A 72089-nucleotide genomic window follows, 5' to 3' on the forward strand; every position below is an offset into this window, starting at 1 on the left:
TCATTTTTGCCATTTAATATATAAAAAGAAAAACCTATTTCCACTGATTGATTACTTTAATGAATAAATGTACTCAATGATTTGGTGGGTTGAGTGGATTAAATTTCCCTTGCTGGCAGGAAATGGCCCTGAATGAAAGTGTTTTGAGGGTTTATTCATTTTTCCCGCACCAAAAAAAAAAAAAAAAAAAAAGGTAGAAAATCAGTCTGAATTTCAAACCACATTGATCTCTGTGTAAATTTTATAAACCATTATCTGAACCTCTGTGAGCTCCTGTGGGCTCAAATAATTCTAAACCAGATTTTTCACATTGTCGCCAACGTGTTGAACAACACCCAGCAGCTTATAATCATAACCTTCTTCCTTTTCATTATACTTCCTTGCTGTAACAATTTCAAATTCTTATCATCACATAAGCCTTGCTCCTCACCTCCACAAAATGCTCTCCAAAACAGCAGCAAATAAAGAGTCAATTAAAAAGAAAAGTCTGTCTTGCCATGTATGGTTTTGACAAGTTTTGGATGGAGAGAGGAAGCAAGACTGAAGATCACTGCAGGGATCAATGGGGAAAAGAAGGAGAGTTCATTACAAAAATCTAAAGTAAAAAGAAAAAAACACCCTAACACCTAGGAAAAGGAGGAAATGTGTCATTTTGCAGAGATGCTGGATGACAGGACAATCTTCTATTTGCAACCCTGTTTTCTTCTGTTAGATCCATTATCAAATGCATGGGTTATGGTGCAACATAACCTGAAGTGCTTAAATTCATAAGCTTTGTGTGTAATTTCTTGCTGCAGTCCTGGGTCAAGCATCATGTGCCTTAGTAGCAAAGTATCACCTGACATCTCCATGCTAATACAGATTTTCCTTTGGGTGATGTATGTGCTAATGTCAAACAAACACACTTGCCAAAAGCTAAATTTCTTCTCACAAAGGAAGCCTCTCACAGAGTTTGTGTTGGCCTGTAACATATATCCCAAACACATTTTACCTTTAAGAGTTGCTTTAATGGAAAACAATGCATTAAAAGTTATAAAACCTACTGCTTTAATTCCAATTTTATATTTTGAATATGTTTGTTTACTTTGTAGGTGTAGGTCTCCAGCAACTAAACGTTGAAAGAGACTGGATAAAGAAAAGCAAAGAACAAATGAAGGAGTGTAACATTTACTTTCACTAGCAATACGAGTTTTAAGGGGCTTTGCTGCAGATAAACCTTGTGACTGCACATATATGAAGAAGAACTACAAGTATGGTGAGTCATTAGCTCCATATTTTCATTTGTCTGGTTGTGACCTGATGCTTTCTGCTGTTATCTTCATGCAACTTGTTTCAAACCACATTTGCAGGAGGAAGGGTTTCTAAGCTTGCCTTTGAGGTTGGCTGCTGCTCAGTGAAGGGACTCTTTCGTCGTTCATGTCTGTATAAATACACCTGCCTATTCATGCTGTCAAGTCTCTGTGGCTTTTTTTCTCATTTTCCTGTTCTGCAACACTTCATAGTGAGTGGTCCCTTTTAGTGAGCAGTTCCTCAATGACTCAAAAAAAAATAAAAAGAAAAATGTGCTTGTGTGTAATATTTGACCATCCCTGTTCTATTAGAGAAAACGTACAAATACTCTAGCAAGTGTCAAATGGTTAGATTAGAAATGATTGAAGCCTGATTCCTCTTTTTTTTACTCCTAATTTACTACTGTATTCTCTGAACACTGAAAGATACAACACTGCAGGTTTATTCAAACTGAGATTTTCCCATTGCTCTTCTCAAGAGTCCAAACTATTCCACTAAGTGATTCAGTAAGGCAATTGAAACTAAAGCATTTGCTTCCCCATAACTCTCAGCTTATACAGAGACACAAGCAGCAGTAGGTTAGAGAAAAGTCTAGAAAAAAACATGTTTTCCACCATTTGTTGCCTAGAGATATGCTGATGGGTTTAGATTAACTGGCAACAAAAACCATCTTGCTTCTATGGAAGTGCTCTAGCCCTGCAACAGATATAATAAACTCTCTAAGATCCTTAGTATAGACTTGTTTTATTTGTGCTAATAAGTCCATTAGAATGATTCCGACTGTAGAGTAGCTGTGTCCTTAAAATCTGAAGAATACTTGATAATAAAATAAGAAGAGGTGCACCAGTTCAGAAATTCCCATACCACAGCAGGAATCCTAAATGCATCTGAATCCAACTCAACACTGAAGAAACTTTTTGTTTGAAAAAGAAAAAGCAATCAATGACCACTCATGGCTTTCTTACAACTATCACTAATGGAAAAAAAACAACAAAAAAACCTATAGGAAGGACTATTTTTAAAATGTGGTTTATTCTTAGAGCCCTGTGAGACTCACCTATGACATTAGCATAATCTGATAGTGAAGTGACATCTCCTTTCGAATCCATCCTTTCCTCAAGGACATCAGGAGAGGTGAAAGCTGACAGCATTTCTGTTACACTGACAGAGCTGTGGGTCAAGCGAGCACCACACCAGTTTACATGAGGGCTGAATTTGACCTTGTGTCACGACAGCTCCCAAAGGATCCTGCAGTAAGCACTGATGTATTCAAGGCTGTACATACTGGCATTGCAATGAGATCTTTAAGGGCAACGTTGAGGACATCTTTCATCCTGGGGCATCACAGAGCATTGGAAAGATGTTCTGCTACAAAAAATTTGTGACAAGCTGCCATCATCTCCTGCGGGGCAAATACAGGAGTCTACAGTTGAAGACAAGCCATCAGAGCCTGCCTCAGGTGCTGACAGCGCTTCCTTAACACATCCACTTCTCTAACACAAGCCTTATTCTCAACAACAGCTGCTACTGATCGAGCTGTTACTGATCGGGCATCTTCTTGTCTGCTAAAAGGCAAAAGCAAATCTGTCAGAAACAACATGGCCAAACATCTTGTGGGCAGAGGGCTAGATCAGCTTCTAGTCTGCTGACTGAATACTCGTTTTGAGTACAGCGAGCCAAACGTGCTTTTGTATAGGCCTGAGGAAGACCAATTGATCTTTTGGAGGCAGGAGAGAGGGCTGCGTGATGAATGGGCAAGGCTTGCTTCCAGCCACCTGACCCGCCTGCCATCTAGTGTATGTTCAGGACACACTTCCAGCTCAGAACAGCGTAGCTGGAGAACAAAGAACAGAATTAGTCTGTTCTAACATGGCATGTTACTGATAGCATATGCTGAAATAGCTTAGCCTTTTCATCCCAGGACTCTGTATTTGTAAATAGGGTAAACCCCCTAAAACCAGCTTCTCGCCAGCAGCGATTCACTTACAACAATCGTGTTCTCAGAAGCACAGCAGACTAAACCCAGCACTTACTTAGCAGTAAAAGAAGCAGCGGATTATATTTTCAATAACCAAATGTACCACATTTACACATGATAAACTAGGTATAGTGTTCTAGGTACACTACTTTTAAAATCAGTTATCTACTTCATCTATTTAGCTGTCAGGAGGAGAACTGCTTGTGCTGCATATGCACAACTGCTGAACAAACCAGTGGTCTTCTGTCACACCAAACCCTAGCATCCAGGTTGCTATGTCAGACACCAGTTTGTTCCCTTTTGTGCCAATCAGCCATTTTTTGTAAGTTTTAATTTCCACATACCCATCAATGCTGGTTGTTTTTCTTCAATGACATCTTCTAATATGGAAGGCGAATGAATAACAAATGACAGCAAATTTGACTTAAGAAATGAGGATGGAATTGAGAGTAGAATATGTCTGTATAGATCTCTCAGTAAATTTTCTATGCAGGTCCATATTTTCTTGTCTCAGGAAATCAAATTTGTGGCGATCAGTGCCTAAGAGTTGACTCTTTCCTTATAGAACAATAAAGTTACCTGGGCTTTCTATCAAAAAAACACATGCAAAGGAGTATTAGTGATGCATTCTTTTTAGATGTGTAAGAATACATACACACTCGGTTGATTGGTCTCCAAATCCATAGAAAATAGTCAAAGTTATTCTGGAATTATCAAGCCCAGACAGTCATCCATGTTCAACAGTTGTTTAATTCCAAAACTGAGTTACGATGTTTTTCAGATCCAAATGCAGACCTCCCTATGAGAGACAAAGTTCAGGGAACTCCAGGCTATGAACAAGTGAGTCAGGTCTGGGAATGCTCTAAAAACAGCCACGGCAGTGCAGAGCTAATTGCCTCCTACGTGGGCTAATTAGCTTTGATGCAGCAGTGCAGTAAAGCAGCTATCCTGCCTGTGGATCTGGCCCTTAAATCACTGTAGTGCCCAGACAGCATCGTGACTTGCAGTCATATTCCAGGGAACAGAAGTGAAAAAGAGCCAAGTCAATTTTATGATGGTCAGCGATGAATCCTGTTGTCACTCCACCTGCAGTGAATATACTCATATGCATTCTATCACTAAATTAAGACATACATGTGCATGAGATCAGTCTTCTCAGAAGTACGAAAAGTCTCCCTTGCCCTACTTTTGCTGGTGCACTATCACAGCATTATTATCACGGCAACTTTCCCTTCCGTGTTTCCTCCAATATGCACTTCAGCTGAAATCAGCTGCTGGGACAGTAACCTCTCCGAGTCACTGCCTGCAGAAAGGCTTCTAACGAGAAGCCCTTTTGTTAGTGTAACCTAGTGGAAATGAGACAAAAAGAAAAACTTGTCATGCCTCTTAATTTTAAAATATTGCTTTGGAGTTGTTTGCTGCCTGACACATACAAGAATGGCTAAATTTTAACATGGGCCTGGGGCTTGTGTTTCTGTTATAGAGCATGAGGCTGAGCAGAAGAAAAGGGAAGCTGAAGCAGAGGAGAGATGGCTGTTACAAGAATCATTCTTTTCATGTGTTTGATTTTCCAAGAGCACTTGGGAAAAAAAAATTCAATTTCATCTTTACTTCATTCAGCCACCCCAGGAACCAGGAAGAAATCTGGATCTCTTAGTTTGGCCACACACATTCCCCTCATTTCAGTGAGAGGAATAACAGCAGCAAGGTCTCAGCCTCTTTTTTGGATTTTTTTTCTTTTGCTCTTAAGCTAAACGATGAATAGCCTGATCACGCAGGCTGCAGATCAGGCAGTATTAATGGTATCACCCACAAACATTTAGCCAGTTTGTTATACACATTTAAAAACTAGTCATGAAACCTTGCTGCAGCACCCCGCTATTAAACCTTTGCTTGGGGAATTTTTATGAAGTTTGGATTAGGAAGGTCCTACTGGCCTTTTTAGTGGGAAATAATGTGGTATACTTACATTTTTATTTCAACAACTGTGTAAAAGTGTCCATTGGGCAAACCTGCCTCCTCCACTTCCCCAGGGGTACCTGTGAATAAATAAGTGTTAAGGCCACTGTAGTTCATTTTGCAAAGCAAGGACACAAAATGCAGAAAGAGAAGAAAGATCTCTTTGCTTCTGGTCTGGGGTAAGGGGATGAAGGTGTGAAAAAGGGGGTCTCCATGTGCTGGGGCATTGGGCTGAGGCAAGAGTGGTACATGCAATTATAACCTGGGCCTCCCTGAGGAAGGGTACTGCAGGAATACAGCTGCTGTTGCTGAAGTTAAGAAGAGGGAAGGAAAACTGGATTAAAATTGTAACTGCAGTGGGTTCAAGGCACAGGGCAGAAAACGTTTTCCATTTGTATAAAATATAGATTTGTATGTAAATATTCAGCAATAACTTCTGTAGTAATGAATAAGAAATAAATTGCTTATTTGATGTATGATAAAACCATTATTCTGCACAGATGAGGCAGATGACAATTGATTTATATTGTCTTGCAAAAGCTTCAGACAATTAAGGAGAAAACGGTTCTGAGACTTATTCCATCGACAAAATTCTGGTACAGCTAACAGCAATATGATTCACACAAGGATCATCTGGCATGTAAAGCTCGTTTTAACAGATACCAACATGACATACATAAAGCTGTCAGACTTTCTCTAAAGGACAGTCATCCACTTCATGTTTCAAGTGCCAAATTAATTATATTTGACATTTAATTTATAACCTAAGGTATTTTAGATTTGGAACTTGACTATGATAACAGCAGATTAGAGCAGGCCTCCATTTGACAGAATCGATTTTTCAATTTATTTTCCTTGTATGTGAGAGCCATGATTCGGATTTTTGTGCATCGAGCTTGCATACAGGACAGTGATACCTCTAAGCAAAGAGGGCTTCATTCACCTCCTCCCCCAGCCATTCCTTGGTGAATTATTTTGCACTTGGAAGCAAGTTTCTTTTACAACCTTAATCACAAAGCTCCACCTAATGGAACGAGGAGAGAACTGTGCACAGAAAAAGAAAGGGAGAGAGACGCTGCTAAACTCTGCTATCAGGGGAAAACATAACAGTTAATCTCCTCCACCTAAGTTATAAAGTCTCCCTTTCCAAGGTCTTTCAAACATCGAGGTGGGATGAAAGTCATAAGGGGAAAAAAAAAAACCCAAAGCAAAAAACCTCACAAGCAACCTCATCCTCTACCTTTTCATCTGACTGAAATTGTAACCTTTTTATTTTAACTGATAGAATTTTCACTCCATTAATACTAGTCTTTCACACTGGTAAGTTGCACCTTATAGATCCCAAAGCATTTAAAAATTATAAATATATAAAATAAGCTGTAAATGTTGGTATCTATTTACTGCTAGATGGTTTATAATCAAAAGTAAAATCACTCATTAATGGAACAATCAACGAGCTTTTTAAAAAATTGGCAAAATATTTCTTTTAATTTCCCCACTGAAAATGAAGGCTTTCTGTACAATTTTAGATCACTCATTGATATCACACAGCTGGAACACTACTGGAACACTAGGATTTCAAAATATGAGGGAAAGGAGCTGAAGAATTTAAAAAAATTTGCAAAGATCAATGCCATTTTCAACGTGGAGCAATTTTTTTTAAGTGCTTTGCAGATGTTAATATAAAAGATTATACAAAGTCCTCCAGAAGCTTAAAAATTCACTCACAATCTCAGATTTGCTCTGCAGCCAGAGGAAGGCTCAGTGACCACTTTCAGACTTTTTCTGCAACAGAAGGTACAAATCTAAATGTCACCTTGTATCAAGATAAAGTGTTTCACTGGAGAAACAGGACATTTGTCAGGATCATCTTATTTGAGATGACTAACACAGTGACAGCCCTGAGTCTGTATTGTAAAATTGTCAGTAGTAGGACAAGACTAGCTCATACTTTCTAGTAAAAAATGTTAGTTTGGTATTCAATAGTCTTCTGTCAAGAATTGCACTTCGATATTCTGCAGAAATAGACCTGCCAATCTAAAATTGTTTTAATTCCTAATATTTATGATCAGATGTAGAAGTATGACACCTGCAGCAGAATAACTTCCATTGGAAAGGTGATTAAATCATGTCTTCATCAACCTTCAAATACAACAATGTGCAGTTAAATCAGGCTATTTCATGGCCAGCTGAGATTTTGTGGGGTTTATCTCTTAACTTCATTGCTACCATTAACAATGGTGATTAGCATGATTTTCTTAACCCTACTTCTATCCCTCCTCTTCCTTTGGTGCCTTTGGGTAGAGGCTTGGTTCTGTCTGTTCTTCCTTGAATTCACAAGATCCCCAGTGACAGAGCTCCCCCCAAAACTTTAGCTTCTCTGCTAAATTTAGCTACACTTGGACAATGAGCTCACGATTTACCAGGTGGAGGAAGGCAGGACTGGTGTAGAGATAGATAAAAGCAGTGCTATCTCATTAGCCCTGATTCCTGAAAACCCCGGGAGAAGGGTCTGTGTGGGTAACCTGAGGGCATCGCCCAGGGGCACATCAGGGCAGCTCATTGCAGGACATCGAGCCAAAGGATCTGGAAAGCCAGGACACCGAGAGCGGGGGCTCCCGGGAGCAAAGCTGGTTTCCAACGAAGGGCAACGAAGCCGGTGAAGGGTCTGGAGTGCATGTTCTGAGAGGAGCAGCTGAGGGAGCTGGAGGTGTTTAGTATGCAGAAAAGGAGACTCAGGGGAGACCTTATTGCTCTCTACAGTCACCTGAAAGGAGGATGTAGCCAGGTGGAGGTCGGCCCCTTCTCCCAGGTCACAAATGAAAAGACAAGAGGATATAGTCTTCGGCTGAGGCAGGGGAGGTCCATGTTAGACATTAGGAGGAATTTCTTCATACGAAAGGTGAATAGACAGTGGGATGAACTGATCAGGGAAGTGGTGGATTCGCTCTCCCTAGAGGTGTTTAAGGAAAGACTGGACGTGGCACTTTGTGCCACGGTCTAGTTGACAAGGTGGTGTTCGGTTGTAGGTTGGACTCCATGATCTCAGAGGTCTTTTCCAGCCTAGCTGATTCTGTGATTCTCTGAAACCGCAAAGTCAGACAATCACCCCGCGCACCCCCGTCCCAGCCACCACCCACGGGCCGTCACGGGGTGGAGGTACAGCTGGCTCCGCCCCCTCGCTGAAGCCCCGCCCTGGGGGCGTGGCTTGGCGAGCGCGGGCTTTGCCCGACAAGTGGGGCGCGTGAATGTGCCGGCTGCGCATGCGCTACCCGTGACCCCACCGCTCTTCTTCCGCCCCCGAGGTGCTGCAAGGCGCAGCCTCCTTCGGTGCCTGATTGGCTGGCTTGGCCTTTCTAGCCAATGGCAGTGGCGCTTCTTGCGGCAGCGCGGCGGCTCCGCCCGCCAATGGTGCGGGCGGTTGTTGCCTCCTTCCTGCCCTCTCCCGCGTGTACCGCGCTTCAAGATGGCAGCGGCGGCGCCGGGTGCGGTGGAGCTGGAGCTGCTGGAGCGGCTACTGGGGCTGCCGGCCGGGAACAAGTACGGCGTCCAGGGGGAGCGGAAGGTGAAGGGAGCGAGGAGGGGCCGGGAGCGGGCGGCGGCGACGCGCGCGGGATGGCGTCCCTGGCCTTCCTTCCCCGACGGCTGCTTCCCCCTGCGCTTCCCCTCTCCCTCCCTTGCGATTCCCGCCCAGCACCCGTGCGACGGTGACTGCGGCCCCCCAGTTACCAGCCTGCGTGTTCTCTTTGAGCGGGATCTCGCCTATGCTTCCTCCAGACTTCCTTCATCGTCCCCCATATGTTATGGATGTTGTAGGCCCACGCTGTCTGCGAGTCTGTGGGTTCTGGAAACCTCATCCCTCTGCCCGTGGAAAGGGCATCGTGTATCGTGGAAGGGATGTCTGTTTGAAATACATCTGTTCTTGCACCGTTCTCCTTTTCTCTGCCTTTCCCTGATGCCTGTGCGAGTTACGTCTGTGCAGGCGTGGTTAAATTAGGAGGGAGGGGAAAGATGCTACTTTAGTGTTGGGATCGTGTCTGTGGTGAGGAGCTGTTGCTCTTAAATATTTTGTTCTTTTAAAGTACTTCTGCCTGAAAGGAGGTTGTAGTGAGATGGGGGGTCGGTCTCTTCTGCCGTGCCTGCGGTGAGAGGACCAGAGAAAATGGCCTTAAACTTAGACATGACAGATTCAGATTAGATATTAGAATAAAAATTTAACTGTTAGGGTGGTCAGGCATTGGAATAGGATGCCCAGGGAGGTGGTGGAGTCACCACCCTTAGAGGTGTTTAAGAGGCATCTGGGTCTAGTGCCAGGTGATGTGGTTTAGAGGTTACAGTGGCAGTGCTGGACTTGATGATCTTGAAGGTCTCTTCCAACCCTGATGATTCTTTGATTCTAGATGTCTTGATGTTTTTGAGTTTTCTATGGAAACATAAAGTTCCATGGTTTGAGAGGCACCTGAGGCATGAAAAATGTAATAATGAGGCTGAATGTCACAAATTTTGTGACACCTTTTATCTGATCCTCCCTCCCAGAGAAGGTGGATGGAGAAAAAAGCTGTGCAGTTGCCTTATAGTTTGGGTTTTTTTAATTGATTATTTATAATTAAGAGTCCTGAATATATATATCCTTAAGTTGCAAAAGCTGTCTTAATTATTTAGCAACCTCATGAGTATTTTAGTGCTATTTACTGTAAAGCATAAGGCTGAAAAAATTGAGTAACTAAATCTGTCCGTAGTTTTTCTGACTGCATGTTCAGTGGAAGAAAAAACCTTAGTAGTAGTCAAAGACATTAAATTATTTTTGTAGTTTTATCAACTTGCACCTTAGTTTAAATAAATCTGAACATAGACTCCTCTGTGTGGTCAGATACTTTAAATGAAAAGAAATGTTGCATTTTAATCAGTTTCTGTTGTTCCATGTCATAAATAACTGAATGGACTTCAGTCTGTTGCAGTGAGTTTCAATTCATTCTTTTATTTATTGACTTAGTGGTTTGGTTTCCTTTCCCACAGTTTGACATGTGCTGCTGTCACTAACAAAGACATGGTTAAATCTAGAGGTGTGTTGTGTTGTCCCCTCACAGTACTAGGGAGCTCCTGGCTTCTGTCAGGACATTTGGGATGAATAAGCATTTCAGGAGGTGTGGTCACTGCAGTTTGCTTGCTCAGAGAGAAGTTGGATGCTGCTGACTTTACAGTCTTGAGGAAGAGTCCTGAATTTGAGAATGAGTTAAAAGTCAGTTAATAAGATTTCTGCCAGTTTTGGAACAAACAATACTATTTCTGGCTAATATTGGCAGAATTTGATTAATTGGAGCTAAAGATGTCTTGCTTTGTTCGCGTTCTTCTGTAAGAACTGAAAATAAACCCCAGAGAGTGAAAAGCAAACATACACTTAGTTTTGATGGTACTACCTTTACTATGAATGCTTCTAAATTCTGACTTATTGCCTTAAATATCCTTTTGAGGGGCTGTAAAAAACCACTAACTATCCATATAGAGATGGGTTTTTTTAATGAGTTGTTAAGTCTTACGCTCTTGTTTCCGCTTCCAGGTTCCTGTTCTCCAAACCAACAATGGCCCCGGGCTGACAGGGTTGATGACCATTGCTGCCCACCTTGTCAGGCAGGCTAAGAAAGAGCAACTGCTCGGGAACACTGCAGAAGAGAAAGCTGTTGTTCAGCAGTGGTTGGAATACAGAGTGACTCGAGTAAATGGAGGCTCAAGTAAGGAAGATACTAGGATAATTCTGAAGGTAAGGAATACTTAATTACCTTGCCACTGAGTTTTGGAGTGACTAGACCTAGAAGAAGGTTACAGTGCTAATGTGTGTGTGAACGTGCAGTTAATAAAACTAAGCAAATGCTAAAAGCTTGACAGTATTGTTAAGTACTGGCTTTTATTCTGCTTGCTGCTTTTCACTTTTAGTAAGCTGAAACAGAAGGGAAAACAGTTAAAACTGTAAAACATATGAAGCAGAGCAGGCTGTTCAGTGTAGTTTAGAGATTGTTCAGCTGCCTGTGTAAGACACCAGTTTCTTATTATCTTCATAAACCCTTGGTTATAAACAAGTTGGCCTTGTATTTCAAGGTAACACTTCTCTGATTGTTTTAAGAGCTGTTCTTATTGACTTGGCAGTTATGGAATACGGGCGATACTTGATGCTGTGGTAATTGGCATTGATGCCAAAAGGAGTTATTGGACAGAATTGTGTGTGAAAAGTGAAATCGTAAAGGAGCCTCTACAACAAAACTGCCCTTTACATCAAGGTACTTTGAATGGAGACCTTGGTCTGCTGTTATTAAACTTTTCCTGCGGTCTGACACTTACTTCCTGTTAAACAGGTGGAAGCAGAAAAGAAAATCTCAAGGGTCACCCTGTTATTTGAGCAGCTAGATGGCAAGGAGTAGATAGTAAAACTTACTCTATATATCTTCTTGCTCCTTGTGACTGGTAATTAGTGTTTTTGCAGTGTTGTGGGAACAACTTGAAGAGAAAACTTGTTTTACACTGTTAAATTCTAAGGGCACTGTTTACTAGGCATATATAAAACAGCAGTGAAATTCAATCAGTTTTTAAAGTGGTTATTTTTTCTAACTTTGGAAGTATGTTTTAGATGGAAAGTTAGTCCTACTAGTCAGTATGGGTTTAGAAATAGCTTTGGTTGACTTTACTTTGACTCTGGTTGGCATCTTAGAATGATGCAAAGCAAAACTTTGTTGCCCTCTTCAAACTGACAGCCCTCTTGATCTCGAGGACTTGGAATATCACGTCTGCTTTACCAATTTGGTGAAAGTCCTCAAGAACCATTTCTCTCACTTGCACCCCAAATAATCTGAGTTATCTTGATTTCATAGCATCTGGGAAATATCTTCCATTAGTTAATTATAAGTTTGTTTACATTGCTTCTCTTTTTGTAATAGCTCTGCTCTTACTTTCTATGTGTAAACGTTATCAAAACCATCACAGTCATGGTTACTCTACAGATATCACGTGAAAACTGTCTACCCTTTGGGATTTTCTGAACTTGATTGAAGGAGACTGACTAATCTGGGTTTTAACTTTAGCTTTATGACAAGTGTCATATAGTTTCAGTCATTTTTTTTAAACGAATTTGTGATGCTTTTTCTTCTTCTGAACTGTGAGAAGACCATATGAGAATAGATAACTTTTATTCACCTTTCTTGCCCTTCTATCATATAAAAACCGTAAGCAAGTTTTCTGTCTTCTTATAAAAAAGTACATCTGCTCTGATGGCTTCAGTGATGATATCTGCATTGTCAGCACATACATGTGAGTATTTGCAGAACTGCATTAGAGTATGAAAACCAGATGCAGAGATATGGCAGTTTTATGCTGAAGCTGGTATCACTCTTCAGTTTTAGGCTTAGGAACACTGGCCATGTAGAAAAGACAATATACTGAAATACAAATATGTGGATAAATCAAGTGTTTCCAAGCAAAGCAAAATTTTCTTACTGAGAAACAATCAGTGTCACTTGAAGGAGAATCTCTGCCTTTAAATAGTTTAATAGATATTACCATTTTAAGGTTTTCCTGTGTTTTTTTTTTTTTCTTAGCAAGTCTTGAATAACCAGAATTTATTTTAACACAGGGCTGCTGTGGAATTGTTCCAGCACTAATAATTTCATAGTATAGCAATTAAGGATTTTTTTAATTTGTTCTCTTGCCACTATGATTAATCAGAAGAAGAGGCAGCCTACCATTAAAGTATACTGTGCCAAAAGGGAGTATGATTTTAAAAAAAAGAAAAACTAAAATAGGGAGGGAAGTCTGAGGCTGTAGTTTTACAACGTGTCTGGAATACACAATGGCAGTCTTGGGACAGTTGCAGCCTAGAGCCACAATTTATAATAAGCTGCACCAAAAACAGTTCAGTCACTTCTGCTATAAACTTTAGGCTGCCTCCATTTAACCCTTAACTGAGGTGATGTGATTCTACAAAGTGTCGGTAAATAACTGGTTTAATGTCTGTTAATTTGAACAGGAAGGATCTGTTTGCCCTAGGAAAATAGGTTCTTAAATTGTTCTTGCTGATGTGTTGCCTAAAGCTATTACTTGGCATGAAACAATGGTGAAACAGACCATCTCGGCTAGGTTTTTTATATTTATTCAGAGCAAATGCCATACTGTTCACAACAGGCCAATAAATGGGCTTGTGAAGTTTTGTCTAATTTTGATCTGTGCTTCTGTACTGGACAGAATAAATGGGAGCAATACTTCTGGACTGTTCTATAGCAGATATGTAGGAATGATGAATGTCAATAGCAGTGATAGCACAATATCCAATGCATTACATTAACTTCTTTACACAGGATAAGAGAGTATTTTCCTTGTTTCTTTGATGTTTGGTTAGTGGCAAATTAAGCTGCATGGGGGGAAAAAAGCTGAAAATTACTGAGCCATCATGCTTGATAACTAGTAGTTTTTCTACTCCTCAGGGAAGGAATTGAGAACCTTTGTGAAACACTTGTGCTATCAAATGACTACTTAGACGTTAGTGAATTCTGTTCAGGAGGTTTTAATGTCTCTGCTTTGTCAATTTTAGGTATGTAAAACTTGAGCATATTCCTCCCACCCCCCCTCCGTCTTCAGGCATATTCAGCATCTGCCAAATAACTGGGAGCTTGTACTTGAATTCACAAGAATGTAGATACCTCTGGTCCCTGAATGATAATTATAACCCAGAATTTTTGTGTACTACTTTGTGTCTTATGCAAAACAGTGTTCCATGACTTCAACTAGCTTTGTCCCAATCTCCTGTGCTCTCTGGCTGTAAGCCTGAAGTTCAGTTAGAAATCTGAATAAGAAAGCTTCAGTTCCTATCTAATGTGCTTGCTTGAAAAAATTACTCTTTCCACAGATAAAAAAGCAGGTTAATCCATGCTCTGCCCATGCCATTAATCCACAGTTCTTGTACACTCTTTTTTGGTAGAGTTCTAAATGGGATGCCTACCTGCTTTAGCAAGCTTATCCAGCAAGTATCTTTTAAACTTCAACTTTCTGTATTCACTTCTCTCCCTCTTCTTTTAGCACCAGGATATGTTTTTGTGCTTACAGGTTAAAGGATTGAATTTCGATTATTGGAGGAATATTTCTCGATTATTTTTCTTCTCTTTTTTACAAGAAACTTGGTATGTTGAATATAATAGTCTTCCAGACCAAGTGTAACTCATAGTTTGCCAGTTCAGCAGAAGATTCTTCCATGAGAGTTAAAAATACAGCTATGCACCAACGGTGCAGTTCTGTTTTTCTTGGATGTGGCTGCAGAAACCCTTTCTTGGGTTCTGCATTGTCAGGGGCTTTCCTGGGGCATTTGAGAGTGCTCAGTTTTTTGTCTTTGCATGGTGTGATATAAAGGCACTTAGGGCATAAATGACCTTGACAATCTTGCTGACTGAAAGGATGTGCTTCTGTGTGTAAGGGAAATACATACACCAGCAGGATGTTGTGGACAAAATATCCAAAATAAAATCTGAGCATAAGTAGGTCCATTGTAAGCTACTGAGTCGTCACAAGAAGCACCTGTTGCTTATCCGGATTGCTGTTCCAGCTTGCAGTGACTGGAAGCGATTCAGTTGCCTTAGTGGATTAAATGGATTACAGGCAATTATATTGCATACTTAAAAGATAGTGAGGAATAATGTGGGGTCGTCAGAAGTGTGCCGTGGATGGGATGTGTTGAGCTGTTGCTAGATATGGACTGTAAATCGGATTTTTTTTTTTCCATAGAACAAGCAAATGAAAATCCATCAGTTAGTCCGTAAATAATGCAGCGTCTGTTCTTACGTCGCTTTTTCGCCCTCATACCTAAAAATGGAATTTGAATTGCTGCAGTTGTTTGATGTATATTAGTGCATCATGCTGCAGCTATGCCATACATACCTGTTTGAAATCTGAGAAAGAATTTTCTGAGGGATTGCAACAGTAAGTTTATACAGTTACAAGCAACTTCCATCTTTCATGTGTTCAGTACATGAAAGACAGTGATACAGAAGACAGCTAACAGACCTGAATTTCCTGCATGTAATAGAAATTCAATACAGTTTCGTATTCGTGTTTTCATTAATGTCTCCAGGACAGGAACGCTGTTTCACTTTAATACCATGGTCACTTCAGAAAACTTGACTTTCAGGAGTTTTAGCACAGTTGGCTATTAGCCAGTAATGTAATCATCCATGGGAAGGATAACCCATGAGGCAAGATTAACTAAGTCTGCCTAATGCACATGGAAGAAAACTTACTGTGGTGCTTCTGCATTATCTTGACTTGCAGAATGAAATAGGAATATCTGTCTGTATTTTATGGGAGGAAGGTACATGTTCTAAACCAGAATTGTAAACTGATGCTAATTTATACAAGATTAAACCATTTTTTTCAAATTTAATTTACTCAGTTAACTGACTTCATAAAATTTGATGAACCAGAATAAATAATTGTTCACGCTGTAATGACTTACTTTGCCTTTAAAATTTTAGGATTTTTTTTTTTACTGATGACTGTTTTGAGTGTACACATACAGTATAAAACTCAGAATTAACATGCTGTAATTTTTTTGATGCAGAAATCCAAAATTTTGAGCACGAAAATAACTGTGGTAATTGTGTCTTTGGGGATAATGAGCTTTTTACTTTACAAAATCCCAATTCCATAGCCTAGGCTAAGAAGAACAGAAATGGGAGGTTGGCATATAGTTCTAGTGGTGTTACTTTTCATTATAATGCATGTGGAATTTCTGGTTAGTTGAAATGAAAAATGCTGGTCAAAGATCTCTGTCAGAACAGACAAGTTTATGGGGTTTTTTTCTAGTAAACAGATCTCTAGGTTGTTGGACTTTTTTCTTCCTACAAGTTTTTTCTTCTTAACGTTGCATTTACCTTTGCGTTGTGTGTAGGAAATTCCACAGAATTGTAGTTACATGTTTAAAGTAATTTGAGTGCTAACTAACATGAACAAAGGAGTAAACCAGTCTAAAGAAAAGAAGCTATGTAGCCAGGGGCAATTGACCTTACAGAATTTTAACTATGCAGGGGTTAATATTTTTCCCTGATTTGCTCTAATAAAAGAAACCAAAGCAGACAGGAGGATGTTTAAATATTACAGAAGTACAGGAGTCCTGTCATGAAGAGGCTATCAAAGAAACAGTAAGATGGCATAATGTAGTCAAACTTGTCAAATGCAAATGCAAGCTCAGATGTCTTAAAAGTCTCATTATTTCAGTTTTGTGTTTCAGTCTTATTTTTTTTTCAGTATGTGTCCTGTAGGTTATCTCTGTATTGGTAAAATTATGTAACCACAAAAAGTGCGACATGCTTAAGGCTAAATATAATTTTTTTAATTGTTCACTAATTATTAACCCCCTTCTCCTTGCCCTAGACGTTTTTTATTTCTTTTAATAAAAGGTTGTCTTAAAATGGAGCGTGCTGTAATTGAGACTGAAAAATTTAAATTTTTTAAAATGTTAGTTACATTTAAGCATAACTAACTGTTTCGGGGGGGGGTTGGCTTAAGGAGATGTCTGAGGGGAAAAAGAGGAGTGCACAACTAACAAGGAGAGTTTCCAAATCTAAGGAAAAACTGGGAAACTTGGTTTTGTACACTTCTGAAAAGAATACTTTAAAACTAAAGCTTGCTTAAGCTGGCATCAGTGTCAAGTAGGTAATTTTCTTTGTGGTTATGTTTCTTTCTTTAGAGGGAAGTAGAGGGCAGAAAGATGCATAAGTTGGATGAGAAGTAGGTAAGACGTAGAGAAAAGAAAGGAAATATTTCTTTGGAGTCAGATTAAAATAAATTACACCTGTATTTACAAAAATTTGACTAGATGTAAAGCACTTCTTTTAGACACCAGCATTTAAATTTTACCTAATTGCACTGTCAAAGAACGGTGATATTTTAGTTTCTTGTCTTGTCACTCACTTCTTAGAATTTTTTTTCTTCTTTTATTGTTTTTCTCATTTGCTGAGTTGGGATAATTTAAAGCTGGTGTTTATTTTATATGCATGGTCTCCAAAGGAAGTTTCTATTATTTTTAACAATTGCCTTGATGTATTGTTTCGCAAAGTCAATACTACAGCAGTATAATGACTTTTTCTTTTGTAGGATCTTAACATTCACCTTGAAGATAAAGTCTACCTTGCAGGAAACATTTTTACCTTAGCAGACGTTTTGATGTACTATGGATTGCATCATATCATGGTAAGCATTACTTGCCTTATTTTTATATGTACAACTGCCATAATCGTTATTTATCTAAAGGGCATTTTATTGTTGTAGAAGTTGACCTACTGAATTGATCAATGACAGTTATGGAACAGAACAGAGAAAAATAAAACTCATTTTTAAGTTGTTTGTTTTATACTTTAATATTTAGCTATGGGTCTGTCAGAAGAAGTGTATTACCTGTAATGTCCAGAATGCTTTAGTTTTCTCTGTATAATGTAGCAAGGATGATACCTGTCCCTGTGTTTCAAGGATTGATTGTTTGATGCTTACCTTTTCTAGTCTGAAATATGACTGCTTACAGAATTACATGAGGAAATAGATAAATGAAACTGAAAGGATATGTCAGAACTGAAAGCACTAACCTTTTAGTATTAGAGGAGTACAGATGCATGTAAATTAAGCTCCTGAAGGATGAATGCATATAAAAAAGTTTGAGCCATAACAAATTGTCATTTGTGTTTCAAGACTTGAATGATAATACTTGATGAAAGATACATAATATGAAATAGCATGGGGGGCTAGTGCTTAGGAGCAGAAAAAAAACCACACAACACACCCACGCCTCCCCGCAAAAATAAGTTTGTCCTGAGTGGGGAAGATGTTGAGATCCTTGTAGTCAGCTCAGGTTACCATGAAGTGCTCGAAAGTCATTGCACCTTCAGTTCTGAACTCCAAGTGTTAAATTAAAGATAGAGCAGCAAAAATTATTTGCATTTCGTGCTGGAATGTGTTTGTAAATGAGCCATTGTCATTCTCTGGAGTGGGTGCAACTAAAGAAACCAAAGGACTTACAGGAGAAGGTCTACTAAATTCTTGGGAGAAGATGAAATCCATCAGTTTTGCATTAGAAAATCATGGGGCTGGGGGTGAGTGAGAGGGGAGAGGACAATTAGAAGAAGATGCCTCTGACGGATGCACATGTGTCTGAGAATCAGTGAATTCAGTCAACTGGGTGAATGGTTACTTTTATACAATTAAAAGCAGAGCTCTTGGAGAAGAGTGGAAGAATGCTACATTTCAGAATGGAGGCAAGAGGAGAGGAGGAATCAAGTTATGAAATACTACCAGAAGTGAGAGAGAATTTATGTATCTGTGTCTTGACTGTCCAGGAGTAAAAGCTCAAATGAGAGAGGGTTAAGCAGAGAAGAGGAAAGGAAAGCTTCATTTCAGAAGGTTTTTGAAAACATGCTAGAGTAAGTCACTTAGAATTAATTCTGTTAATTCATATTTGCCTTGTTAAAATATCCTAAGTAGTAGGATAGATGTTTTGACTAAAGTGTCAGAATGGGTTACCTTTCACATATGATATGCAGATGTAGAAAAAATGCTTAAGTACCTTCTAAAAATATGACTGTATATGCTGTAAGAGAGTAGGAGTTCAAATGAGATTTTTTTAAAAAAACTTAGGGGAAAATCCAAGCATTTTTAAATTTAGAGTTTGCTCTAGAGTAGACTACCTAATCAAGAAGAAAAGATACAAGTTATTGCTTTGGGAAATAGAACAGATGGTAAAAACAAATGACTTGGTGCTCCTGGGTGCCTGCAACCACCCAGACACTGCTTGGGACAAGTTTATAGTATAGCATCTGTTTCTGAAATGTTTGATTTCACGGAATATAATTTGGTGAATCAGAAAGGTGTAAAGGGCAAGTAACGAGGTTACTATCCTAAATAAATATGAAAATCTAGAAGCTACTAATTAGGAATTACGTATATTTTGAAGCTTTCAGAATTGATTCATATTAGTACTTAACTGTATAGGTAAGATCTTGAACTGTAGAATCCAGTGATTTTAATTTTTTTTTAAATTATTTTTATTTTCCCTGTAATGAGAAGAGAGTACATCCAGGACTGCTACTCTGCCCTAAGCTTTATGAGGGAGACAGGAAGAGTTGCTGTATCTCTTCATGTGATGTGGTCCAGGGCAGCAGTTGGTCATATCCACCACTGCTTCAGCCAAATTATGCAAAATATCAATAAATGTTTCCTGTAATCCTTTAAGGAAGGAGGTAAAAATGGGAGACATGGGGAGACCCACAGATCTTGCTGTCCATCAAGTTGTCTAGAAAATTGATATGAAAATGTTGCTGATAATGACCTTTAAGGCTAATCTCTGCACTTTTGATTAACTACCTGTGATGCTAACACAGACATTAGCAATAGAATACTGGAAATATTACCAACATATCGTAATCACCCTGAATAAGCCAAGTAGTAAAACTTTAAAATCCTTCTGATGCACGTTTCATTGGAAAGGTTTTTAAGACCAACCAATCCTTTTGCTCAGTTCTTCGCTTGTGGTATCATCTTCCTTTCTTAGTGTTCCTGAGTACAGATAATGTGTCTTTGTATTCATTCACTCCTTCCATCTTCATTTTGCCTTCCCATAATCCAGGGAGAGTCTGATTCTTTACTGTCCAGGCTCGTCCATTTGAGCTGACTAGCTGAGTTTGTCTACTGACCAACAGCAACTCTTAATTCTACAGTTGGGTGCTTTCATTCTCCTTGTCAGTTCTAGTTATCTTAATAAGTAATATTATTAAGTACAATAGTACAATGTGTTTAAAAATCCACGTTGTGGCAAAATAATTAGTATTTTAATCAGTGAGAGTGAGATTCACAGGTAGTGTTTCAGGATTTTTGCAGACAGGATCTATTTTGAGTCTATTAATTAGAAATACACACTCATAATAATAAGGCAGAAACTAAATTGTATGCACTGTTGTTCTGCATCATAATATTGGTCACAAACACCCAAAAGTGTAATGCTTGATACTGCCTTTTCAGTCAATGTGATCTACTTTGTCATATGTAATTGATGTCTCTATGTATGTAATATAAGTATTGTTGTCTTAAAGAGACTTCAATTGCTTAAATATATATGTGGATAAATATGACGAACAAGGAAGTTCCACTAGGTTAAAGCACAGATTGCAGAGAAAACATGAATTTGGAAGCATTGCTTGAAGATAGCTCAGGCAATCAATAAACATTATCACACCCCTGTGATAATAAACTTGTTTTCATATCTGTTTTTTAATTTAAAATTATATAAAAAAAATTCCCAGTGTCTTTATTCTTAAGTATTTTTGAACAGCAGAAGTCCAGTTCAATTTTAAGAGAAATAATCAATGTGAAGATTGATCTGCTTTTATACTTCAAGAAAGTTGTCAGAACCAAAGAAGTGGTCTCAAATCTGTATGTCTGACTTCAAAATTTCTTTAATAAGGTCTGGAAAATAACTTACAGGTGAAATTTATATGTGCAGATGGAAGAAGAAGCCTCAGTCAAAATTTTGGGGGCAAATCAAGAACAGTCGAGTACAAAACAAACTAAGCTGTTCTCCTTGAGTCACAACTACTAACAGTGAACTATGAGACTGCAATAATAGTTTATTTTGTAGGGTTTTTTTTCATATTGAATATTTCCTGTAATAAAGAGATTACCATGAATTTTTGTTAATATTCACTGATATGCTGCTTATTTTAGTACTGAGATGAGGCTTTCCTTCTAAAGAATGATGCTAAAAATGGTTCTTCAACTGAATTACAAAAAAAAACCCAGTTTTAACTTAAAGGAAAGATTTACTTTTAAACCTATTCCTTTAACAGCAGTAAAGTAGTCAAAACAACGTGAAAGCACATGTATGTCATGAAATACACCATCCATCTGTTGGGTATTTTCTTTTTCTCCTGTATTTAAAAGCTAAAGTTAAAAAGTGGAATAGTATCTTAGCCTTTCCTCATACTGAAGAGCTTCAGATGTAGTCATGTATTTTTAGGCTTTCCGTGCACATGTAGAGTGTGGGAATGAGAGTTTATGCCTGCATCCCCAATGCTATGGAAAGCAAATATAATTAAAACTTGTGTATTTATAGCCCTTGCAGCAGTTCTTAGAGTTGCATTATATGATGACCACCTTGGTTCCCCTTTGTGAGCTTTGTGGTGGAAGAACAAGACTTTTTTCTTTTTTTTTGTGTCATGGAAAAAAAAAAAGCCTGTCAAATTGAGTGTCTGCTTCTTTGCTATTAAAATAATTGCTTTAATAGCAAATAATTATTATAACAGCAGAACAGCAGCCTTTCTTAACTTGGGGGAATTGTCTAATTTAATGAGGAAGAACAGAAAATACCCATCTAACAAAATGTTGTAAAAAATGCCATGGAAGTGATCTCTAAACAATTAACCTAAGAGTTATGTTCTGAGTAAAAAGTAGAGCATGCCACAAAGTGCTTTTTAATATATTTCACTGATAGAGTACATTATGTAAATAAGTAAAAATATCTTGTTTGTTGTGCCTAGAGTACAAAAAGGGGTTTTATTATTAGAGTAGCTGTCTGTTTTGCCCTTCAGATGTTTTTTCACTATGCTAACAGAATGAAAGAGGACTAGTTTTCCAGACATCGTTGATTTACATTGGAGAAATGTAAAGATTGAAAATTTTCAGTGTAAAATTATGGGGAGGAAATACTGTATCTGCTTCAAAACCTAAAGTTTGGTTCAGCATTTTCATAACCAAGTGCTTACCCATTAAAGACTTTGAAAAAGGGTATTGTAATCTCAAGGAACTTAAAGTGTAAGCATTTTAGTGTCTGCTTATACTTTAATACTTTTTCTTCACTTTGAGTAATTTTAGATGGCCTTAGAGTACACACATTGTTCTTTTCATTCTCTGTTACTTTGTTAATGGTTCTACAGCTTCATATCAAGCATATCTGCTTCCTACTATCATTAATTATAATGCATTGCAGGTGATCAAAAGCATCTTCCCTTAAATGGTACTGCCTTTTTATTTTAGTCCTGAATATACAGCACTTGCAGAAACTCAGGCAATTTGTGAAATACTCGGTGTTATATTTTAATAGCTTCCACTTTTTGTTTGTAAAATTCTGGACAATTTTTTTCTCACTTATTAGGGTTATTCTATTCCACTTACCTAATTCAAATAACTGTTATATTTCTGGATCAGAAAAAATGTGGCTGATTTTACTTGATTTTTCTGTGCATTTCTATCAGACTATACAGCTGTAGGAATAGTATTTACATTTCCATGCCAGCAGCAAGAAAAGCAGATTTTCTCATACTGCCTGAACTGAGGTTCATAACAGTTCAAAATTGCAGAATGTGTTGTGGAAATACGTGTGTAGTGCCCCACTTGTAGGCAGGTAAGTTCTATAGGAAGAGCAGCTACTTGGGTTTAGGAGCAGCTGCAAGATCCCTGCTTTTTGGTTGTTGCCACAGTTACTGTGTTCTGAACTTCCTGTTAATAGAGCTTTAATGCTATGTGCCATTAGTTTAGAATTCCTTCCTGCAACTCCTTGAGTTCTTCCTTGGTATATTTCCATTGGTTCATTTTCCAGCATATTTCCTTATTTTCTTTTTCCTGCTACACATTTAAATCTTCTAAGTCAAGTGCTGGGCTGTGTGAGAGAACAGCTAGGAGAAGTAGCAAATGTTAAAGGCAACACTTGAAATCGAAAGGCTGGTGTGTCACAAGGTCAAATTTAACATGAGGCTTGGTTTTAAACAGCAGCTTTTCACTCGTACAGCTGAGTGAGTATGTATAGTTCTCACTGGGATCTAAAGTTTGTTGAAACAGATTTGTTTCTAGCTGTCCTGTGCCCAAGACCAAATTTGGAATGAACCTGCAGCATCCACAAAATCTAGAATTTATAGAACAAAGCATAAGGCATATGCCATCTGTTTAGCTTTTGAGGAGAGGATTAACTTTGGGTACCTTTAGAAATCTAAACCTGGAAAAATATTAGGCATGTGTAAGTAGCGATTTTCTGTTAAAACTGTCCTCTACAGATGTGCCCTTTTTAATTGACTGCAGGCATTGTCAAGATTTAAGTTAAGCTTGGCTAACTGAAAATGAAGTGAGGTTAATCCCGTGCTGATTGGTTTCAGTATTGGTGAGATAAAATAGGGTAGTTAATGTGAAGAACACATTTTGTTCTTGATGTAGGTTTTGTAGGCTGTTTTGAGGACTACCCCATTTGTAATTCAGTTGTAGTAGGTTAATGTGAGGATTGTTAATGATTATTATCTAAACTGATAAACTAACTTGATTACAAAGCCATAAGGAGAGATAAAATTGTTAATCAAGGAATAGTAGAATAGTAATACAGGTGATACAGAATGGGAATAGTTCTTCTGCAGCTAGCTTGAAAGACTGAAGGAATTACAGACTTTTTAGTGAAGCTTTGAGGATGCTGCTGACCTGAACTTAAAAGACTTCTAAAAGTAGAGTTTGGATCTGCAACTGGAGATGACTTTATCTGAGCCAGCCCTCTGATTAAAGGTAGGCTTGAAGTTCTGCACGTATATTAGCCACAATTCCTGTGGCAAGGTGTTGTTACAATGATTGTGTGTGATAGTTGGAAACTTCTTCCTGACTAATTTTGCAGCTATTTAGATCTAGGTTGAAATAAGCAGGTAACCGTGCTCTTAACTTGAGAACTCTCGTGAACAACAAGATCTCAAACTGTAGGACTAGGTGATAGTACTTCAAATATTTTTACGAAGCATGGACAGATTTCCAGTTTGTTTTACTGTGGTAATTTGAATCATGCCACTGCTGTCTTAATAATGTGAGCTAGTACATCTGAACAGTTAAGTGTTAAACTATGCTGATTCTTAGTAACTATGCCATATTAGGCAATAGTCATATAAAACAACTTCCAATTACCTATCCAGTCTCAAATTGCTTGAAAAAAAACTTACTCCTGTACTTACAATACACCTGGAAACACAAAATAGTCAGTTTGTCTGTGAGACGATACTGTCTGTCTTCTAAATTAACGTGAAAGGGTTGTGCACGTTGTGGAACTCTTTCCCTGCACGCCTCAATACTGTATACTGATCCGAGGAATAGAAAGATGCATTAAATTCAAGCAAGCTTTTTTCCCCTCTTTATCATACAAATGTATATTCCACCTCCAGGTCTGTTCATTTGAGTAAATTAAAAGTTCTTACATGTTTGGGGCTTAAATATTAATATGTGAAACTAATATGGAATACTGCTGGACTACAACAGCTTGAGTTTAAATCATTTGTAAAACTATCTACTTTCATTTTGCTTTACACTAGCGATGCAGTGCCTGATATTACTTGGTGCCTTGTATTTATTCCCCATGCAGGTGGACCTCACAGTGCAAGAAAAGGAGAAATACCTTAATGTGTCTCGTTGGTTCAACCACATTCAGCATTACCCAGGTGTCCGGCAGCATCTGTCTAATGTCGTCTTCATCAAGAACAGATTATACACAAATGCTCATTAAGGAGAATCCTAATGTTGTGTTGGAAGGAGGTTTGGGAGTTTAGAAGTTATACTGCCCAAAGCCACTAGTAGCAAATATTGTTTTGTAACCTTCTGTATGTGAACCAAAACTGTTAATGCCTCAGATAATACAGTTGCATTGAATTGCTGTTGTTCATTCAAGAATTTGAACTAAAGAATTGTATCATGTATCTGATTAAATGCAGCAATGGTAGAAAGATGGAAATTGAGTTTTAATTCACTATTTTGAAAAAAATTTTAAAGTTCCTTTAATTAAACACTTAAGTGTAATGACATGATCTTTATAGGAAATAATTGGTTATTTTCCTTCAATTACCCACTCCTTTTGCTATTTATTGAATTTTTATGTATGTCGTCCCACTTTCTTTTCATTTTGCTTTCCATGGATGTTTACACTAGTTTTGTAAAAGTTAAGAGCTATATTGTGTGCCAAGGATGTGAAAAAGGGAACATGCAAATGTTACAAAGTATTTATGTGACTGAATAAATTATTTTAAAACTGTAGTTTTAATTTGGCTGTGAAACTTTCTAGTTTTTATTCAGTTAGGAATATGAAGATTTTAAAAAGTTAGTTCACTTCCTACTTCATTTTGTGGTATACTGTTTTGATTCTAGAAGCATTTTCTTTCAAAGGGAGTAGAAAAGTTAGTGTTCTTAAAGATTTTGTGTGTGCTTCACTTCATTTTTTACACAAGCACGAATGCAAGTTTCAAGATTGTAAAAAACCAGCCAAAAAAACCCACCCAAACCCCACCTCAACAAAACCAACCAAAAAACCTCAGCTTAAGATAAGATAATGAGCTGGTCTGTCAAGTTCACTTGCAGTGTTTAAAGTTGGTTTTAAAAACAGCAACACTTGTTGAGTCACACATTTGGACAGGTCATTTAACTGTAGAATGTGGTCCCTCCATTTTTAACAAATTTAAGAGTGCTTACTTTAATTGGTTAAATATCTTCTGCACCATTCAGTTAACATTTCTTTTAACACATGAAAGAAAAAAATTATATTTTAATTGATAAATTGACTTCTGTGTTGGTTTCTACAACTGGGTTTAGCAGACAACTTCACTTGTATGTTCTTTAGTCTTAACTTGTGTGCTACTTTAGGAACTTCCCACCAAGTAAATATAAATACAAAGCTATCTTGGATAGGTGTTTGAGCATTTTGAATGTTGCAAGTCCTTTAAAAAAAAAAAAAGGTGGGTAGATAATTAAAATACATCCTGACACACAAATGAACACAAGAAAATTGCAAGGGTAAGCATAACCAGGACAATTCTGGGCTCTAATAAGTGTTTTCTTTATATGTGTAATTTTTATAGAGGGTTTAAAGTTACACCAAGTTACTTTTACAGTGAAAATACTTAATTTCAGAAATTTCTCGTCATTTTCCAGGGGGCTTAAATCTCTGCTTCTGCCATGTCTCACGTTAGGTAGTCTTGTTCCTTGCTATTTAGAAGCTCACCTTCTGTACTTACACAGATCTCACTGAAATCTTGAGATCTGTTCAAGAATCGTGGAGTGGGCTTTAGTACAAACATACGTTAGAGACTTCACGATCCAAATTTTTCGTATTTGACTACCTGAAAGCTTCAGGTGTTAGCTGTCAGTGCTTGCACTCTTAATTCCCAATTTATTCAAATATTTGCTACCTAGTATTATGTATACAAGTGAGTTTGCTTTTCCCCTCAATTATGTGTGGGACCAAGTGATGGCAAGACTTAGAAAAATACCTACACTTCTACTCCATTCTACTATAATGTTTTCTGCTGTTTTCTGTTGCAGAAGGGGAGCATGGGTGTGAATCATCAGTGCATTTGTTCAGGGTTTAGGGAAGTTTCACATTCATCTTACAGATTTATTGTTTTTATCTATGCTGTTCCAAGTGAGAATTATTTGTTTCGTAAAGTGTATGTGCAAGTCGTCCTCTGTGAGAACAGCAGCTTGTGTTACAGCTGAGACAACTGAATTGCAAACAGAGCTAAATACTGCTGAAAACAATACTGTCATCTTTTCAGGCAAGTTTTGTATAGATGTTGCTACAAAGTGTCTTTTTTTTTAATCCCAAATAGCTGCTGTTTCCAAGTACTGGGATTTCTCAGGTTGCCTACATGCTGCTGCTGCAGTATCCCCTAGCCTCTTGTGCCAGTTTTATTTTCTCTGGTGTAGAACAGAAGTGTTACTTGCTTCTGAAATACTATTAAAAAATTTCACCTAGCAGAAAGATGAAATGTTTAGAATTGGATTAGTAATATTTAACTCTTCACAATCTAAAAGGCATTTGGTCATTATCATATGGTGACTTGATCATATTTCAGTGTTCTCTCTCCTGCACAGAGAAACTTAAAGGGATAGAGGGTTAAAAGCAAAGAAGAGTGGAGACTTTGCCTTTAGAGAGATAACTGGGAAAACCAGATGGTATTGATTTTTCTGCCATCTCCCCCTTTCTGTCAAATGCCTTCTGATCAAGGACAACTAAATCTGTAAAAGAAGTTCTGAGAAATCACACAAATGTAGCTGAGTCTATCTGAGAGTGTATGAGGTACATTTTTTACAATTATACTTTGTAATTTATACAGACGTAGTGTACTGTAGCGTGAGCTTTCAAATTACCATTGATGGCATAAAGGGTGTGCATGGGCAAACCTTCAGCTGTTTTTAACGGTACTTCCACCTGTCTTTCTGTAATATTTTATTATACTTTCACTGAACGTTAGCAAAAGAGACTTTCTTCCCTCACAACCCCTTTTTCTCCTTTCTTAAAACTTCAGTTGCTGAAGGGCACCGTGATGTTTCACTTTTGTTGCTTAGCAGTTTGATCATGATGATGACCACAGTGATGTGTGGAATTTATTTTCACAGCATTTCATGATCAGCAACGCTTTCATTTGTTAATGTATCTCATCATTGCAGTATTATTATTTTGCATAATTGTTCTAATTTATTCAAGGGGCCTGACGTGTTATGGTCTTTTAAGTATGTGCCTCTGGGACTTGAGGTTGTTGCCATATGGTGAGATAGTGCTGCATGACAACCTTTCAGCAACTGAAGAATTCAACAGTGAAATAAATATGATAATTTTAAGTGTTCAGTGAAATCTTACACTTAACCACTTCGACTAGTCTTTTTCCTCTTAATGCCAAGATGACTGCTTGCAGACAGGCCAGGTTGAAACAGGTGTTTGAGTTTTGCATCAGATAGTTTAGGACTGTGGTGATGATTTTTAGTTGTCTTTGTATGTGTAATAACTTCATTTTTAAGTGAGAGTTCATGTTGACTTCTGAAGTCTGTAGGGGTATTTATTGCTCTGAGGCTTATAACTGAGCAACAGTGACTTACAAGAAAATTCAGGTTTCATATGGGATTAGAAAAGAGTGAGTAGAAATAAGAAATTTGGAAAGATTATTCTGAACAAAAAAAACCAATATTTCCAGTTTAGACATGGGTACTAAGAAATTCTGACCATTCAAATGGACCAAAGTATAGGCTTTTCATCAGCAAAACTGTACAGAAATTATTTATGATAACTTAAATGTACAACATGTTTTCTTTCAAGTTCCTGTTGATTTACCTACCAGGTTGGCATCATATTTTTTATACAGAGAAAACATGTTAGGAGATACTACTTCTAGTTTAAAATTAAAACAGTCCAATCAATCACAGCAAGTACTTGCTTTCGGGAGGTTTGCAACTATTAAATTGCCAGAGATTCTATGTGTAACTTTTGCCAGTGAAGTCTACTAGCTAACATCTTAGTTGTTTGCCTGTAAGGGGTGATGTTTTCACATATTTCTAATATTTTTTATTTTGTAATCCTTTTCTATAGCCTACCCCACCCTCTTCAACATATTTTTAAATTGAGTAGCCTTTCTCCCAGGAATTTCGTACTGTTGTCTGAATCTTTGGAAGCACATAGGCCTAGAAATAGGGAGCCTGTTTTTTGTGAGGTACATCTTAAACTTCCTAATAGATGTTACAGCTCATCAGAGTATTTTTATTAAATAATTCTTCAACATTAGTTTCTTTCTCTCTTACACACACATACATTAATTTCAGTTATAGCTGATGGAAGACTAATCTAAACTCTTCAGTGTGGGTGTGCATCCTGAGTTATTACAGGGAACTGAGGCTCTAAGTAAGGTGTAATATAGATGTACCTTGCAATTCAAATAAGACACTCCCTTATATTAACTATTTCATATGAAAATGTGACTCAGAAGTGCTTTTGTCCATTAAATGCACCCAAGTAACATTATAGATGAAGAGGCAGTAGAACTTAGGTATCTTTTTTCTGAGTTAAAAGACAACAGATGATCAAAAATCTGCTTGTCAGTGCTGTTGATTTGGAGCAAAGTATGTAAAAAGATACTAGCTGAGAAAGATGGAAATAAAGGAATAGGACTGTAAAATCGTCAAGAAATTCAATGTAAGCTCTTCTATTCAGAAGTCTGGTTCATATTCTTTCCAATCTGTTTGCATCTCTGCAGGTGATTTGTGGGTTGTCTGCTACATGAATGCTGAAATTGGGAGTAGATTTTTCTCCAAGTAAATTTGCTTGATATAGCCATGAATTGATTTTCTTATTGTATGTGTATGCAGAACCTAGTATGTAATTTTTTCTAACTTTTTTTGATTTTTTTGCTAGGAAGAGGGATCAGTAGGCCTATTTGGTTTTTTTTTCCCCTTTCAGTTTTTAATCTTATCACTTCTTTTAATCTTTGGTGTGTTTCACAGTCTTTAACTTCAAAGTGTAATTGCAATGATGCAGCTGCTTAATGGATTGCTACATTTAATATTTTCCCCCTAGGAGCAGTATTTCTTCTTTGCATCTATAATTGGATCATGCTGCTGCTGTCCCTGATGGAAACACCAGGTTTCATATTCACCAATACACCTGAGCACATGCTTACTCACTTGGTAATCCTAATTTCTTTTTTGATTTATCAAAATTGAATTGTATTACGTGGGGGGGGGGGGGGGGATTTTTGTGCTTGAATTTTATTGCAAAAGAAATGTGAGGGGAAATGCCATCATGCACCTCTTGCTGCTCCAAGCTTTCAGATCGAGACTGGGTCTTTGTACCCTACTGCTGCATGTCTTGAATGTTAAATTTATAGTACTTCAGAGCCCAGCTCCAGGGCAATATATAAAGATACCACAGATTTGGGAGGGGGATTGATTTTGCAGCAAGCATTAGTTGTTGCTACTCTGTGCACATTCCTGCAGGCGTGGCCTTTATTTTCCATGCTGGTAGTGACCACAGCCACCGCAGCTGCCATGGAACACCACGCATCCCATCTCCCACTCTACAGGCAGGCAGGAGGTGAGTAATTTTTCATTGTTGCTGCATCTGAAGGATTCCCCTTTCCCCTCCCACACTACCTTGGCCCCTTTAGGAAAATTTTCATCTATTAAACTTTCCCTCCTCTGTTGGAGGAACTAAATCTCTTTCAGCATTTTCAGGCTGGTGATCTAATTTGACAGCTCGTAGGTGATGTCTATTCCTCTTCAAAGAGGCAGGTAGCCCCGGGCTAGCCAGCTGCATTGTGGATTCTGCAGATTTGGCTTGCTGTTCCTGCTGGGTGTCATCTGTCTTCTTAGTCTTGCGGTGGATAATTTTTGTCCTCCCTAGCATCATCTGCCTGAGCAGTTTTTGCCTGGCAGGCCTGTCCATACAGGTTGAGCATCAACTACAGTAGCCGCACGGCTAATCTGACAAGGCACTCCTCCAAACAGCGCAGCCCCGGGCCTGCTTTGGCCAGCATTGGCATCGCAGCCCGCAAACTTCCAGCCATCATGATCGTGGTCTTGGTCTCCCATCACGGGTGCAGCCCATGGACTTATTCTGCTGGCGCAAAGTATGTCCCCCGCCTCGCCCTCTTAAGGGCCGTCGCTCCAATTCCTCCCATCTGGGCAGATGTCTGCCTCAACAGGTTTGGGTTTCCCTGCCTGTTGCCGGCATTTGACTCGGACACCGCCACTTGGATGAAATAATACTTTAGTGGATTATCATTGCTAGACAGCCTGTGGGGAAAATGACAGGACTCGGCACGTTCATCTGAAGATTTTACAATTCAGAGTGCTGCTAACGCTAATGGGAAGTGGCAGGGTGATCCCTAAAAGAGAAAGTGGGTTCCATTGCACGGCAAAAGTGACAGAGGTTGTTTAGCCTATCTTCCGAAAAAATACATGATGACTACATATGTTGATTTTCATGCTCCAAGCCATAGCTATTTCCATATTTTTGTGACTTGATGACTACTTTCTACAAACTGACAGGTTAGGGGCTCCACAAGTATTGTCTTTTTATAGCCGTCACCTCTTTAAGTCCTCCTTAATTTTTTTGAATATGTTTTGAAAATAAGCTTGATGGGGCAGTGGGAGTAACCGGCCGGGGGGGGGGACACAACAAAACAGACATAAATGCAACAATAAAGCATATTCTTTAAAAAACACAACTATTCAAACAAAGGAGGAATGGTTTCAGGACAGTAGTCCTAGAAACCAATGCAGCTGTTTGTCACAGGATTTGTTTCATTCCCATAATGCCGAACCTGACATTATTCATGATGTAAGAACTGTTTCCTAGAAATGCAGTAGTTGCAAAGCCCCTTAACTACAGGATTTCCTCCTTAACAAATAAAAAGCTGGAGCATAGAGCTTAGAGGGGGAAATAACTTGTCTGAGAGAGACACTACAAAAGGATGGCAGCTAGGCAGAGGAAAGGGATAAAATTAACATTTCAACAATTCTACCCCAAATTATTAGTGATGATGGAGCCAGCTGGAATATCCTACAGATATTATTAATATATGAGCACTAGTGTAATCTAATGGTGATTGTCAGTTGCTTATGTGCTTTATATGCTTATATTTATGGGAAAATATAAATACTAATCTATAGGTTGCAAGAGGTGGTTACTTTGGGGTGAAAAAAAAATAATGTGGAAGGGAACTATTTTTTAAATAATTCTTTGTGTGCTAATTGTGTAATTAATATTTACAGACTACGAAACGGTGAAGGAGTGAAAGACTTTTAGATTATGTATTTATACTGAATTTAGTAATAATGTTAGTTAAGTATTGAACACTTCCCAGTGTGAGATGCATTTTGTTATTTAAACAGATTCTAACTGTATTTTGACTGACTTTGGAGTAGATAGTTTCAACAAAATCAATTCACTCATTTTTAACCCGCGTTTAGAAGATTACAGGTTTTGTCAGAAAAACCGATATAGTAATTTTAGTGAAGTTTCTGAGCTTTGATGATGGTACACAAAATTTATAATAGGATCATTTTTTGTGTCAGTTGTAATAGCTTTAAAAAGTCCCTTTTTTTTTCCTCAGCCACACAATTGCTCCTACACATAAAAGCTATGGAGAGTAGAAAATAGACAGAACTAATTTCTAAAAAAGAAATATATATTGCTCCTGTTTTTTACGAATAAACTAGTAATTGCTACAGCTAAACTGGCTCCTTTGTGGTATTCCAGGTCAGGACACTGAAGCTGCAGCAGCTGTAGCAGAATTTGTGGTCCAGTTCTTTCTTCATTGCAATGACACTGTGTGGTGTGTATTGCAAATTTTAAAAAAAAAATGTATAAAAGAAACAAACTGTAGATGCAATGGCCTAACTAGGATCAACCTATTCTAAAAGTATTGAGTTTATGTGGCATGAAAAGTCACAAGCAGAAGTTAATATACTGTAATTTATAAGGGGGGAGTCTGTAAGGGGGGAGATATATTGAAAATATTCTAGTGCTGTCAGAGTCACAGAACGGGGTCAGTTTGAAAGGGACCACAGTGGGTCATTTGCTCCAACCTCCCTGCTCAGTCAGGGCCATCCTAGAGCACAGGGTACAGGATTGCCTCCAGACGGTTCCTGAATATCTCCGGTGAGGGAGAGTCCACAACTTCTCTGGGCAATCTGTTCCAGTGCTCGGTCACCCACTCAGTAATGAAGTTCTTCCTCATATTCAGGTGGAACTTCCCGTGCATCAGTTTCTACCTGTTGCCTCTTGTCCTATTGCTTGGCACCACCAAGATGAGCCTGGGTCTGTCTTCTTGACACCTTCCCTTCAGATACTAATGAGGTCCCCTCTCAGTCATTTCTTTTCAAGGCTGAACAAGCCCTGTTTCCTCAGCCTGTCCTCATAAGAGAGATGCTCCAGTCCACCAATCGACTTCGTAGCTCTCTGCTGGACTTGCTCCAGGAGCTAGATGTCTCTCTTGTACTAGGAGCCTCTTTTGTACTCTCAAATAGTTTTAAAAGAAATGTATAGGGATTTTACATAATTTTTGCCCTTTTTTTGTATAGTTGTAAAAGACTGCTGCTCTTATTTTTTTCTTTCAGCTGTTCTTTTCAGCAGTTGTTACTCACGTTTGCTACACGCAGAAGGAAAGAGGGTTTCCTGAACGCACGTCTCTTACTACATTATCTGAATCACAGAATCAATTAGATTGGAAAAGATCTCTGAGATCATCAAGTCCAACCTATGACTGAACACCACCCTATCAACTAGACCATGGCACTGAGTGCCAAGTCCAGTCTTTCCTTAAACACCTCTGGGCATGGTGACCCCACCACCTCCCTGGGCAGCTCGTTCTAATGTTGAACCACTCCTTCTGTGAAGAAATTCCTCCTGTTGTCCAACCTGAACCTCCCCTGGCGCACCTTGAGGCCTTTTCCTCTCGTCCTGGTTGCCTGGCTACAACCTCCTTTCAGGTAGCTGTAGAGAGTGATAAGGTCCCCCCCGAGCCTCCTTTTCTCCAGGCTAAACAACTCCAGCTCCCTCAGCCGCCCCTCACAGGACATGCGCTCCAGACCCTTCACCAGCTCCGCTCCCCCTTTCCAGACTCGTGCCCTTCTCCTAAAACAACACCCATCAAATCACCAAAATCCCGGGTGTGTTCGGGGTGTGTTCGGGGGCGGTACCGCAGCGCGGCGGGCGCGCCGCGATGACCTCACGCCGCGGCACCGGGCCCCTGCGGAAGCTCTGCGGGCCGGGCAGGGCCAGGTCCGGGGCCGGGCAGGTCCCGCCGCGCTGCCCCGGGGCCGCCGAGCGCCATGAGCGGGGCTGGCCCCGCGTCCCCCGGCCGCAGCACCGCGGCGGCCCCGCCGCACGGCGACAGGAGGCGGGAGGCGCCGGCCGCCGGCTCCCCCATTCAGGCCATCATAAAGGGTAAGGAGCGGGCGGGGTGTCACCGCGGCGTCAGCAGCCCCCCTTCGGCCGCCCTCCAGCCCCCCGGCGCTCCGTGACGCGCTCTGAGGTTCAAAGCTGGACACCTGCTGGCTTTCACCTCTCGGAGGTGGCTGGCTTTCACCTCTCGGAGTTTGAAACAAGGCGTTCTTCTGGGAAACTGAGTCTGCCACCGAGGCCCTGCCGCCGGCGTGTGAAGTTTTCTGGGAAGCTCCTACTTTGGTGCCCCGAGTGTTACCCTGGTTCATCTGCGCACAGGAGCGTTTGCACTGGGGAGTGTTTTAGCCTGTGCTTTATTTACTGCAGTCACGTAATTCCCCAGATTTGGAATAACCGTTCTGCACCTTTTTTGAACGGGGTGAGAATCGGGATGTTGAACAAACAGTAGCGAGGGAGAGCCTCAAGGCAGGTCCAAACAGGTGGGGCAGGAAGACATCCTTTACCATGGCAGTGCCAGTTGAAAGCGTTTGTTGGCGTTACGCTGTATATTTCTTGAAATAGTCTTTATTTGCTGTACTCTCACACTGGTTTTCGACTTAACGGGCTTTTTCTTTCTCTGTGACAGACGAGCCTGATTTGCACACGCACTTATATTGTAAATACTCTTTTTCAAGACTTAAATTTCAAGTCTTTGGCCCTGGAACACAAGAAAATGCTGACAGTTTTCCTGTGTAGGGAGCGTTTTGCTTCTCTTGCTGCAGAAAACTCCCACGCCTTAGTATGTAAATCTCTATTAAGCTGCAGCGTTTAGTTCTGTTCTTTTACCACTATCAACCATCAGATACAGAAGCTTGTACTGATGAGAAAGAGGATTGAAACAAAGGGTGCTGAGGCACAGAGGAGAATGTTCAGCCTTCCCAGAAAGGTGTCTTTGGGATCTGGAATACTGATTCGTTGCATTTTATCTAGGTTGGTGATTTGCTGAATAGATAGGTTATCCAGTAAACACTGTTCTGATGCTCTTTTGGTTTTGTATGTATTTTGTTGTCCTTCTTCAAACTGAGGTATGATGTGCTACCGTGTGTTGTGTAACCTGGTGTAGGAGTGAGAGAAAAACTAAAATTCTGGCTTTCATTAATATTCTAGATGTTGGGGAAATCTATTCAAGACTCCTGGATCACAGACCAGTAATTCAGGGAGAAATACGTTACTTTGTTAAAGAATTTGAAGTAAGTATTTGTATCTTACTGGATGCTGTCCTAGTCTGATATTTCAACAGTCTTAACATCTCCTTAGAGATCTCAGTATGTACATAAGTTTCGTCAGAAGAACTTGACGTGTTGGGTTTTTTTCCAAAATAACACACTTGAAGTATACATCTGCATCTTTAGTAAACAAGGCAGTAATTTAGGCCTTTTTCTTTTGAAAGTTTCGAAAGGGACATAATTTCTTTTCCTGCAAAAGACTGGCAGGAACACTGATGTTAGACAGTTATGAAATCCTGACGTCTTAGAGAAGTCCAGTTGGTTCAAGGAAAGTATTGTTGGCCAGTGTAGGTTTACATCTGACTGAGAAACTGCTTTATGCATCAGGCTGGATTCAACGAGCACAGCTGTAGTTTTATTTTGCTTTAATATTTGTTACAGAAAAGAAAGTAATATTACTGGAAGACAAACACTTTATGCAAAGTAAGAAAATCATTAAAAATTGAATGACTTTTGTCTGATTGGCTGAAAATAAGGCTTAAGTATTGAAGGTGCAAAAGTGTTTATATACAGCTTTCCTTGGAAAGTATAATTTGGTTTCCACAAGATGGCAGCAAAAGTTTAGAGAAGTCAAATCTTATGTCAACAAAAGGCTGTTTCTGAGTAGATTTTCGTTCTTACAGAGTGTGGAAATTAAAATTAAAATCAGTCCTGAAAATGCAGCTACACCTCAAGCTTCCAGCAAGAAAACCTGATTTGAATGACATTAAGAATGTCTTCCCCCCTCATCCCAGATTGTAGCTTATATTTGAAGCAGGTCTGTTTTGTCTCTACTGGCTTAGCAAAATACACACGTGAAATAAACTCTCATCAGATCTGTATCGCATGGGCGTGAGAGTCATAAAAAATTATTTATTTTCTCTGCCTTTCCTAAGTAAAATTTAGGGTGCAGTAAGTAATTTTATGTGGCATTCCATAGGCAGGAAAATTTTAAGCTCAATTACAAAATTAGAAATCATATCTTTATAATTATAATTCATATATTTCTCTCATTGCACCTGAAGTCTTGTTCTGTTTCTTAGACAAGTTTAATATATTCTTAGATCTTTTATTGAAATTCAGTTACTGGTTTTTACTTTTAGGGGTGGAAATAGCAAAGGAGAGGATTGTATAAATCTTTGCAACTTAGAATTTCTTCAAAAAATTACACTTGTTTGTAACTTTGAGATATCAGCTATTTTCTGGTTGTAGTAGGACATATGCTTATTCTTTCAATGATGAGCACCTAGTGTGTAAGGAATGTAGATTTGCATTCAGGAAATCTGGAGCCTGTTTAATAAAGTGGTTTTACTTGTCTGTGCCTCGGTTTCTGAAATTTTAAAACAGATATGTTGATATGCAGTTGCCCACTTCATAGGATGCAGTATTTTTTTTGTTTATCTAGAGTAGTCATCTAGAGGAAAGTGTTGGTGAAATTCAGAGTGGAAGTAGTGCTATAGCTTCAGAAAAAAGATTATTTTTTAAAATGTAAACAGTACAGCAAGATCTTGTTGTTCTTGTAATTAATCATGATCAGCAGTGATCCAGAAGAAGGGCTGCTTCTTTAGTCAGCTGTATTATATTATTTTTTAGTCTTGACTTCATTGCTTTACTTCAGTTAAAACAGTTTTACTTGGATTGTTTTAATCTCTTCCCATGCTAAGTGTGGGTCAGACATCAAGCAAGCAGAATCACTGCTACGTTATCTCTCAGTAACAATTGAGTTATAAAAGTGCAGTGTTTTCAAGTTTTCTTGCTCTCAGTTGTTTTTGATATGCAGTAAATCCTCTTTACAAAATGGCACATTTTTCCACACAGTGTTTTAGCTAGTCAGTACTGACTTTTTTCACAAAGGCCAGAAGGGTCATTCAAAGAATTCCTGTATTTTAGTGTGAAGAATGGAACATTGCTCTTCTTTTTCGCAAAACAGTTTTATTAATCATGCTAAATAAGTAGAGTAACTCTTTAATAGACAATAGTATAGTTTTTTGAGATGAAGCTATTAGTTTATTAATTGGGAAACCATCTTTATTTTGTAAAGTGGAATTCCTTGTTAGCCACTCATTTTCTTTCCTTTTTCTGGCAGGAAAAACGTGGCCTCCGAGAACTGCGAGTACTTGAAAATCTAAAGAATACAATCTTTGAAACGAATGATCATGTTCTTCCTAAGTGTGAGCAGGCAATGCATGACAATTTGAATGAAACATTCAAGAGATGTAAGCACATTGCTTCTTATTTCTCTTGTTGCATCATTTTGAGGAGTAATTTAAGTAGTTTGAATTCAAAATGTAGAAAATTCGTAGAAAAATTATCATAGTTGGATAATTTTCTACTATTTATGTGCTTTTTACTCATTTCTGTGAAATTTTAAAAGGGAAACAGCAGGGATGTTTTTTGATACATATCAGTCCAGCCACACAGCTCTTGCTAAGGTTACAGTAAAGATTTTTGTTGATTTAAGTAGAAGCTGTTTCAGCTCAGTTGTTTGCTACTCACTTGGAAATAGTGCTCCATGTTGACCAAAGCCATGGACAAAATTTCAGTTTTCTGAAATTTCAGGGGTTTTTTTCAGTTTGTTGCAAGCATGTTGTGGTGTGACCTTCAAGTTTCTTAATTTTCCCACAGGAGCGCATAATACTGTCCCCCAAGATTTAAAACAAAATCTGCTACTGTATAGCTGTGACATTTATTATTATTATTATTGTTGTTGTTATTATTATTATTATTATTATTATTATTATTTCGTCATCATCATCTTAGTCACAAATAGTGAAATACGAGTAATTGCATGCTAATCTTAGTTTCATCATTACAATAATATATTTTTTTATTGCTCAGATTTTAAAAGAAAATTTAAAATTTTTTGTACTAATTTTTCAGTATTTTTTTTTTCTTGCTCATTCGGCAGGATGGCTTCTTAAAAAGAGATTTCAAGAGAGTGTGGGTACATAGCTTTAGCTGCCAAATTTATGCAGTCGGAACTTGCCAGTGTAGGTTGTGTTATATTTTATGTGTGGCATGTTGTATAAGCATTTAATTTCTTATAACTTACTTATACGGCATCTGGCATATGCAGAATAACAAATGCTAGATGATACTATACACACGAAACAATTGTAGAGAAGTATTTTAAACTTTAAATTTAGTCATGCAAATAAGAGGTATGTTCTAATACCATCTGACTGGAGTGAACCTGTGATCCTGCTTCCTGTCTTTCTAAGGGGTCAGCTGTGCAGTACATCTTTAGTAATACAATCACAGAATAGTTGAGGTGAGAAGGGACCTCAGGAGGTCATGTTTTTAAGCCTCCTGCCTGCTCAAGCAGCAGCAGCTAGAGCCAGGACTTTGGCCCATTGCATTTTTAATACCTTTACAGGTGGAGACTCCACAGCCACTCTGGGCAACCTGTTCCTGTCCCAGTGTTTGACTACCGTCACAGAAAAAAGTGTTTTCTTGTGTTAATTTGAAATCCCATGTATTTGATTTTGTGCCCACTGCCTCTTGTCCTGCCAGTGAGCACTAGAGAAGAGTCTGGCTCCCTCATCTTCATTCCATTCAGATATTTATTCACATTCTCCCCTGGGCCTTCTTTTCTCCACACAGAACAGTCCCAACTCTCTCAGCCTTGCCTCATACAAAAGATGCTCCAGTCCTTAGTCATCTTTTTGGCCATGTGCTGGACTTACTCCAGTAAATTAATCTGTGTTTACTGGGGAGCCTAGAAGTAGACAGACTACCTCAGGCGCGGCCTGTGTTGTTGGCCCTTGTTATGCCTTGCTGCCTGAGATTATTCCTTCCCAGATGCAGTACTTGACATTTCCCTTTGTTGAACTTCATTAAAATTCCTGTCAGCCCAGTTCTCCTGTTGCACAAGGTCCCTCTGAATGGCAGCACAACCATTTCCAGTTTAAGTGCCCCCTAACCTGGTGCTCCTTCACAGACAGTAAGTCTGCTTTGCTCTAGACTTTCCCTCTGGTTTCAGAAGCCTGGGATTCCTCAAGGCTGGTCTTTATGGTAAAGACTAAGGCAAAGAAGGCGTTGAGTACCTTGGCCTTTTCCATGTTCTTTGTCACCAGCTCCCCTACCCCATTCAGCAGAAGGCCTGCAATTTTCCCCAGTTTTCCTTTTGCTGCTACATACTTATAGAATCCTTTCTTGCTATCTTTTGTACCTCTCACCAAATTCGACTCCCAATCAGCTTTTACTTTCCTCATGCTGTCTCTGCTCGATAAGACAGCAACTCTATACTGCTGTGTGACTTGTCCCTACTTCCACCTCCTATACACTTCCTTTTTAAGTTTGAATTTAGTCAGGAACTCCTCAGTCATCCATGCAGACCTCCTACTGCAGGAAACATCCATGCTTGTTGGGATGGACCTTTCCTGAGCTTGGAGGAGGTGATCCTTGTTACCATCATCCCAGACCTACCATGTCCCCAGCCTCTTTACTTTTTTTTTTGTGAATCACTCCTTTGCCTGTCATTTCTAGTTTAAAGCTTTCCCTACCAGGTTGGCCAGCCTTCTGGCAAAGGTACTTTTACCCAGTTTAGACAGGTGGATCCCATCTCTTCCAAGCATCTGCTGATGCTCAGAATGGGTCACAAGGATATAGAAACCAAACTCCAGCTGCCAACACCAACTGTGCAACCAGCTGTTAACCCCAAAAATCCACCTAGTTCCCCTCAAAAGGAAGGTTGGGGAGATCATTATCTGGACTCCCATGCCTTTGACCACCTTCCTGAGATCCTTGTAGTCATTCCTGTTATTTCTCAGGTCACCCTTGCAGTACCACTGTTGTCTACATGGAAGTGCGCCAGGGGTAATAGTCCAAACTTACGACATCCCAAATGTGAGCCCCTGGCAAGCAGCAAACCTCCCTAGATGACAAAACATATTGAAAGGTGGGGAGCCTCTGTCCCCTGCCATAGGGAGTCTGCTACAGCTGTCACTTGCCACTCTCTTCTAGTGGTCCTGAGCAGCTCAGGCTCAGCCACCAGATGCTCCAATTTACGGTGCTCCCAGCTCCTTTCCAGCTGTTCTGTAACTGGAAGTCCTCAGGGTGGCAGGAGCCTGCCTCCTGTTTTGGAAAGTCACCAGCTTCAAGATGGTGATAAATAAGTAAGGTATTTCTCAATGCCAGATTGTGTTAGTGGGCGAAGTGACTGCTTTGGGGAAATTAGTTTATTTAATTCTACATTAATTAAGTGTTAAATAAGTTAGGAAGAAAAAGTGCATAGGAATACAGTTCCTATTTCCATTGAGTTTTCCCAGGCTTAGTCTCATGAGAGAAGAGGCTGGCTCCAGCATAAAGGTGTTCTCCATGTAAAGTCTATGCTACATCACTTTTTACAGTTGGTGGGGAAAAAATAAGAAAAAAACTGAACCAAGTAAAACATAGAGCTTGGTCACCTGTTTCTACTTACTGACTTAAGAGTGTTTTTTGATGTCTTCTGAGGTGCTGAGTAGTGCACTCTAGCTCATCAGCCGCACTAGGGAGTATGGACCCAAGAGGACCTAGCTGCTTTTCTCATTTTGGCTTCTAGAATGCTCAAAGGTTAAACTCGGTGATAAGCCTACTTACAGTTGTGAGTGTAAAGCATTTTTTGCAAGTACTGACAACTCTTGTGCAGAGTTAAGTGGCACAGTGGAATATAATCTTTGATTTGTAATAATCTCACATCTTCTAAATCCCTTTCAGGCAAGTTTCTTTGATTTAGAACAGCAGACTGATCTACTGCAATTTGTTGTTTCAGTGCAAGCTGCCAACAACATGATCCATAGACTCCAAGAGAAAGAGAGTGAAGTGAGAAAGGTAAAAGAAGGGTGGATGGATACAATTTTATAGTGTGATCTAAGTCGGAGTCTCGTGCTTCACAGCAAGTTCATCTGCCTTCAGTATAGCAAAACTTAAAAACGTGTTTTCCTATACTGTATATACTTGCAGTAAAACTTCTGGGGTGATTTCTGCACTTACAAAATGCACACTGCAGATGGATCTAGCTAAGTCTTCCTACAATCTCCTGATGTATGGAAACTATTTTTTTTATTTCCTTCACTTTATTTTCCCTCCTAACTCAGACTATAACATTTGTCACATACAGGGAAAGCTTAAATATAAAAAAGCCCTTATTTTCTGTGGAACAAAAAACACCTACTAACCTACCAGAATGGAAATGTAAATCTTTCCTAGTTAGCTGAGAACATTGACCATATTATATATATTGCTTTATATATATTGCTTGTTGAAAAGGAAGTGTGTTTTTCACTTGTGGATGGGTTATTTAATGAAGGGCTATATTATAGGAACATGCGAATCACTGGAACCTTTTCAGTTGGCTACATTTTGCTTATTTGAAATACATGTGCTCTGAATCTAGAAGTTGGAAAATTATACAAGAAATTAGTTTCATGTTTTCCCATTACCGCTTCGTTATTGTGTTCCTGGGTTATCTCTTAACTTGCAAAATGCTATTTATAATCATTTAGTCCAGAAAAACTGAAGACATTTCTGTGACCATCAAGCCAAACAGTCCGTGCATTGATGTTTGTAAGCTGATAATCGTGTTTTTCTTTCCTTTTTGCAATCGATGAAGATGGGCAGTTCGGTTGCAATTGAATACTGGTACTGTGCAAACAGCACACTGCTGAACCCTGACAGAGTTTGCTTGTGTCTAACACTAGTGTACGTACTGGTAGAGAGGTTAAATAGGAAATTCTTACAGTCCGGCTACTGTTTGTTTGAGGTAAAACTTTAATAAAAAGTTTATAACTTATAAAATGAACACTCAGTAAGAATTATGACTATTCTTCTTTAAAAATATTAACTATGTTTCCACTCTTTGGGTTTTTAATATGTAGTGGAGGAATAGTAATAGCTATTCAGGATTTGTAGCATTTCTTTAAGCCAGTATAGTAAGACCTTTTGGCTTGAAACTTTCAAATGTGAGTAGTAACATTCTTTTAAAATTATAGATAAAAGTTGTCATTGTAGTGCAACCACTTGAGGAGAAATACTTTTTCCTTTTCTGAAATCGTGTGTTCTGAAAAAATAATGGGATTTTGGTAGAATGTAGTGTCAAGTTATTAGTATTAGCAGCCCTCAGTGAAATTAATTCAATTTCTGCTGAATGGGATGAATTATAAGATTATTTACTTTACTAATTATCTTTTTCTTGCAGTTCTTTTCAGCTACTGGCCTAGTAACAAAACGGAAATTATGTTGCCCCTACCACAGTCTCACTTAGGATGTAAAGTAATATGTGAATCTGTGAGTGTCATTGAAAGAAGGCATACTATCAAATTCTACATGGTTTGTTTTCCAGAAAACAAACCTTTTCTAAATCTATAAGTTTGGAAATGATGAGTTGGTAGTATAAAATACTCTCAGTATTGCCTCTGCAGATCACTAATTATGCTACTTTTGGAAACTGTTTTTGCTCTTTGAAAGTGATTTTTGACTTAACCAAGACAAATCCATGCCAAGTTGTCTGTACATCTTGAAAACCTTTGTATTTTAAAGATTTTTCATGACTGTCAAGGGCATATATAACAAGAGAGATATGGACCTCTGTGCTTTCTAGCTATGCTGCAGTTAGAACATAGTATTTTTTTACATAGTGTCTTGATTTCATTAGTTTTTTCTCCTGTGTGTTATAGTCGAATAAAGTGTGAAGTTAATAGTGCTGGATATGAAGAGGATGTGGTAGTAGTGGAGAGCACTGTGGTAAGAAAGCACAATATATATTGGGAAGACCTGATGAGTAATTGCAGAGCTACAGTGTGGAAGTTGTCTTTTTTGTGCTGAGAAATGAATTTTTTGTGGCTGTAGCACTAGGTGTCAGTGAAAGTAGTTGCGTGTCCTACATTGGAGCCTGGTTCTCAAGAGACTCTTAGTGACACTCTGCTAAACAAAAGGCTGTACTATGGTAGCAGCTGTCACAAGAGAGCAGAGAAGGCTTGGATGAGGGAAGCCTTTTAGTACCTTAGCTTCAGGGATGGTGTCTGTGGCAGCTTGGGTCTTGCAGTTGGATGTGGGCAAAGGAGGAACCTGTCTTTGGTCGGATGTCTCTCTCATTGCTCTGTCATGCTTAACAAGACTAAGTGCTCATTGAAGATTATCCCACAGCAATAGCATTCATAGGTCTCTCCTGTGTGGATTCTTTAACTTCTGAACCAGCAGGTTTACACTGCAACATGTTCTTTGGTTGAAAGACCTGTATCCTAAGGCACTCATCCTTTAAGCATCACGCTTTATTATATTTGCTTGTTTGCACAGCTATTTGTCTGGTACAAATAAGAACATTGGTTTTAAGATTGTGACTGTCTCACACCCACAAACATACCCACTTGGCAGCAGTAAGTATTAATGACCTGGAGGTGCTGCTGACCACAGCTGGATTTGAATTCGTTTTCTAGGAAGGAGAGCTGCAGTGCTCAGGGTGTGCGCTGAGCTTCTGCCATGGGGTTTTCCACGTCATTGCTGAGATGGGAGAGTGAAAACAGTATTCAAGTCCTTAATGTCTTTTACTTGGTATTTCTTATCATTCTTACTTACTTGCGCAAGCATATCTTAATTTTATTTTTCATGTTCTAGAAATGTCTTAGGCTGTTTTACCAGGCAAGTCATTTTATATCCTTGGGTAGAAGTGGTGCAGTGGAAAATGAAGGTAGAAAGTAGCAACATCAGTTCCTTGCAAACTATTCATATTGTGAGAGTTAGTCTAGTTTGGGTAGGTGCTGTGTAATCATGTCAAAAAGTGTTCGAAACACCAGCGTTTCAAAGCCTGTTGAATACATAGTAGCGTACTAGTCAAACTATTAGTTTTGTTAGTAGCTGTTACTGCAAGTGCTGCCAACAAAATGGATCTTGGTATAATGTTGAAGTGCATAAAATGCTGCACTGCAAAACTTGTGTATTTAGCCCATGATATGTGACCTTGAAGAACATCAGAGAGGGTGTTTAAGAATACATAAATGGATTCTCAGTGCCTTCAGTTGACAAAAATGCCATATATGTATTAAAGCTGTATGATAGTGTTTATTCCTACACAGAAGTACTGTACGTAGTAAACAGTCATTGCTGATACACCGAAAAGGAGAGGGGGGTAAAAGAAAAAAAAATTTAATCCTTTCCTTTGCTGGAAGATGGAGCAAATGTAAGAACACCTGCCTAGATTTATTTTCGCTTCTGCACCTATAATATAAGGAGGCCAGACTGTTAATACTGCATGCAAGCAATCCACAGAAGTACATTGCATTATGACATGTGCATTGGATGTGTGTATTATTTCTCTTTCTGGATATCTAGACATTTTTTAATATTTTTTTTTTCAAGATAAGAGAGTGAAAGGAATCAGACTTACCAGAAGCCAAGCAGTAAGAAAGTATGAGGGGAAAAAATAACTTATTTATAAAGGAAGACATTAATCACAGTGAGAGCTAGCTGGCTAAAACAGAAACACTAGCTGCCAGTTTCAAAACATTTAGTATCTGTGTTGTTATATTTTATAGAAATAGCATAGAAAAGCTATCATTGCTAATGCTATTACATTAATAGTATTGCAGACATTTTATCACTCGTTTTGGATTGACTATAAAAAAATAGATGTTTTCTTTTTGGTTTCACCTTTCCCTATGTTTTCTTGCTAGTTTCCAGTTTCTCTGATAGTTTAAAATTATGTAGCCCTCATTAAACCTCCTGTTTTAACATGGAAATGACTGTTAAAACTTCACATTTTCCTCCTCTCAGCTTCAGGCAGACAAGGTGATGGCTCGAGAAGAGAAGTGCATCGCCCACTGGGAGGAATTTATGAAAGAACAGCAGAACCAACGTGCAGAGGTGGATGAAGAGCACAGAAAAGCTATGGAGCGCCTCAAAGAGCAGTATTCTGAGATGGAGAAGGAACTGGCCAAATATGTTTCTTTTTAAGACCTTTTTTAATAATGATAGATTTGTGCCATTACTCAGTTTCTTCTGACTTAAATTGAGGTTCTTTTGGAAAGCTGAAACAGATAAGAAAAAGGAGAATTTCCTCTACAGGCTTGGTATGGGAAGAAAAGGTTTGCATACTTTCAACTTAAGTGCCTATCTCTGCTTGTTTGGTTCAGGGCAGGTGGAATGCCAGTATTTCTTTGTTGGGAAGTGGAAATGAAAATTTTGTGACTACATCAGCTCAGGGAGTTGCAAACTAGAATTCTCTTCCATCAGCAGAGTATCATATCATTTAGGAAAACAGAGACTAATGTAATATTAACTATCCCAGTGTGCAGCCACAGCCCTTTCCTAAACAGTAGGTTAGTAGGTTCCAGCCATGGTTGAGAATTCACTGGGAAAACTGTATATCCTGCTTGTAGATTTCAAGAAAATAAACTTGTCTTATGGAATATTTTACTTTGAAGTTTTAGAGGTGAAAGATCTCAACAGAGTTTTAAATCCAATTGTAATTCAAACTTTTGGGTTGTATGTTCAGTATTATGAAATAGAGTTGTGATTCGAATGGGTTTTGCTAGCATAAAAATGGCTAAGTAAGCTTGGACAACAATTTCTTTTTTTTTCATCATGTAATTGTCTCAGGCCTCTCTTTTTAAGCTTTACTGTTCTAAGCAAAGCCAAAACAAGCTCAAAAGTAATCATGGAAAGCATATCGGTCCTTGTATTACCTTTGTAGCTAGTACAGTATTTACCTTAAATATTTATCATGCTGTTGGTTTACTTAGGATAAACTTGTCAGAACTTTATGAAGCAATTGAGGTAAACTTTTTGTTTCTTTATCAACATAACAAACGAGCAGATTAGTGGTAAAATGCCTGTAGTACTGATCTGCTTTCTTACTCTTACAGGATACATGAAACTCGTTTTATTTGAAACTTGCAGTTTACAGCAATGTAACTGAAGAAGTTAACTTAATCAGTTCATTAACCAAGGAAAATGAGACTTAGTACCTTAATGAAATTTGCTGCAAGCTAACCGTTAGTACAGGAAATATCTTTCCATAATTTAGCTGGTGTCCAATGTAGAATGGAAACAGGCAAAAATAAACAGAATTTACGCTTTACCTATATTGCAGCAGTAATATACCAACAATGGTTGCTTGTATAAGATTATGGCTTGGTGTCAAGGCTCTGCTCCTGGCAGCATGTTGATAGTGTGATTGAAGTTAGTAGAGGAGATGGAATAAGTATTTGAGATTTCTTTCAATAACACTGAATTCCTGCCAAGCTGCTCTGCCTGCTACTGTAGGCCCAACAGCTTCATCAATCATCATCGTGTGTCTGGACTGAAAAGAGGACTTGCCGACACTGGGGCATGCTGGAATGTTGTTAATTCTCTTTTGTGGATGGAAAAAACATAGATGTCTCAAAGGTATCCCACACATGAAAAATAGGAAAGCCTGTTTTAGAACAACTCCTATCTGAATAGAAGGTGACTTCTGTAGTATTTCTCAGCTTATGTACCCATGATGAATGTTGTAACTAAGCTCAGAGTTTTCATTTAAAAAGAAAAAGTTAGTTTTTGCCTCTCTTTAGAATCAGGTGTGGAATAATTTCATTTGGAGCAGAGATTGGAAGTGGCTTCTCTCTTACCAGATCATTTGATGTATATGTGCTCAAAGCTCAAATACCTTTGTAACAAAATGCATTTAACTGCATACTGAATTCATTTTTATTTTTGCACTGATAATTTTTATTGAGATTTAGATATCTAATTAACTGTGCACTGGATTCTAGTATTTCATCAATTTGAAGGCTCTTAAGCAATGATGCAAGTGTTACAAGTTGGATATTCACTAGAAAATAAAGTGGTATTTCCAAAACCTTCTGAGCTGTGTGGTCCTGATTTTTTGGAAAGCGTCTAAGTACTAACACTGAAGATGTGTTCTTCTTTTAGAATGTTTTATGCTGAGGAATTTTTTATGCTGAAAGTCATTTGAAAGCATTTTTCTTCAGTCCATATCTCCCTCTTGGCCCATTGCTATTCATTGTGGGGACTACAGTGAAAACTATCTGTTTCTGAAGTATTTCATTTCATAACTCTTACTTTTTTGTGTGTGATATGCTGTAGGTTTTGAGGTACCTAGAAATGCTTGATCATCTTTGAAGCAACTTGCCAACAATAATAGGAAACCCTATTTTTTCTGTCCAAATGCTTAAAAAAATCCCAACCAATACCTGATGTGTCTAATACTATGTCAAAACAGAACATATCTGACTGATAAAAAAATATTCCTATCTTCTGCAGTTTTTTATCAGGGTGGGATTATGGTCTGTCTGGTCACAATAGTTCTCCACAGTGCAACTTTCTTTGCAAGATTCAAATTCTTGTTATTCATAGTCTCTGCCATTTGGGAGAAATAGAAAAATGAGTAGTTAAAAAAAATAGTTGGCTTTATGTCATTGGTGCGCAAAGGAAGTGTTTTAATTTATAGTTGTAATTTTACATGACTGAACGTCGTAGTTTTAAAAATCTTGAGGATTTGTTTAATCCCAGTTAAACTTGATAGAAGTTTACATTGGATTCCAGTAGGAGTTGGAAAGGGTCCTCAACATTGTTAACTTCTAGTATGACAAGTGAGTTTCTGTGTCTTTGTACCAGCCTACGTGTATAAGTTTTTGCTTAGCTATTAGCACTGTTTATTATGCTGAACCGTAGGTGTAACTGTTCGTTGTAACTGAAAGTGGGGCTGGGTGTCATGTAACCACTGGAATATTTTCTTAGTCTTTCTGTTCTAATGAACACATAGCAAGAAGCTGGTATCTTCCTTGGAACTGCTGTATGAAATCTGCTGCTGCTGTATTAAGAAGTAATAACAAACTGAGGAACTGAAGAGATACTTAAAGGTTTGGGGTTTTTTAAACTGGCTTATGTTAACAATGAACCTGCTGTTCTTCTTGGAATGTTTATCTAAGGCCTATCACATTGTTTTGATCTTAGGAATGAGGGAGAATGCCTATTTATATGACCTTCCTCTGCTTCTTTCTGTGGTGACACTAGGTCACTGTGGAGATTTTTCGTAGTCAAATGAAACAGCAAATACGTGGCATAATCGGCAATAAATTGAATCATGTATAGTTCACTGCCGAGTTGAAAAACCTGATTGTCCCAAGGGTGTGCACTGGAGATTGACAAATGTTCCCCAGCAGGTGTCAGTGCAGGCCAGAGAAGGAACGTGAGGAAGCCTGGTTTTGTATGAGGTATGAAATGTAAATGCTGCTGTTCAGTTTAACACGATGTTTTGTGTAAGTAAAAGACATTTTATGGATGAAGCCATACTTTTAAATATAAAGTGACACTAGTTATCAATAACGTTTTGCCCCATTAGTGCTCAAAAAACCTTAGAACAGGTCACTCCCAAAGTTATTTATGTAATGTGTGCTGACCTGAACAATACTGTCTGCAGTTCTTGCGCGTTCTAGTTAAAATGTATTATAATATGAGGTTAGACTCAATGTCAGAGATTAAAAACTTCAAGAGCTGCATTCTTACACTGCTGTTTGTTTTAGTGGATCAGGTTTTCTGAACTTTTGAGGCAAAAGTTTGTGCTTATTGATAGAGGTTGCACCTTAGTAAGGAAATGGGATCTTCTGCAAATAAAATCTGTGAACAAAATCATCATACCACACATTTTTAAAATAGGTCAGTTATTTTATTGCTTATAATCAAATGAACTTCTCAAAGTAGTAAAGATGCAGTGCATTCAGTGCTGTGAGTCAAACTTCTGGTCTGTGTGTCAAAAGATGCAGAATCCACAGGAAGATGAAATTGCAGCTGCTCAGTTAGATTTTAGTGAATAACACAAGTTTCATAAATAGTTAAGGCAAAGATTATTCAAAAATTCCATATAACGTAGACATTTAAAAGAGACGGGAGAAGTCAAATCTGTTTTGAAGCACTTAACCAAAGGTAGTTAATAAGGGTTGAAAGAAATCTTGTAGAAATACATTGCTCCACACAAACGTACCTTCCAGTTCTGCGGAGGTGCAGAGGTACAGTATTGCGTGCAACACCTTTGCAGTTTCATATATGTAAGTAATGAGCAAAGTAGGAACAAAATTACTCAAGACAATGCCGAGCATTAGAAAGAAGAAAAGCTTGCAGAAGTCCAACCAGGGATTAAAGCTGTAACTTTGAAAATCCAGGCTCAGAATTGAGCTTCCTAACTAGGAATCGTGTAGACCTATCCACCTAGTTTTCGGTTTGCTGCCTTAAATGCTCTGTCTGGGCCAAATCAGAACATGGATGGCTCCGATTTTTATTTAACATCATTTTATTGACTATGAAGAAAAAGATAACCCTTTCAATATGAATTTTCAAGACAGCTGCACTGAAGGGTGGACAATATTGTGTTTTAAAACTGTAATTTAAAATAAAACCTTACATTTCCTCAATCTTCTCCACTAATGACTCACTGGGTGGATACAAGGAGACCTGCAACTGAATATCTTTTTTTTTTTTTTTTTAACAGACATTGCATTTAATGTGATGTAATGGAATTTAGTGAGAAGCAAAGCACTATTTATGGCTTTGGCTTGGTACTCATTACTAACATTTTGAGATGGACATAATATGAATTTACCTAGCTTTTCATGACACATTGTTGCAACATTTTGCAGTCTGGAAAAAAATAAACTTTGTTCTTGCTGCAGCAAACATTGCAGGACCCAGATAAGCATTTTTAATTGTCTTTGAATTAATTGTAAAATAAATTTGCAAGTTTGCTTCGCAAAACTTGTAGGGTGTTACCTAACCAGTGCTCTCCCAAACTAGGATATGCAAATATGCCTCTTGCTGCAATGTGTTCTAGAATATGCACAACACTTTTCAGTAGCTTTAGCTCCGGGAAATTTAGTTCCGGATTGCTCGAGGCCATAGGAAGTCCTTTATTAATGGACCCAAGTTTGTCCTTTCCAGATGTTTTTAGCCCTCATTAAATAAATTCCGGTTCCTGAAAATCCTCTCTCCAGATGGCTCTAAATATGTTCCAATATTTACTCTGTCAACTAGAAAGCTTCTAAGCTGAATTACATAAATAGGAAATACTGTCCATCCTTCCAATGTACTGATTTGAAAGAAAATTTAAAATAATTTAGAATTTATTTCTCAAACAATGTTTAAAATTGTAAAGTGGAATTACAGTAGTACACCTACATAGCAGCTTGGTTTCAAACAGCTAATTAGGTTTTGGAATCCTAAGGAGGAACTGTCCTTTAAACTGTCTTAAGGGTTCAAAAATTTTTTCAGAATAAATAGCCTGCAATACATTGCAACAGTGGAAACATTTTTTGGAATCAAGAAGTACTTGGAGCTTGTAGGACTTTGATATTTATGTCCTGGACAAGGTTAGAGATCCTCATTGCATCAGCCAATGTAATGAATTTTTTGTCTAGGGCACCTTGAGTGCAGAATACAAATACTGCACAGATACCTAGTGTAGGACAGTATCTTTCTCCCATTTTGTTTAACACTTTCTGTGTATCCGTGTATCCAGGAGAAGTGGGCCTAAACACTGACTGCCATCTCAGGTTGTGGAAAAAAAAAAACAAAAACAAAAAATGAAAAAAAATTCGAACTCCAAAATCTACATAACTATAAAAAAAAAAAAAAAGCAAGGTGACCAAGATGCATTGTGTTTTGAAACTTTCTTGCAGCTGTGACTTGCAGAGGGTACAGCAAATGCAATTTCCTTTAAAACATCCATAACAGATAGAATTTTATGTAATAAAACTGTCTAATTTTTGACTTTTGTTTCTTAGCCAGATGATGAAGTAGGGAGGAAGTGGACAATGCAGCCCACTACAGCAGGTTGTTGCAGTGTTGCTGTTTGCAACTGAGGTGGTCACCATCAGCACAAGGTCACAAAAATGCAAAATCTTTCTTCAGTTGGTTTTTAGAGGATGCAAGTCCCAGAGAAATGTGTGGTGGTCAAACTGGAGCATGGAAAGTCATAGCAGAGTTTTTGCATACTGCCCCTTTGTCCCTTGAAGCCTCCCCTTAAGAAGAAATAGTAGTCCCCTCTTTATACCCTTTCCAGGTCCAATTTTGCTTTTATCAAAAATTAAATTGAAATTCAAAAACTTAGTTGAATTTTTGCCATTATCTTCAGTCAAAATAAGAAAAGGCTTAAGAAAGAGACCCTATTGTTAGGAGTTTCAGTCCTCATTATATTTTGCCTGTTGACACGTAACTGGACTAAGACCACATACCTCTGCAAGGAGGTTATCCAGCAGCTATTGAATTAGTGCTACTGTAGGTCATTGCCTCAGTATGATCCCTTTGAAAAGGCTGCCATAAGGAGAAGCTTTAGCTGAAAACTATTTCCAATTATTTTCACACGGTAAGGAATTATTCTTCATATATGATGTGATTTCCACGTGCACCTTCCTTCTGCTTTTAAGTTCCCAGGCTGGTTTCTCCCACAGAATCCAATAAAGAAAGTGTAATTTCTCCCTAGGGTCTTTTCTGGTCATGTTTGATATCACTTAACATAATGAGCTTTTTACTCTCACATCATAAAAGGTTTTGTTTGAAATGTCTTTTTTTTTTCTTCCTTCAACAAAAAGTGTTGCTTACATCCCTTCTAAGGAATGCTCTGAGTTATGTGAAATGTGGACATGTTGTCTGGGCCAACCTCTTATCTGTGCCAGATTCAAAAAGTCTGGTTCAGTACAGTGGCTTAGACTGCATGTTTTTATTGTGTTTTGTTTCTTTTAAAAATATGTATGTATGTGTCCTGTTAAAAAACATTGCTGCCCCTGTCTAGGAACAATGCAACACTCACATCATTTCCTGAAAGAATAGAGTTGGAAGGCAATTATCTACTCACCAAACAGGCTAAAAGAACAGTTCCTGATATTCTTCTCAAATATTTCAACTTCCCAGGAATCCGGAAAAAATAATTCCATGAGACGGTGTTGTGAATGAAGGTATGACATTTCAGTTTCCTTCACTTGGAATCAGACATCCAGAGGTAATAAATTACCATGTGCTTGGCACTGTTGGGAGTGGGGTCTGGCTGTGGCAAATTGTTTTTTCTTCAGAGCGGGAACAATGAAGTGCTTTTACATCCTTTGTCCGGTGACAGGCAAGGCTTCTTTCTTGATAGACTTTCATTAGCAATCACATGGATTACACCTAGAAGAAACAGGAACCTGACAGCAAATTTATTTAGAGATAGGAAAGTATCATCGAGATTATTTTTTTTCCATTTTACCTCTGTGAAGGAAAACCAGTAACAGGGTCTGAGAAATGTACTGTAACAGGAAAATAGATGGGGAAAAAAATGAGTGGTGTAAAAGCACGTTTACCTCTTTCTCATGTATCTCAACGAATGCAATTTTTACCAGCATTATCCTGGTCTCATTTCTGTCACTCTGAAATTACTACATCTGCTGTCTGTATTAATTTTTCATTTTGTTTTGTTTTATTAGGGCAAAGGAAGGAAGAGTGAATACATGGAAGAGGATTCAGATACTGCCTTTGCAAGTTCTCTGTCAAAGTAATCTTCAGCTTACTCATTAATTTGTGATTGAATAGTTCTTAGAGGGGATTGCAATTTGGATTGGATGATAGGCATTATATTGGCATATAAAAAAAGTGAAATGCTGCTTGTGGGAAAAGAGTTGATGCTCTGGATCTCTGAAGAACTCACTTTAGGTGTTTAAAAATCAAGCAAATGGAAAATACATCTGATAAGTGTTTGTTTGGATCCAAAGTGAAGGATTTTAGTAAAGTAGCAAGGGGAACCTTGCACTATTAAATTTGTGATGTTATAGCAAGAAAACAGCAAGTCAATGCAAATCAAAAATCAAATAGTATTAAACCAGAAGCTCTTCATTGAGCTTGCCCTCATTCTTGCATCCAGGTGGAGTTCAAAGAAAATACTCTTAAAAGGGAAAGGTATAGATTCCCTTTAACTGATTAAGAAAAGAGATAGTTCTGATTTATTGAGAATATATATATATCATATATATATATACATATATACTCAAAACTAGCTTTTTTCAAGCATCTAAAATTGGAAGGCATCTCATCAGTAATGAGGTCAAACAGCTTCAGCATGTTTCATGGCTCATGACATGTTTCATGAACATTAGACTGGTTTGTGCTGCCTGTAAAGGTTAGGTAGTAAGACTATCTTGTCTTCTACACAAAATGTCACAGTGGTTTTGCGCATGAACCAAAAATATAAAGTTTAAAATTAGTTTATTGTTTAATAGATCTTTCTTTTCCTACCTGACAGCCCTGGGTGCATAAACAGGCATATATAAAGGTGAACTTCTTATTTTCATTTTGCTTTCTCTGCTCTTGGCTCATGGTAAAGAGATGATAAGCTAATAGTTTCCACAATTGCTTTAGTAGAGCCCAACAGGCTTCACCTCCCATCCTTTTCAAATGGCCTGATAGCTGCCACTGGTGATAGGATTCAAGCCTGCCATAGGACTTGATGCTCTGCTTTTCACCAGTGCTGTCCATTTGGCTTCATTTCAGCTCATTGCTGAGCTGGCAATGTAATCCTAAAGGAGTACAAGGCAGTAAATTATTTCTGTTACTAGAATTATTGGCCATTAAGTCAGTAACAGATGTTCAGCTGAAAGGTCAGATAATTTACAATGGGAAATGTTATTCCTGTTACCACCTTTCACAATTGGAAGTATGTAGCTTACCTACCTAATACTCAAAGTGTTTGTGGCTCCATGCAATTATCTAAAACCTGGCCTGAGAATCAGACCCTCACTCCATTATAGGATCATAAAGAAGAAAGAGTGAAAAAACCACTTCCAGAGAGTCGAGTAAAGCAAACTAAAATCAGTATGTCTTGGTATTCTATAATATCTATATTGATATTTTGCTAAGCCCTTTGATTAGAGAAATTGAACTGAGTGGTAAACAGTTAAAGATTTGATAAGACATAAGAAGTGTCAGCTTCCTTGGAAACAACATGTATTTTAGGATATATCATCTAGGAACCTTAGGCAATCTATTATTTACATTTTTTTTAAACATGGAATTTATTAGAGAAGTGTGGAATTTATTGTCTGGTTTTTTAACATCTATAGAAAACAGGATTGTCACCTTTCTTACTGTGCAAGTAATTGAGTCATAAAGGCTCCAAAATTATTTTCTATAAAATTGAAAGGGAAAGAAAAGGTCTCAAATTGTGTTTCTTGCCAACAGGTAACTATACTGTGCATCCAAGGGTAGTACGGGCTTTTTTGTGGAATTGTTTTTGCAGTGTTTTTTCCTGAGCATGTTAGTGGAATAACTGTGTTTTGTGATAAGTACAATATCTTGTTCCTGGGATCTGTGTAACTTCTGTGTAACTAAGGAAAAGGAGAAAACTAGAACTGTAGAGATAGGAGTACTATGCAGATATATAAAGCACTTGCAGTTATATTATTTTCCTGTATTTCTTGCTATTAAGTGCTATAAACAGAGAAAGGATGAAAGGTTATACATAATCAGAAAAAACCATTTCTTTTGCCTATCAAATGGATATTCATTTAATTTTTAGATCGGTGGTTGAGCCAGCATTTAAAATAATTATTAAAAAAAAAAAAAAAACAGAATAAAAATTGACTTTCTGGAGGCTGTTGTGTTGTCAACCAGTGGCCAGAGGCTCAGGCAGACTTTCCCCAATTAGCAGGTTGCGTGCCCGTTCTGGTTGGCCAACTTCACTGTTTATGCGTCCTACACGTTACCGCAGTCGAGACTCAAAACAGTAAACACCTCAGAACACCAAAAGTGCCAAAAGCCACCTTATTTTTGTTGTTATTTTCTGTAATTATGCCTGGGAGGACTGGAGAGTTTTAGCACGCTTTTTCCCTCACTTTTTTTTTTTCTTTTTTATGACTTGGTTTTTGCATTTCATAAACCCTTGGCAATGGGTACAAGAGCTGCCTTTGGACTTGCATGAGACGAGGTCCTCTAGGACACATAGGTTTCCAGCAATGATCAGTTCCCTTCTTTCACCATGTCATGTGTTGGTGATGCGACCAAGAGAGCCGACATATGTGTACAGCCTCCTTACCTGATATGGGACTCGCCCTCAAGAGTTGTTTCCCGAGGGTCGCATTCACTTCTGTGATTTCCCTCGTCTGATTTCTGTTTTGTGCTTGGCTTCTTGGTGAGCAATGATGCCCTGTGAACTCTAGCATTTGTCTTTACCAACCTTGTCCCTGACCGTGCTTTTCCTCAACAAGCCTGTATTAGGAGTTGCACGGTTTCAATTTTTTTTTCCTTCTTTTTTTCTTTCTTTAACACGAAAAGGTCAGTTTGGTTTACTTTAGGGTAGAAGGTCTAACACTTTATAACAGAAAAGGTGGATGCAAGTTGTTTTCATAGAGTTTAAGTGAGGTTAAGTGGGTTCCCCCAAGGTTTGTGCTGGTGCTCTCTAATGTTTAATTTGGAGGAAGGCGCAGGCAGTGGGATGGTAAAATCAACATATGCCCCAAAAATTACTCAGTTACATTTAGAAAGGAGCTGAAGGAAATGTGGAAGAACTTAACAAAGATCAGGCAATCTGACATAATGATGGAGCTGCAACTGCAGTGTAATGTAATTTAGAGAACAATGTTGACCATTTATATAGAGTAGATATTAATTCACTGAAACCAGCTGGGAAAAAGATACAGATGTGGCTGTGAGGAACTGAGTGAAAAGATCTTTCCATGCACTGTTGGCTGAAAAGCAAATAGATATATGGGAAATAAGGTAGTATGAAGAGAAGAACAAAGAACAGTACTATAAATAAATAAACAATGTAGTACCTTGATCTACAGTATGTACTCACATGGACTACTAAATACAGTCTGCTTCATCTCAGAAGGGATATGACTGAGAAGGGAAAAGAAAAGGACAGTGAAAATCAAATGAAATTTGGAGAAGTATGTATGTAGAGAGAAACTTTTAGAGGTCTGAAGTGGAGGGTGCAGTCTTCAGTACAGTAAACAGTACAGAGAAAATAAATCACACCTCTATTCACATCTCTTTATTATCTAAGAGTAGACAGAAAAGGGATTAAATCTATTGGACTTTACAACTGATGAAAGAAATTGGTTTTTTTATATAACACAAATTATTTTATAGTCCACACTACAGGTTGCTGTTGACCAACTGCTTTGTAGGTGAACTTTCCGGGAAACTTGTTCACACTTCATTGGAGGACTCCACTTAGGAAACTTTCTGTTGGCTTTCTTGGGTAAATTTCATCGTGACCTTTTCTAACTCTTGAATACTTACCCTTTGCACAACACTTTCTAAAACAGAGGAAGGCATCTTATCAGACACTAACCTTTAGGTATGTGTTTTCGATGGATTTTAGTTCTTCAAACAATCTATTTCACACTTTTTGTTATGTAACAATTGCTATTTAATTCTTATTAGTTAAGGAGCTCTAGGAATACATTAATAAAAAAACTCCCATGTTTTACTGAAAGTAAAAAAAAAAGTTGTGTTCTTCCTTCTTCAAGATTCCCCCATCCTATTGCACCTTGCTGTTTTTTCTGGGTAGGTAAAGATTTATGTGCATTTCACAAAATTTTCAATGAGGAGCATGTACATGGCTGGTCATCTTTGGTTTATTTCCAGGCTTAAACAGTGAATATTGGGCAGGAGGAACTATCAGTGCTGTTTGTTAGAAATATGTTGTGGGAGGCAGGGTTACATTGGATCCTGCATGGCTTTGCAGGGTGCCATGGGGGAAACTATGTAGTGCTTTGACTTAGGGGAGAGAGAGAGAGGACATGCTTTTATTAGGAAAATACGAAGAATGACATCTTTTCCTATAAATCAAATACATCCATGCCACTGGAATGACTTATGGGGCTTTAAAATAAATTTACTATGAAAAGGTATTGAAAGGCAAGGTGGCTACTGTCTGTGGCAAAGTTGTAATAATTTGTTGTTCTTGCTTATTAAGAGTTCACTGTAAATAAGCTTCCTATCTGAATAGCTTTGCTTTATGTGGAATTTAATAGTCCAGCAGCATGTTTGCCTACATCTAGTTTTGCTTCTAGATTTTCTGACGTGTAATCTTGATTTCTTTTAACACCACTGGAATAGTCGTGTGCTTCTGTGGGGACTGACTGTTGAAGTGTCTATTGGAGAGAAAGATCAGCTTCTGATTGTGAGAGAAGGGCATGTGGCTGTGGACACCTTGCAGATGAGGAAATTGTGAGGTTTTTCTGGTACTGGCCCAAGAAAAGCAGGATTGCTGTCCTTAGGGGTGGTATAAGGAGAACCAAGAAAGCTGAGCCAGGCTTTCCTTTTACCACTATAACGGTAGTGCTGAACTAACACTAAGGCCCAATTCAAATTAAATCTTTTCTGGCCAACAGTGAGCTATGAACAAGGAGAATACACAAACATCCTCTCCTAAAAAAAAAAAAAAGGCACACAGAGCAAACCCCACCAACCCCTCTGCCAAAAAGCAGCAACACCCCTCCTCCAAGTCCCATCTCATGTTCCTGAATCTGATCACATACTTCTGCTTCAGCACATAAGAGAATTCCATGAGAATTTAATACTTCAGTCTTGAGCTTCCCACAGGGCAGCTGGCTTGGGCTCCTTCACAGAGACAGGGTAAGCAGTAGGTGATGGAAGGTTTTCCAGTTAGCACTGGCATACTCCACAAAGCAGGGAAGGTACAGAAACAGATATAAATTAATAATTAAAAATAACCCACTTTCACCAGTAACAACAGAGGAAAATACTTTCCATGCTATGTAAGTAATATATCAGCATTTAAGCTGATTAAAATTTGATAAAATACTAACTTCCATGTTTTCTGATAGGAAGGCTGGGGCCCAAGATAAAGCAGTGTCATGCTGGGGAGGACAAACACCCTAGCATCCAATAACTTTTAAAGCATTTATTTTGTTAAGACTGATCCCCATTTCCTTTGTAACTCTTTGTTTATTAATGAGTTGACTCATCCAGAGTCCAGCAGCTTGTTTCCGCACCAGAGAGATGGAATTGCACCTCTGCCAAGTGGAGTCAGAGGCAGAGATAACAGCCAGCAACAACAATAGTCTTCCCTGGTCCCTTTGCCAAGAACAATTGGGAGAAAGGACTCGAGGAGTAACTTATCACCAGGGTGAGGAGAAGCTGAAGCTCTGGAAGCACAGGGGTTGCAGCTTGCCTGCCACAGATAAACAGCAGGATGCAACCAAGAGCCAGGCATGCTTTGCAGGCTTTACCTGGCGGAGGAGGAGGAGGCAGGCACCCATTGGTTAATGTAACATTCTGTGGTAGCCAGCCAGTTATTTTAAGTAGTCTACTAATAGTATCAGCCTAATGCAGCAAGCTTTTTTAAAGTGCCAAAGCCACACTGACAAAACCCTGAAGACAGTTCAATGTTGAGGTAAGTATTGCTCACGAATGCACACACATCCTGGAGTTGGTTAAGGTCTTCTCAGTCGAAGCACTGTGTTTTTAAAAGTAAGATCCCATATGATGGGTGATGTGAAATGAGCTCGCAACAATTTGCATTTGACAGTTCAGCCTGTTTCTCTCCAGTCTTATTCTGCAAAATAGGGATCACTTGTTCGTATCAATGCTACTATGTTTGATCTGGATGACTCTTTTGCTCGAGAGTAAAAAAAGTAGGATCACCTGAGGCAAATTCTCTTACAAAAAGTGTTTCAAAATTTGACCTCGTGACTGCGTTGTGGTTCTTTTTGAGAGAAGATCCCTCTGCTAGCTAGTCAGAGAAACTCAGACTTCACAAATATGATAACTCTAAGTTACAGCTGTACAGATGATATTTACATGGCTTTTTGGACAAAACAGATATCTTACTAAATAGCATTTTGAATCTAATTTAAACACCTCTAAAGATAAATTTGTATGTGACCCAAAATTCATCATGATTAATGAAATATGACTCAATATGTTTAATTTAACAAAGGAATATAGCAAGTTTTGGGGTTTTAGAGTGGGCAGCAGTGGGAAATGGTATGTTCGGGGTTGTCCACTAAAGGTGGCCTTCATACTAAGATTAAGGAGACATTGGAACCTATTGTTTTGTTCTGCATCTTTTATATGTCTTAAATGAAATTTGCTTCTTGATCTGGCTCAGCGTCAAAAACCGCCTTTCTAGTCCAGCTTGGTAGAGATTATTTTCTGTTATTCTTTCCTCTTCCCTGTCTATACAGCTAGATTGTATTAAGATCCTTCCACTTCTTTTTCTGCAGAGCTGTCTTTACCATAACTTCATCCAAATCTCTCATTTTAGCTTTTATTTTACCGTGTGTTGCTCTTTAGCTCTTGCAACATGCCTGTGTCACAGAGGCACATGCTTCCCCCCTAAAATGGGTTCAATTCAAACAATTTATTAATTTCATCATGCCACTTCTCACTTCAGATCTCAGAGCTGGTTTTCATGCACTGTCATATCCAATTTAGGGTTCTAGGTCCTTCAACACAAAGACACAAAATTACTGCTGATTTTTAAACTTTAAATTTCCTGGTATTTTGAATTCTAAAGTTAGGCTTTACTGAACCATTTCCATTATTTTTGTTTCACAACAGAAAGGACAGGGGTACAAAACAACATGAAGATGGTTTGCAATAAAATTTTTCATAACCACTAGACCAAGATATGAGAAAGTTACTGATTTCTGAGGTATGAGTTCAGGGTGGAAAAATAATGACTTCCAGTGAATCAACAATATTATTATAAAAGTTGAACATCCCAAATGTACTTAAACTGTAATCTTTGTCCATGAGCCTATCTCAACCTCCTGTCTTCTCACTCCCACTTTATCCTATCACATCTCAAGTTAGACTGTTAGCACTAGAGGAAGAGATCACACCTTTCATATATCTCTTTTCTTTTTTTTTTAGGAGTTTAACCTATTTTTGTTTTCCCTATAAATAACTAATAGCTAGTGTGGTGCCAGGAAAGGAAAGAAAAAAGCTACATTAGATCACAGGGCAAAATAAGAAATCAACAAACTTAAAAATAAATATTTCCTTTACAAAACGCAACCACTCTTGGAAGAAATCAACGCATCCAGTGTTCTGTGAATGAAATCTACCTTTTTACTGTAGCAGCCCTGTTCCTGACTAAAGAGGCTGCCATGCCATGCAAGGGCATTTGGGGCACCTAAATGATGAGGCAGACTAGTGCTATGGGCTGAGAGCCACCTTGCAAATCGCTGGCAGGCAGTGCCCGCAGGGCCAGGGCTAGAGATGCTCTGTAGGCTGCCAGAACTCCCAATGGGGATCAGCAGTGACCCCCACCTTCAACTACTTGTTGCTGTGATGCCTTTCCCTTGTGCTGGGTGTTTGCCAGCAGGGTTAGTGCCCCAGTGGGCTCTGTCAGATGAAGGTATGCACAGCTGTGCCAGCACAAGAGGAAAAGGAGGAGCATAGAGGAGTGGTGGGTCCAGAGCTGCTCACTGTCATCATGACTTTCTGCTTTTGTCAGCAAGGTAAATGGTAGTTGAGCGTCTCTTTGTTCCCAGTGTTAGCCCAGAGTCAACATATCACCAGCTTTAATGACTTTAAAAACACATTGATATTCATTCCCCTTAAGGTATTGGGGTGTTCAGCTCATAATCTTACCTGATGTGTTTCCAAGCATTCAGCCATACAAGCCTTAGTACTGCTGCAACTTGTTTGTCATTTGATGTAAAACAACTAGTTTTATTTTAATGATGCGCTATTGATTTGATTTGCCTTGAGTTTTCACTGTGCCTCTTTCCTTCCCATCTAATACCTACTTAAGCTTCCTGTTTATGATATCATATTAATTTTGCCTAAGATCTAATTCTTTTAAGTGTTGTAGTTTTCTTGTCTTATCAGTAGCAAAATATAGATAAGGAACATGAACCACACTGGATTCCCAGGACAAATGTAGGAAGTGAGGAAGTTAAACACCTTCTCCTGAGATCAGAAGAGAGCGTTGTCAAAAACATCTTTTTAGAAAAACATCAAAATGTATGGCTACCTTAGGTGCAGCAGGACTCTGACTGTGTAGAAGCATGCTTGGAGCTCCAAAATGCTTTTGCGAGCTTTCTGACCTGGAAATGCCACAAAACACCAGTCAGTCCCAAGTGACAGCAGGAAGGGGACCACAAGAGAAATTGTGTTTCACGATGGAAGAGATTTGGCATTGTGGTGCCAAGACCATCAGTGTTCTCCACTGCAGTTGTGATTACCAACGTATTGGACAGTAGTTTATAATATCTCCATCTGTACCCTCAGGATACATTTGGTAGCTGATAGCACTTCTTATCCTCTCATAGATGACTGTGCTGTATTCATACCAGATTTATCTTGAAGAACTTGAGAAACTCTTCTTGTCACTACTAACATTGGCAGCATCCCAGTATTTCACTTTTGGTGAATGCTACCAGTGAATCTTCCACTGGAACTCTCAGCTTCTTCTCCGAGTGTCTTCCACATGTACCACAGAGGACTCTAAGCAGTCAGCTCATCTTTCTTCACACCCTTTCTCACCACAAATTAGTTAAGACAAAACACCCAAAATGTGTACCTAGTAGCTACACCAGATAGTAGCCATCTATTTTTTTAGAGAGTTAGGGACTCTGGAAGTTGGGTAACATTTCAGCTGCCATCTTACTTCCTTTCTACACAGGCAGACACAGCTGTTTGTGGTTTTTCTCCCCTCCCTGCTGTGTTAATCTACTAACACCTGGCAAGTGCACCTGTAGGCATTTCTGAGACTGAGGAGCAAACAGCACTGAACGTGCTCACTGAGCTGGCTGAGAAAGAGCACGGTATTACTTAAAAATAGCATTTGAAAGTGGCAAATGCAAATAACCCTTCCTCAGGCTACAGGTCAAGTTGAGGACTTTTAATTTAGTCTAGCTCTGTAGGATCTGTCCCCTAAAGAATCCAAAAGATCAGAAACCTAGAGATCTAAGAGAGTGCTTAACTTCTCAATAAATACTGCTATTCTGAGCTGCCTGTGGACAATTCCTTCCTATTAATAACTAAATACACTCATGAAAAAGCTATTTTCTTTCTTGATTAGGAGGACACCAAAGGCTTTCCCAGAGTTTGAGAAGTTGTGCATGCACAGCACCAGGACAGCCCCCAGCATCCCATGTGTGGGATGGCAGTTTGATTAGGAGGGATGGTTCAGAAGATGGTGGATGGAAGCTGCTGAAGCATCAGCATGAATTTGGCTTCATTTCAAAGAGCTTTTGCCTTTAGTTTGGGGAAGGCTCCAGTTCAGAAGCCATGAGTAGCCCAGAATTAGGAAGGATACTATTTTAGAGAGTTAAAAGGTGTTTAGTTATTGTCATCAACTGTGCAGGACTCAGCACAAGAATAACCTGTCTACATTGTTCCCAGAAATGTGTCATCTAGTGCCCTGACAACATGTGGGAGGCCAGTGTGATGGTTACATTTCTGATACTGGATGTAAGCACTTGCTGTGGTACCTGAGCATGCGAGGAGGAGAGATAAAAACCTCAAACATCTCACTCACTTCTGAAGAGATGAGATCCCTAATGTTAGGACTGCATTTACAGGGCTCTCTTGAAAATGACCACTGTGGGTAGGTGAGGGCTGCATGCTCTTTCCAGGATATCTCATGGGGTGGAAGGGAATAAGCTCCCTTGAGGGAGCTCCTTGAGGAGTAAGGGAGAAGATGCTACTTTGATTTCTCTGCAGATATTCTGAGACACTGCTGCAGAGTTCAGGGTCTGTGATCCTTCACCTCGCTTTCCCGGAGTATAAAGGGAGAGTATGAATTTTCCACCTCTTGAAGCGGCTTTCACTAGCATTTGAAAACACGTTGAAGATTAAAAATAATTGCTGGAAAGACTTTTATTTAATATTTAGTTTGATCCTTTATGGAAATTTACTTTTGTGGCCAGTGCTTTGCCCTCCTGAATATTAAGGCAACTGTGGTATATCTCTGTATATATATATCTATATAGTTAGTTAAATATTGGGGTATACATCAATATACCTAAATAAGCATTCTGCTGAAGTCCATTAAATGAGATATTCCAGGTGCCTGATAATTAAAAATATTCTATTAATTTAAATACATGCACTTGTCTGAAAAAATTTTAATTAAATTCAAACCAACTGATTGAAGCTCCATGTGACCTTCTCTACTCTTTGCTACTTTAAGAACTTTTGTGCCACTTGCAAATTTTGACCACCTAAGAATTTTTTTTTCCAGGCCATTCTTTCAAAAGTCCTATCTGGAAGCTTTGCAATGTTGACACTCCCGAGCTATCCATGTCTTACCAGTGGTTTATATTGCTTATTGTTTGCACTACAGTCTGTATAGCTCTGGCCACAGACTTTAACACATCTGTAACACATGCTGAACATATACATAAGTGCAGGAGGAAGCCTCTGTCTGTCCACCATTTCTCTTTACTAACTGTCATGGCTTTGAGTTTTTTTCTCAGCTCTTCTTTTGTTTCTGATTCAAGACAACATTTTTTGTCTTCTTCTGTCAGTGCTAGTGCCTTCCATAGACCACTGAGAGCACATTCTGTCACAGTCTTTTTCAGAATTTTAGTGTATTTTATGAACCGATTCCTTTCTCCTTTTCCTCTCTATTTCTTTGACAAAGTTAGAAAGTCCAAGGTATGAGGCACATCAGACAGGTGCCTTGTAAGAATGGTTATAAACATGCAATGTTGCACAATATTACCATGTAAAACAGTTTACCTGCTTCAGTGGGACTCCAGGCATGTCAGTATGACAAATGTGACATGCAATGTGGCATGTAAATCCCCACCACCTTCTTTGCAGTGTCTCATTTTGGACAATGGCTGAAGGTGTAAGCAGCTAAAGACATTGCAGTCCCTCTAAAGATAGGAGTGACACGAAGCCCTTGGTGTGCCCTCCAACCTTGTAGAAGCTTGAACATGCATCTCAAATTTATGACTCGGTTTCCCATCAGTAGTAATTGTTGTAATTGCAGTCCAGGAGCAGTAGTTGCTATGTTAGAATATCTGAAATGGTAAGTCTCCTTTCACCGTCAGATGTGAAGCATGCAAAGGCTTGAAAGAGTGACTCACTGCAGTAAAGCCGATAACGTGTGTTGACTTAAGGAGTTCTATTAAAGAACTGCACTTCCTTCTTCTGCTACCTGAACTTTATCCACAAACACGAGGTCCCAAGCCAGATGTCATTGTGACAGAGATGTTAATAGCAATTGCAGATATTACCAAGATTATTTTTTAGCATGATTTCTCATAATTACGTCATAAAAATCCACATTTTCATCTTTCCCTACATGGTAGGGATGTCCAAGCAGAGTTGTTTAATAGCTGTAATCTCACAGTAGTTTGAATGAGCATAAGGAACAGGAAACAACAAATTTAAAAGAAGAATAAAGCAAAAGTTAATCATATGCTGGAGTGCTCAATAAAACATATTTGCTATTTATATCTCTTTTCTGAAGTAATTTGCAAGTATTCAAAAATTAATGCTCGTATCACTCATGTGGACTGAGTATAAATTTCTTTTCAGAGAAGCAAAAGTGCAGACTTGTCACTGTGCGGTGGCTCATCAGAAAGGTCTTGAGTTTATTGTGTCCCACCAAAGCTGGTAGCACTGGAGTGGTTTGGATACTTTAGCTGATGGTGACTGAGGTAGGCTTGCACAGACAATGCCTATCCTCTGAGAGTGCCAGAGGCTTGAGCCAGCTGTCTGTCAGTCATACGCCGCCAGTAAAAGATCCACTTTAAAAGCAGGATCTTCCATTAAAAAATAACTTCCATTTCCAAACAAGCTTTATGTACACAGCCTTATCTAAAGAACTCCAGATTGCCCCCACTTTGAGGTAACAGACAAAGAAACCTTAGCCAGGGCCGCATCTCAGCAGATGAAACAAGCTCCCGTGCCATAGGTGCTGCCCGCTCAAGGAGGATCTGCTCTGCATTGAACAGGATACATAGCCTGTAAACACATGGCTCGTGCATGCCTTGAGGTACAGAAGAAATGTCCTTCTCTTCTGATACTATGGTCAAAATGGTTTTTCCAGGCAGCCTTCATCCAGATCCATCTCATTCACACATGGAGGAAAAAAGTGATTTCATGGATTCTTTTATGCCCTGTCATTTTAATGTAGTTAATTCAAAGTCTGAGATTCCTTTTTCTGATGAAAGCTTCTTCAGGCCCTAGAACCAGGTGTATATTTCCAAGCAAAGAAAGTCCATCACATGAATCTCTAAGTAGAAATACTCTTTGGCACATAAGCCTTAATGGTAAATGTTTATCATTTCACAGTTTTTGCTGCAACACATTGAAGTACATTGGATGCTCTGTAGGCAGGAGATACAGTTCTGTCTTTTGCTTTAGTTATTTCAAGTTTACACTAGAATTCATATAAAACATATGTAGAATGAATTCATTATATCTGAACTCAGTGTCACACTGACTAAATGTTAAGAGAACAAGTGCTGCATTTTAACCCCAGGTTTCTTCTCTCTCATGCTGCTATCCAAAACATGTTTAACCCTTGTCTGTTATTGTCCTTATGTTTGTAGAGCATAGTGTAAAACTCTGAGGTAGTGACTCAAAGTCAGTCTTTCCAAAAGAATTTAATATTTCTTGAAGATAACTTTGTAATTTGGATAAAAAATATACCCATTTCACAGAGAATCTCTACTGCTGTGAGAGTAAAGGTACTTTCCTTTTTTCCATTGGGCAAGACATACACCTGGTTTGTGCTTCCCCATGTGCCCCGTGCCAGCAGGAATTGCTGTGAAATGCCTACATTGTGTTAGTTTAGTGATATGATCTGTTTGCCATTGAGGACTCCACATGAAAAGCAAGTAGTTATGGCTCAGTTTCTGTTGTTTAAAGAGGCTGAGAGTTCTGTGGTGTAAAAGTCAGACCCTGGTATACATGAAATCATTGATCGGTATTAATAATGCAAGTTCAGCAAGCAATATGTGAGGATCAATTAATTTTTAATTTTATAAAAACAGAGCAAAATTCTCCCCTTTCCCCTTTTCAAGCAGAAAGTTGCGTGGAATAGGTGGGAAAAAAGGTATTTACCCGGAAGGTTTGTAGAGAATGAAGCTTCAGAGAGGTGTTTGCTGGTGACTGGCTGCCTTGGAGAGGAATCTTATGACCTTCAACAGAGCATGAAGAACTGACAGTAGCCCCTGGTGAAGGGTTTTCAATTGAGACTGGGCTTTATAGAAATTCATAGGAATTTTGGTGGGTTATACCACTGGCTGAATGTTCCCAAGCTATTCTTGATACCTCCTTGTTTCCTGATCAAATGGCATGTTGTTCTGCATGAGAAGGAAGAAGAAAATAGATTAAACTGTTCAAAGGTTGGTGATAAGATATTCTTAGCCATTAGTAACTTCTAGTGCTCCAGCCTCTTTGCAAACTACTACTGTTTACCTGCAGGATGCTTCATTGGAGTTTATATAAAATCTAAGTTGTTCAAAACTTATAGAACTGTAACTGTGTAATATATTATTGTATATTGTAGTGTGTAATATTTTAATATTTCTACTTGCAGAGCTTTACCTAATGGTGTTCAAGCTCACACCAAGGGAAAATATTTATTTAATACTTTCTAGTAGTAGGCACATACAGTCTATGTATCTTGACAAGATGGCAATCAAGGAAGGGTTTGGTTTTTATCACATAGACTGAGCTTTCACAGAAAAACTAGCATGTTTAGTTTTGTTAAACTGCTTGAGGTACCTCAGCTTTTCATTGAGACCATCGGCACGGAAAATTAATTTCTCCCTGGCTGAATGCCTAAAGCTACAGTCACTGATTTAGTTGTATTTACCCAAGGATTAGATCAGAAATATAGGGACCTAATACTTTTCTAGCAAACTAAACACACTAGAAACATGATCATGTTTCATGAGATGAGATAAGATTAAATTCTGTCCCCAAAAAGAGCAACTTTTCTGATTAAGAATGATGATTTCAAAATCTCTGATAGCTAAAGCAGTTTAGAGCAAACTGAAATGGCAAGGACATGGCTAATGTTCCCAAAACAGAAGTCTCTGATTAGGAACAATTTGGACACATAAGAAGAATGACAGAAAAGCTGATGAAACTGCACTGGTTACAGGCCTCCAAAAAATCCTCCAAAGATACTACCACAGAGCCTCTTCCCATCTTGTGAAGGAGTAGTAGTGATAAATTTGTTGAAGACAGTGCTTAACATGCATCCTGTTTTGAAGTCTTTCTCTGTTAAGCAGGAGTTGAACAGATCATTCAGGGTGAGCTAGAAAGACCTAATTTGGCTAAAGCACTGTCTAGCCAAATTAGTTATATCTAATCACCATTTTCTGTAGTCCTCTCATGATTTCTTTTTCTTCAGAAATACACTTATACCCATTTCCAAAGAGTTTGTAGACATCTCTCTGTATTCAGGGCAATGATGGCATGTTTCTTTGCTAGATTTGGACTCCTTGATGACTTCATCTTGTTTGAAGAATTGTTTTTTCTTAAGATTTGTGACCTTATTATTTCCCATTCCCTCTCTCTTTTCCTATCTTCTTTGTCCATGAGTGCTTTCCCTTCCCTTTCCTCGATTTCTAGGGAAAAGTCCCACCATGTTCTCTCTTTGGCCTTCTCAGTGTGTGTAGCCAAACGTTTCCTGAGTACTTTATTAAGCTCCTGAAAACCATTCTTTACTCTCTAGGTTATGGCATGATCACTTGTTTTAAAACCCAAGACTTTTTCTTTGACTTTGATAAAGTATCCGCCTTACCAAGAAATTAGTATCCTCTAAAATATATGCCACTTTGATAACCTTTGCCTTACTTGCCATGAATAAAACTATACCAACAAAAATGTGTAAGCATTGACAGCCCCTTCTGAGAGCTCCTCTCACTGCAGACTGATTGCTCCCTGGTATGTAACATTTTGCAGTGCAGAGCCTGGTGTGCTCTGCGGTCCCTGGTTCACACAGGAGACTCAGGTGGGATCTCCCAGCCACAGTAGTTTACAGCTGCTCTCATGCTCTTAAGAAGAGCAAGCTTGAAGGGAGTGAAGTGCACACAAGGAAGGCATTTTTGTTTAAATCCTAATCAGCTAACCCCCATTTAAAAGGTTGGCTATTTGTTTTATTTTTTAATCTTTCTACATTCCTCTTTTCTTCCATGAAACCATAAGTCCTGCATTTGACATCAGCTGTTACAGGGAAAAGAAGTTCATTAGTGCTCCAAAAATCCAAATTAGAGTATGTGACACACTGGAATTATAAAACAAACATTAAGTAATGGCAACCCTGTCAGTTAGAATTACAGCCCTTCATAGTTTTGGGTCTTCTTTACTAAAGAGAGGTGATGTCGCAGTTCATAAGAGAAAAATGAAGGGGGAAAAAAATTGCTCTTATTTGGTCCCCTCAACTTCATCTGGCTTTGAAAGAGTAACATCAGAGCCCAGCATTTCTTTGGGTGGATATTGGAGTATGCTGGTCATGAGCCACCAGAAGGGTGCAGGGCAGATCAGGGAGCAAGTGCTGATTAAAAAATAATTAAAACCAGTTTTCTTGCTCTACAGCATGTGGAGCTAGCCAAAAACTATGAGTGAGTAACTCTGTCTACAGAGTTTTTTGGTTTCTTTTTCCCTAATTTTCATTCACCTTTTGGATATCTCAGGATATTTTAAAATTCTCCTCATCCCTGCAGGCCATTTCTTGAGCTTCAGGTTGGTTTTATTTATGGTATGTGGAGAAATCACAGGGACTCTGTAATGTGTCAAATATCACAATGGACCAGCATTCGTTATGGCAGATAAAAGCAGCTGCAGGTTACTTAAGAGGGTGTGTGCAGTGTAATGGAAGAGAATTCGACCATGGAAAAAAATAGCCTCCAGTGTTCCATCATTAAGAGGAATACATTAAAGCAGCTGCAGAATTAATAGCAGGAAATTCTTTCTTTATGATCCATGAAGTCTTCAATCTATATTATCCTATTCTTCCTAACAACTTCTAATTGCACAAGTGAATTTCCCCACTTATTAATTTTGCCACATAGTGACTTACAATTCAGAGTAAATTGCCTGAAAACAAAATTCTGTTTCATTTGACTGAACCATAAGAATCAGAAGACCATGGATTGAGTAGCATTCCCAGCAATTATGTATTCCTTTACTGCAAACAGTGGAGAGAACAACTATTGAAACCAGAGTTTGTGGCTATGGTGGTCAGAATCCCACAGAGATAGTGGTCGGCTGACACAATGAGCATACGTTTCCTCCAGAAAAAAGACCACTCACTTCCCATGAGACTGCTCTTTCCTTACTGCTGTGCCATTTGCTAGGCTGACAAACTTGTAACATTTTGTGGGTGGCAAAATGATGTCATTTTACTCAACAGCTTGTAGTAATTTCCACTCCTAACCCTTCATGAGAGGTACAAATTGCCAAAGAAAAAGGGCTATAAGCTTACAGATGGCAGTATCGCTTTTCTTTTCCATTGAGATCACAATATCCTTCTTTCTAGCTGAATGACAATTGGGCTGTCACTAAAATTACATAATGCTATGTCCCCTGAGGGGTTATAGTTTGGGATTCAAAGGACAGCTGTCAAAATACAACATACTCTATTCTGAGTTTTAAAAGTCTCTTAGGGGGTTGTACATATGTGTTTGTCTTTTTTTTTGTCTATTTTTTTGTGGATTATAGGTAGAGTTAACAACTAGATGTAAATGAGACAACGACATTTACAAGGTAACTTAAATGATACACAGAAGATACAAATGACACACTAAAATAACTAGTGTTTGCTGTAAATTATGGAAACCAAAATCAGGGCTTATGCAAATGGCAGCACCCACCCAGTGGATTTTGGCAGCCTACAGTAAAATGGGCTTTCCTTTCTTTTGTATGCTATCACATCATACAATATGTAGTAAAATCTGCTCTACTTTTCCAGGTTTTGTCTGGTATCTTGAAGTCAGCTGTGCTCTAATACCATTCACTAGTGTATACTGAGTGCCTGCAAATTATTATGAACAAGCATTAAATTAAACATTCTCAGTACAGTCTTGGAATGTGATTGGAGGGGAAAACCCATGTAGTTTTAGAAGATTTCAAAAAATTTTCACCAAACAAGAAGGAAAAAAGAAAGGGGGGGGGGGGGAGGAAGGAAATAGATTGGGAAAAGCATCTTGTTTTGGGTAATTGTTCTGGTTTAGCCCTGGTGGGTTGTTGCCCCCACACAGCTTCTTGTCCATTCTCCCTGAATGGGATGGGAGAGAAAATCAGAAGGCTCGAAGTCAGAAAACTCATGGGTTGAGATAAAGACAGTTTAATGTGTAAAGCAAAATATATATGCACAAGCAAAGTAAAATAAGGCATTAATTCAGTACTTGCAATTGGTAGGAAAACGTTCAGCTATCCTAAACAAGTTGGGCTCCATCTTGTGTAATGGTGACTTGGGAAGACAAATGCCATTAGCTCTGAACTTCCCTCTTCTCCTCCCTTCTACCTTATTGATGACTTTTATTGACAAGCACATCATGTGGCGTTGTTATATCCCTCTGGTCAGTTGAGGTCAACTGACTGAACCTGACCTCCTAGAGCAGGCAGTTCTACATTCTCCCAGTCCCTGTGACTTGGGCAGTGTGACTGGACCACTTGCAGGCAGACCCTGGAGAGGCCAAAATCCGCCCTCCTGAAGGCCAAGGTAGTGAGCTTGCTGTGCACCCTCCTTGCTGCTCTAAGGAACTCCATCATTTCATGGTCACTGCAGCCCAGGCTGCCCTTGAGCTTCACACTCCCCACCAACCCCTCCTTGCTGGTGAGAACAAGGTCCAGACATAGCACCACTCCTCGTTGGCACCTCTGTTATCAATACATTCCAGGAACCCCCCAGATTGTCTCTGCCCTCTTGTGTTGTCCCTCCAACACATGTTGGGGTTGTTGAAGTTCCCATGAGGGCCAGGACTTCGGACTGTGAGGCTGCTCCTGCCTGTCCATAGAGGGCCTCATCCACTCCGTTCTCCTGGTTGGGTGGCCTGTAGCAGACCCCCACTATAATGTCACCTGTCCCTGCCTTCCCTTTAATCCTGATGCATAAGGTCTTTGTTGGCCCTTCATCTGGCTGTAGCGAAGTCCTTGAAACAGGGAAAAATATGAGGGAGAAATGGAAAGCTGAGAAAAATTGAGCAACAGAGATGCTTCTGAGGGTCATTTTCCCTGTCTGCAAATAGTCCTCTGTTACTTGATAGTATAGAAGAGAAAAAAAGTGTGGCACAGAGGTCTGTGCAAGTCGGTGCACCTGTTTCTGAACTCTATCAAGCAGGGCAGTCTCTTGTTGTAGATTGCTTTGGTTTCCAGCAAGAAAATCACATTTATAAAACCCTAGACAAATTGAATGCATGCATAATATCACCTTTTCAGGTCAGAGTCACAGAAGGGAAGTAATTGTCTGTGACATGAATGGAAAAGGAAACATCTGCAAAATAGTCAAACTCTTAGATTAGATGTTAGTCCTGTTTTAGAGTTGCATTTAATGTTGGGGTTAAAGACCACTGAGATGTAAAAGTGTTAGAACATTTTTGCTGCTTGGCTGTGTGGGAATGGATGAGAAGATGAATGATTGTTTTTATTTGCCAGTCTGGTTTGTGCAGGGGATTTGTGGGATGGTACTCAGGCATGAATGGGAGCTGTTGGCTTGTTTAGTCTAGCAGAACAAAGGCCGAGAAAGGATGCCACTGCTACCTCTAAATACTGTCAGAGGGGAAAAGAGTATTTCATTGAAAGGACAATGCTGGCACAGTACTGTCGTGGTATGAATGAACTATAAATAAATATAGTCTGACTATGAAAAAGTTCATAATCCTAGGAGAGGAACTAACTTTCAGAATGATGTAGGCAAAAAAAACCAAACTGTCACATGTTTTAAAATAGAGCTAAGGCAGTTTACAGATAGGATTATACAATACTATTATCTGGCAGAATAAGGACTAAAATCCATCCACTCTGAGGTCTTTTCTAG

General features: G+C 38.7%; 2 protein-coding genes across 3 annotated transcripts; both read left to right on the plus strand.

Moving 5' to 3' along the window:
• Window positions 1-8620: 8620 nt before the first annotated feature.
• Window positions 8621-25279, plus strand: EEF1E1 (eukaryotic translation elongation factor 1 epsilon 1). 2 transcript variants are annotated; one of them, XM_051799283.1, is made up of 4 exons: window positions 8621-8767; window positions 10785-10985; window positions 17351-17446; window positions 24615-25279. In XM_051799283.1, the coding sequence occupies exons 1-4, from the start codon at window positions 8636-8638 to the stop codon at window positions 24753-24755; spliced, it is 570 nt and encodes a 189-aa protein (XP_051655243.1). In that variant the 5' UTR covers window positions 8621-8635; the 3' UTR covers window positions 24756-25279. The 2 variants fall into 2 exon arrangements, with proteins under 2 accessions (XP_051655243.1, XP_051655244.1); XM_051799284.1 differs by having other exon boundaries at window positions 8643-8792.
• An 8461-nt stretch (window positions 25280-33740) lies between these two features.
• On the plus strand, window positions 33741-46975 carry BLOC1S5 (biogenesis of lysosomal organelles complex 1 subunit 5). Its single transcript, XM_051799287.1, has 5 exons — window positions 33741-33956; window positions 35061-35143; window positions 37245-37374; window positions 40911-40969; window positions 44906-46975. Exons 1-5 carry the CDS (start codon window positions 33842-33844, stop codon window positions 45083-45085), a joined length of 567 nt encoding a protein of 188 aa, XP_051655247.1. The 5' UTR covers window positions 33741-33841; the 3' UTR covers window positions 45086-46975.
• The last annotated feature ends 25114 nt before the right edge of the window (window positions 46976-72089 follow it).

The sequence above is a fragment of the Manacus candei genome, unplaced genomic scaffold (genome assembly GCF_025592945.1).
Source record: "Manacus candei isolate 608988 ecotype Guabito, Panama unplaced genomic scaffold, ASM2559294v1 h1tg000049l, whole genome shotgun sequence".
NCBI classification, from domain to species: domain Eukaryota; kingdom Metazoa; phylum Chordata; class Aves; order Passeriformes; family Pipridae; genus Manacus; species Manacus candei.

What these genes read in the sequence shown, in the direction of transcription:
- EEF1E1 (XM_051799283.1), top strand. Translation starts at nt 8,636, where the DNA reads ATGGTGCGGGCGGTTGTTGCCTCCTTCCTGCCCTCTCCCGCGTGTACC. An exon ending in ATACTAGGATAATTCTGAAG is followed by an intron (nt 10,986 to 17,350) that starts GTAAGGAATACT and finishes TTTCTTTTGTAG; the next exon opens with GATCTTAACATTCACCTTGA. An exon ending in ATGGATTGCATCATATCATG is followed by an intron (nt 17,447 to 24,614) that starts GTAAGCATTACT and finishes TTCCCCATGCAG; the next exon opens with GTGGACCTCACAGTGCAAGA.
- BLOC1S5 (XM_051799287.1), top strand. Translation starts at nt 33,842, where the DNA reads ATGAGCGGGGCTGGCCCCGCGTCCCCCGGCCGCAGCACCGCGGCGGCC. An exon ending in CATTCAGGCCATCATAAAGG is followed by an intron (nt 33,957 to 35,060) that starts GTAAGGAGCGGG and finishes TTAATATTCTAG; the next exon opens with ATGTTGGGGAAATCTATTCA. An exon ending in GAATGAAACATTCAAGAGAT is followed by an intron (nt 37,375 to 40,910) that starts GTAAGCACATTG and finishes TTGTTGTTTCAG; the next exon opens with TGCAAGCTGCCAACAACATG.